The sequence below is a fragment of the Diaphorina citri genome, unplaced genomic scaffold (genome assembly GCF_000475195.1).
Source record: "Diaphorina citri unplaced genomic scaffold, Diaci psyllid genome assembly version 1.1 scaffold1897, whole genome shotgun sequence".
NCBI lineage: Eukaryota > Metazoa > Arthropoda > Insecta > Hemiptera > Psyllidae > Diaphorina > Diaphorina citri.
This window is the reverse complement of record NW_007379323.1, coordinates 1-69,492: the sequence shown is the minus strand read 5'-3', so window position 1 is coordinate 69,492 and position 69,492 is coordinate 1. Positions and strand designations below refer to the sequence as shown.

Here is a 69,492-nt window from a genome sequence, read left to right as displayed (position 1 = left end):
TCCTGGAATGTGATCTCATAATAACCCAAAAGAAGTCAAAGCGCGGGGCCCCCAAAAGCGCGGGGCCCGTGGCAGTCTGCCATTCTGCCTTATGGGTAATCCGGCCCTGCTTTTTGGGGGTTAAGACCTTTAAAAACAAGGAAAATATGTAATAAAAAAAACTATCGATAGTTTTTTGAAAACTATCGATAACTATCGATGGCGCCGACTATCGATAGTTCTCCTCCTCTACAGTGGGCCCGCTGGCTGGGCTGGGGTAGACTCTAGCACAGTCCCTAGCTCTAGCCGCGAAGCCCCGGGAGCGCGCAGCGCGACCGTATACGCAACCCCGCGTAGCGAACACGCGAAGCCCCCGGGGGGTGGAGGGGGGCTTCGCCCCCCTCCCGAGCACGAAGTGCGAGTATCTGAGCGCACGGCAGTGCGCCAGGCCAAGTTCCAGTAAGCACGCCTGTGTATCTTTACACGAACCGATTCGGCAGGTTTTTCTCACCTTCATAGATCGGCTTCCTCTAGAGATAAACTTTTGAAATTCAGGGCACATATTTAGGTAAGGTATATAAACATGCCTTGAAAATTAGAGCTCTTAATACCAAGTAGTTCCGGAGATATAGAGGCGCAAAAATCGCAATTTTTTTACTCACTCACTCATCAAAATGATCAGGCACTTCCCGATGTTAGTTCCGGAGATATAGAGGCGCAAAAATCGCAATTTTTTTACTCACTCACTCATCAAAATGATCAGGCACTTCCCGATGTCGTAGAAATTTGAAATTTGGCAGAATGGTAGGTCTTAATGAGTAAGTAAAGGGAAAAATTTGAAAATTGGCAAAAGTTGCACCGGGCTCCTCCCACAGGCGGAAATAACCGCTTTTTGGTGGTTTTCACTAAACGGTTAGAGATATCGAAAAAGTTATGAGAGTAGACCCCCCCCCAAAACCATACCTAAAACCCCCAAATTAATAGTTTTTATTAACTTTAGATTTAGAACAACGGTTAGCGGTATTTTACTTTTTTTTTACAGTTAAAAGCATTTACTGACTAAATTCACAAGGAAATGATACTAACCTACAAATACTCCCAAAACCATACCTAAAACCCCCAAATTAATAGTTTTTATTAACTTTAGATTTAGAACAACGGTTAGCGGTATTTTACTTATTATTCATCACATCACCATGGAGTTAGTGCAGTGACGGATTATAAAAACATGTGGGGTACACGGCGTACACCTGGATGCAACTTGAACCTGTACTAAATTTCATCAATATCGGACCAGGCAATCGCGAGTTAAAGCGGAACAATCAAACAAACAAAGCGGAAAAAACAAACAACCCCCTTTTCTGGGGGGGGGGGGGCAGCCACGGTTTAAGAGATAGGTACTGCATGATAGAAATGAACCAACGTAAAGCGCGCTTTACGTACTTATCAAGACCTACCATCCTGCTTTCAAGTTTCATAGGGATAGTGCTTCATACTTATGATAAGTGACTTTTAGAGCCCTTTTTTTCTACCCCTTGCGTTAATGCTAGAATTTCGGAATTTTGCAGGCATAATAAGCAAGAATAGCTCAACACATGGTCCAATTTTAGATTTTAAGTTTCGCCTTTCCACAATTGAGCGCTGTTGAATATTACTCGTGTTTCTCTGCTTTCAGGCATCAAAATGCCATCGTACGATCAGCAAGTTGTCAACTACTCCTACACATAGTGAACTTGTTCTCTCCAGAAAGATTATTATCTCTACCTCACGATATCAGAAACAGCTTTTTGATCGCCGCTGCCAAGTTCCTACTCGAAGGAAGCTTGGAAACAAGGTACCTACTTAACTGAAATGAAATCCTTTGTTACTAATTAGAAAAAAAATCTACCTACCTTTAAATTTTTTCAGATGTTAGTGAAAAGTTGAGTGTTTTAGGTCTGATTTTCGGGGATTCTACGATATCTTTGTCTTGTCAGTAAAGCTGAAAACCGCCAAAACAAAAAAGCAGTAAAAATACAGCCAACCACTGCGCTGTAACGATCTCAATCAAAACTTTCGTGTCACACACACACCAATGACTGAAACTATTTAATAATAATAATAATAATAGACTCTTGTACATATTATGTAACTTTAAACCTGTCATACAAAAAAATCTACCTACCTTTAAATTTTTTCAGATGTTAGTGAAAAGTTGAGTGTTTTAGGTCTGATTTTCGGGGATTCTACGATATCTGTGTCTTGTCAGTAAAGCTGAAAACCACCAAAACAAAAAAGCAGTAAAAATACAGCCAACCACTGCGCTGTAACGATCTCAATCAAAACTTTCGTGTCACACACACACCAATGACTGAAACTATTTGTACATATTATGTAACTTTAAACCTGTCATATCACACTATCAGGTTTATTCCAGAGAAAAGCTGTGAGTCCATATATTATTCCATTAAGAGGATACCAAGAGGTGCCATCTAGGCCAGAGGGCTTGTCTCAGGACTTCCGAACCGAAAGGGTCTTGAGGGATTTAGAGTCTGCTCTCCGGGGGTCTTGATGGAACCTAGAAGCACCCTCACTGGTATATTTCAACCTCTCCAGTTTCTTTAAAATTCACCTGCAGCAGCTCTAGAAAGTCCGCACAATCAGGTTTATTCCAGAGAAAGCTGTGAGTCCATATTATATTATTCCATTAAGAGGATACCAAGAGGTGCCATCTAGGCCAGAGAGCTCGCTCAGGCGTCTAATGAGGGATATTCAGGTACATAATTAAGTCCTTATGGTCAAGTCCATAGTGCCATTCAAGTACCCTCAAAAGAGCCAGTGTTATTGTCTGTCTCTTGACAGGGCTAGTTTTGTCTCAGTTTTACGTCCTCCAGCGAGACGAAAGGAAAATACAGCTGTAGTTTCTAGTATATATTACCTGTTAGGACCACCTTCCCCGAGACGAAGATGAGTAGTACTATTCTAGGTTTCACCATTCGGTAGATAAGACCTGGGAATAATTCGGGCTCGTAACTGAAAATTAGAACACAATTATTAGGTTAATAGAGAGTTTTTGCAACCAAAATTAGCGTCCCGTTGACTGAACTATAACGTTATTTGACAAAAACTCGTTTCTGCGCATGTGCAGAACCGAATTTTCGTCAAATAATGTTAAAGAGTTCGTAAACGGGACGCTAATTTTGGTTGCGAAACTCTTTAATATGAAGCTACATTTCAAATTTACCTATTTACAAAACAAAAGTTTTAATAAATAAAGGAAAGTATTATGTAAACCTTTATAGTAAAAAAAAACGTACTGAGGCAAGCACGTTCTAAGCCCGTACACATAGTCACATTTTGGACTTATAAGATATAAACTTACTTACCTGCTAAACTGGCCATGGGTCAGCACCAATCCTTCTAATCGTATAGGGAACTTTACATCACAACTCCCCACCATGTTCTGAATTTTGAAGTCTAGAAATTTGGCCTATAACAAGAGAAAGAAATACATAAATAAAGCTAGAAAGAGAAAGAAAAAGGTATGTCTCCATTGGCCGAGGGACTGAAGAGATTTCCTTGGTTAAAAAAAAAAAACAGTCTAATTAGCATGATTTGTAGCGCACCTTTGCAAGGCACCAGGGCAGTCGATTCCCGGGCGGACTTTATCCTAAACAGGATTGTTCTCGGAACGACTTGCTTTATTCTATCCTGTCTTCCTTCGCTTTCGGGTAAATATAACGTCAGCAGCGACAGTTCCCTCTATCGAAAAAAAACCTCATCGTCCGTTTATACACATAATATTATGTACATATAACAATTCTGTCCATTGTCCATCCCTGTAAATTGCTGTGGGAAATGAGAAATCCCATTTTTTATTGAATTGACTGAGGTCTCAATATATAAATAATCAACTTACAGGAAAACCCAGTTTCTGAATGATTCGTGCGTACTTTCGTGCCGCCAGTCGCGAATCCTCTTCGCTTTTGGCCCCCGTACACACCATTTTCCCCGAGCTGAAAATCAGTGCTGTGGTTCGTGGCTCACGTATCCTCATAATAACGGCAGCGAATCGTTTGGGATTGTACTCAGCGTTACGGGCATGCAGTGCAATTTTCTTCAGATCTAGCTTACACCCTAGGTTGACTGTGGAGACAATGTTCCTATGGGGGAAAAAGATTGGAAAAAAATTAACCCACCTACTTAATTGTAAAATCTAAAATAATAAAATAAGTTGAAATGTGGACTTTCGGAAGTCCATAGTCTTTCAGCGATGGAAATGTTAGGAAACGAGGACCTGCGCGCGTTTCTGTGTACGATTATATTTTGTGTTGAGTGTTGTAGAGAGCGTCACACATTTTATTTTAGATTATACATAGGTATGTGAGTAGCCCAGTTTCAAAAGTGGACAAACGGCTTCATAAACTTTTTTAAGTCAAACACGAAAAACTCATATCTTTTGGAAAAAACAGCTGATTTTAATGGTTATGGTCTTGAAAGAAAGCTGAAATCCAAGGAAATCTGATGGAATAAATGGCATTTCTGGCAAAGTTGACATTAATTAGTTATTTAAGGTCAAAATTCCGAGATGTCCAGTTTTGGCACCGAAAATCCGATTCGTCCCCTTTTAGAGACGTAAGGTACTTGTCCTGTTTATCCTCTGTCCTATTATGTCCAGTTTTGGACTCGAAAATGCTATTCAAAAATAGGCTTTTTCTGTTTTCGGAACCAAAGTTGGCCAAAACGCGAATTTTCGTCTATGTTTGGTACCGTAGATGTTATTTAAGACTGATGATATATTTTTTACACCTGACGATACATTTTTTACGCCTGAGTGCCTGACGATATATTCAATAGATTCGCCTTGAAAAGACGCCCAGATATACCAGAAACTCAATTTCCAAAAATTTGGCCTTTGTCCACTTTTGGAATTGGGCTACTCATGTAGAAGAGCTGGTTAGAAACGTCCATTTTTGAAACCTTACTATTTGTCCATTTTTGGAATCGAAATTGGCACAAACACGTGGATTTTCGTCTATGTTTGGTACCGTAGCTAATCTTTTCGCCTGTTTTCTTTAATTTTTAACGCCCATTTTCATGTTTCCAATCGATTCGCCTTGAAAAGACGAATCCAGGGATACCAAAAACTCAATTTTCGAGTTGTTAACTTTTGCTCAATTTTGGGCGGTTGGCAAACAATCTTTATTAAAATATGGTATGGATAAAAAAGGCTTAAGTACCTATAAGTACACTGCACTGCACGGTACTTATTTAGATTGATAGGTAACTTTGTTTACTGCTTAGGTACTTGTATGTTGAGAACCTCACCTCAAAGATTTGTTTGTTTGCCCCCCCCCCACTTACTGAAGCTGAGGTACACTTCCGCCCATATCCACAGGAGTCATAGGAGGTCCTGGTGTAGAAGGCGACATGGTCATAATTTGCGATTGAGGTACGGAACTCGGCTGAGCCTGAGAGGGAGTCATCATTTGTTGCTAGAAATAGAAATGAGAAATAAATGCGAGATCAGTAAATGGCTACTTCTTGACGTTCACCAATAATAGAGTCGCACCTATTTTTCTAGTAAGAAAATCAAGATCAAGAATGATGTTGCGCACTTGGCCCCTAAATTCAAAACCACTACCTGGTGTAGAGGAAGATTGTAACTATAGGGGGATAGACGAGCCCTTCTATAGTATATAGACCGGGAGCTGACGAACTCACGTGGGAAGGTACAAAATTTTTGACCATTGCATGTGGTGCGCAAAGTCGAAAACAAATAGATCTCTCTCTCTCTCTCTCTCTCTCTCTCTCTCTCTCTCTCTCTCTCTCTCTCTCTCTCTCTCTCTCTCTCTCTGGTAATGAATTTTCGACAATATTTCAAAGATAATGTACAGTCATCTGGACCCATACTACAGCCAGCTATTAGACCGGAAGCTGACGACGGAAAATTCACGTGGGAAGGTACAAAATTTTTGACCATTGCATGTAGTGCGCAAAGTCGAGTTCAAAACCACTACCTGGTGTAGAGGAAGATTGTAACTATAGGGGGATAGACGAGCCCTTCTATAGTATATAGACCGGGAGCTGACGACGGAAAACTCACGTGGGAAGGTACAAAATTTTTGACCATTGCATGTGGTGCGCAAAGTCGAAAACAAATAGAAAACCCATTTCTTACACCTCGGCCCGGGGGCGTTTGGCGGCTACGGCCGTCCGGAAAATATTCGAGTATTTCGAGTTTTGAATTCTAATTGATCAAAGTTCAAAGCTTCAAAGTGTATTGAATTTGAATACTTGAACAAAGTGTATACCTAAATACCTAAACCATGGATCAAATGCTCCCTAGTCCTGGGTTCAGCATCCCCAGTATTGGGACACCTCTTCATCAACCAGAAGAGGACCAGCAGATTCTACTACATGCTCAACAGCAGCAGCAACAGCAACAAATGCCTCCTCTCCTCCCGTTACAACAAATGAGCACACAGCCCAAAGTTTATGCCCCTGGGTTTTCAACTCCTCATCAGATGATGCAGCCACAGACTCCAGTAAGTTCACCACCAGAATGCCTACTTAACACATACAATAAGTATAGTCATATTTTTCTATGTGACTTTTTATATTCAACATCCCTCCTGCTGAGACATAAAACTGAGACAAAATCAAGCCACAGACAATAATAATAATGACCCATTTTGAGGGTACCTTGGTCTACAGTCAAGTTTGTCTTGGGAAGTAGGGTTCAGCAACATAATTATGTATCTGAATATCCCTCATTAACACATAGGCAACCGGCAATTTTTTTGAATACCTCCCGGCGGGACCGCACCTTTTGCAGGTAAGTGACCCCCGGGACTGGAATTTTTTTCTGTATAATCAACTCATTTCATTCATATGATTGACATTGAAGTCAAATTTTCGTCAGATGTATGAAAATAGCATTATTTAGCCATTTTCTATTTGGGCCACTGGTGGCCCAACCGGTCCCACGAACCTATTCGTTCTCACGGGACCAGTTGGGGCCCAACACTGATAATAACCAAATAGTGTTTTTTTTTTTTTTTTTTTTTGCGGGGGCCGTTGGGGGCCCAACACTAAAAAAAACAAAAAGGTTTTTTTTTTTTTTTTTTTTTTTTTTTCCTCTCTATTTCAGGTCGGAATATCATCAGGTACACTGAGTCCACCAAATCAAAAGCTTTGGTGGACTCAGTGTACTATGTACCACACCCTATAAACTTAGCCATTTTGTGGCCCAACCGGTCCCACAAACCTCCACCCTAAATAAATCATTCCTTCATATGGGATTCAAAACCCATGAATATCAAATTTTGATAATATTGTTTAGAGTAGATTTCCATAAGAAAAAGTAAAATATGGTGTACCACCGGTGGCCCAATGAAGCTTAGAGATGAGAAGGTCAGTTGTACCACCGATGGCCCAACCGGTCCCGTGGGGACATACACAGTTGTACCACCGGTGGCCCAACTGGTCCCATGGGTACATACACAGTTGTACCACCCGATGGCCCAACCGGTCCCGTGGGGACATACACAGTTGTACCACCGGTGGCCCAACTGGTCCCATGGGTACATACACAGTTGTACCACTGGTGACCGAACCGGTCCCGTATGTGTTAAACCCCTATGGTTTGGGGGCCCTGAGCTCTCTGGCCTAGATCACCTCTCGGTATCCTTTTAATGGGATAATATATGAACTCACAGCTTTTCTCTAGAATAAATCTGACTGTGCAGACTCTTTAGAGGTGCTGCATGTGAATTTTAGAGAAACTGAGGAGTTTGAAATACCTATACCAGTGAGGGTACTTCTAGATTCCATCAAGGCCAGGAATAGCAGCTTGAGCAGGGGAAAAAAGCAAAAAAGTAAGATTTTTTTTTTTCTTAATATGTATAAATTTTACCTATGAAATATATAAGACAATTAGCTGGCAGGATAAACAAGGTACAAGGTATATTCTACAAACGTTGCAGTGTTTCTTGCATACCCTCTCTTGGGAGAGAAGCAATAGATCAGTTGCGCTTACTTGGGTAATGTTTCAAAGTCATAGAGCAGGAAAAATAAGGAAGAACAGAATTTTTCTTTTACTTCTACGACTTCTAGATGATGGTGATGATGGTGATGATGATGGTGATGGTGATGATGATTATGATAAAAAACCGATTTTGATGATTCAAAAAAAAAAAAAACTGGTCTAATTCTGTGCCCCAACATACATATTCTATCCGTTTTCGTCCACCATTTGAAGTTTTTCCTCTACAAATACCTACCTGAAAACAGCTACTTTCTCTGTGATGTATAATATCTCTAACTGATGTGCGGTCAAACTTTCTTAACTTGGCGGGCGGGCGGAGCGCTACCGCGCTCCTTAATGGGTTTCAAAAGCAAAAATTTTACTTCAAAACTACATTGAAATTATAATATATGTACTTGGTAAAATAACTGAAAATCAATAGGGGAAAATGATAACAGTTTCCGAAGTATTTCCGAAAACGGCCTGCGGCGCATTCCCGCTCATATCCATTGATATTCTGCATATTGCATATTTTATTAAAATTAAGGGGTAACCTTACTGATTTTTAAGTGCCTCCACCCTCTAATTTTCTGGAAAATTCAATTTTAGTCGATATCGTATAAAACCTTAGGTATCGTACTTTGGGGAATAGCCCATTTTTTCCATTACAAAGGTACGATTATCTCAAGAACCGCTTGCTTTAAGACTAAAACTATTGAATAGTAAATATTTAGAATAAAATTTCCTTCAATTTGACATATAAATGAAATTTGTACCACTTGCGATGCTCGTGTAATGGCGGAAAAACTGTGAAATTTTTAGTGAAAGATTGTGAAATCTTCAAATTTTGAGGGCCCAGCGGCACCCCTTAACTTGTTTCAATCGGCCTGAAAACATAGACTACCTTGATTCCCGCAAAGGCTGATTACTTTGGGGAGGTGGCGCTATCGAATTTCCGGCATCGATTTTTTTAAAATCCAGTCCAAATATGTCTTACGCCATTAAAAGGGCAGGGAACAGGTTTTATTTACATTCAACAAAAAACTTGCCCCCAAAGACCGTTGCAGCCTTTCTTAAAGGTCGAAAGCCCACAAAAAAGTTTTCTTACGAAGTGGTTTTGAGTTTAGGGGCCAAGTGCGCATTATATGGCGTTGGAATTTTTCGTGTACCTTTCAACGTAAATGTTGGCCCAAAATGGCCTTTTTCAAAGGCTCTTAGAGGCCGAAAGCCGACAAAAAAGTTTTCTTACGAAGTGGTTTTGGGAAAATTCATGGAAATTTTCTGGATAAGTCATGGAATTTCATTCCGGAAAAAGCGTATAAACCCTGTAATTAATTTAAGGAGGTGGAAAATTCATGGAAATTTTCTGGATAAGTCATGGAATTTCATTCCGGAAAAAGCGTATAAACCCTGTAATTAATTTAAGGAGGTTTACTTAATAGAGGGAACTGTAACTGGTAAGGTTATATGTTCCGAAAGCGAAGAGAGAAGGAAGACAGGATAGCTGAAAGCCAGCCTACTTGCCTAATTAAAGTTTTCAGTTCGTTTTATGTGGAATCGTGGATATTTCAGTCGAACATATATTTACGACATAGAGACCTAGATGTCATAAAATAAATAGGTAAATAGAAAAAAAGCAAGCTTAATATGAAGTACCTAAAGTAATTGATCACATCAGTTAAATTCCCCTTTTTGAGGATACAGTTCTGTTCTTTGCCTAACGTATTTTTCCACTGTTTGCTTTATGAAATACGGAAAATATGGCACGGACCTACTTCTGTTGTTAAAGTCTGCATACATACATTATATTGTTGCCCTCCCCCTCATGTTAGAATTATTCACAGGTGCTTATAGTTGCCTTGACAGCAGTAAAAACACTATTTTTTAAAAAAGGGGAAAAAAACTAATTAATTTACTATGTCTGCGCTCTTTGCATCGCGTCGTGCTCATCCTAATCGTATAGACTAGGATTTTCTTTTGACTGTTAATATTTCGTAATAAAACATTGGAAATTTTCATTAGTATATAGTATTATTACCTATTTATACTTTTTTACTATTTCGGAGTCAACCATAATAAATACCTCCTCAATTTCATTTTTCCCCCTTGAAATAATAATATATATAACAATTTTCATTGCAACGAAATAAAAACGGCGGTGAAACACTTTTTTTTTATCGAACGATAGGTGAGGTCTACCTTTCAACTCGACCGTTGTTCATTTGGTTTGGATGTTTGTTCCGCTACAACTCGCGATTGCCTGGTACGGTTTTGATGAAATTTGGTACATATGTTCCTTGAATCAAGGCATATCAATCATTGAAATCTGGGGTCCCAGAACTACTTGCGTACCTACTAAGAATTTACAATTTGCGTACCTACTGGATAAAAACAGGTAGGCTGCGGAAAAATACCTCTCAAAATTTGGTCCCACAGAAAAAAAAAAAAATCCCTTATTTTATTTTATCCCACGAAAAAATTCTAGAACTCGAAAAGAACTTTCGTTATTGATCAACTTTCTTTAAATGATAGGGTTAGGCAGCACGTGAAAAAAACTTTCACAAATGTTCAACTTTCTGGGAATGATAGGGTTAGGTAGAACGTCATAAAAAACTTTCCGGAAAATCGAAATTGGGCCAAAATTTACGTTGAAAGATACACGAATAATTCCAACGCCATATGATGCGCACTTGGCCCCTAAACTTAAAACTACTTCGTAAGAAAACTTTTTTGTGGGCTTTCGGCCTTTAAAAAGCCTTTGAAAAAGGCCATTGTGGACAAAATTTACGTTGAAGGGTACACGAAAAATTCCAACGCCATTCGATCCGGCTTAATGCCCTGATTTCAAGTATGTCTCGTAAGAAAACATTTGTGTGGGCTTTCGGCACGGTTGGTCCAGTGGTAACGCGCTTGCTTGCCATGCAGAAGGTCCCGGGTTCGAATCCCACCATGGACAAAAAAAATTTACTCGTTTTTCGATTGCAAATACTTAAACGGGTTACTTTCTGGTGTTCTCGTGTAGACCCAGCACCTAAATGGGAAGTATTGTGTCTCTTCTCGCCCATCTGATCAATTGAGCGCTGTTGAATATTACTCGTGTTTCTCTGCTTTCAGGCATCAAAATGCCATCGTACGATCAGCAAGTTGTCAACTACTCCTACACATAGTGAACTTGTTCTCTCCAGAAAGATTATTATCTCTACCTCACGATATCAGAAACAGCTTTTTGATCGCCGCTGCCAAGTTCCTACTCGAAGGAAGCTTGGAAACAAGGTACCTACTTAACTGAAATGAAATCCTTTGTTACTAATTAGAAAAAAAATCTACCTACCTTTAAATTTTTTCAGATGTTAGTGAAAAGTTGAGTGTTTTAGGTCTGATTTTCGGGGATTCTACGATATCTTTGTCTTGTCAGTAAAGCTGAAAACCGCCAAAACAAAAAAGCAGTAAAAATACAGCCAACCACTGCGCTGTAACGATCTCAATCAAAACTTTCGTGTCACACACACACCAATGACTGAAACTATTTGTACATATTATGTAACTTTAAACCTGTCATACAGGTGTTATATTCTTAGCAAGGCACGGAAAAGCTCATCTCAGTTATCTTATATTTTCAGAACGGCTGCTAAGGAATTGTTCATTCAACTGTCAAAAGACCCCAGGTCGTTTAACATCATCCAAGAAGTAGTCCCTCATCAACTCTTAACCTCCTGCACTAAAACACTTGTGACCGTATTTCGAAAATAAAAACAAATCCAATCACTTTGATTTTGATATTTATTTGGATTCTGTATTCAGTTGTCTAATATTATGTAAGGGTACCCGCAGAACGAGGAATTCAGGTGAAACATCCAGGGGGAGACGTCCGCAGAACGGCTGCATATTAGTTCCGCAAAATATGACTTTTTTTTTAACCTTTTTGTAAGTCCCACATCCGAATTCCGCAAAATCTACAAAAAATAATTTTTGTGGAATTCGGATGTGAGTCGCGCGACACGTTTCCACTGGCATTGCTACGCGACATTCCTTTGATCCGGACCGACTTTTATCGGATTGAAGTCACATGGTCGCGCGACACGTTTCCACTAAGCGCTGTCGCGCGGCAAAAATCGGCAAAAATCGCGTTGGTGGAAATCCACCTTTATGAAGTGCTTTCCGAACCAAGCTGCCGGGTCGCGTGACCCGGCAGCTCTATTTGGGTCGCGCTGCCCAGTCGCTCTGAGGGCAGTGTGGTCGCCTGGTAGTGAGGTTTTCATGTGATTTAAAATACTATTTTTGTAATAATTTGTTCGACTGGAAGTTTGTAATGGAAGTCGCGCGACCCGGCCGGTAGGATCGGAACGCCACCTTTATGGCGCGACCAGGCAGTTCGGTCGCGCGACCCGGCAGCTAGGATCGGAACGCCACCTTTAAGTGGAAGTGTTCCAAATTTCGACACACGTCAATAAAATGTCTTTAGGTGTATTATAAGCTGGCTATAAGGCAGATTGTGATTTTTCATCAATATGGAAGAAATTTGGAAAAAATGAATGGTCAAAATACTTCTGAGCGCTACTGTATATACAAAAATTGTTTGGTCAATTTGCGCCCCTTTAGAGACCATATTAGTGTCCTATGTTCTGTTTGGTATTACCCCTTCACTTCCAGTCATTTCACAAATCCTAGCCACCTACTGGTGCCCTTTAACTCCTATTTCTCAAGAATGTCAACCTAAAAAATCAACCATAGCATTAGCTCTATAATTTCTTTACTTTGACCTAAAATTGGGCTGTAATGAAAGCCAATGGTATCTCTATGTCTGCAGTACATCCTCAAAACATTAGATTTGGTTCCTCTACTCTGGAGGACCATCTTTTAGGCACATAACTTGGATCACCAAAAAGGACAGCTTTTTTTTCTAAAATATTTCAAATAAGCAATGATAAAGTCACTTAAACTAAACAAGGGGCATGGACAAAGCATGGTAGACAAGTCGCATGATTCTCAAACAAATCAGTAGATACCTACGTAGAATGATTGAAAGTGCACCAAAAATGAAATTTAAATACAAAATGTTTCAAAATGCAAATGAAACAAGAACTACTACGAAAGGGAATTATTGAAAATCCGGGGCCGACTGGGACCATGAAGGTTTGTAGCGAGGGCTTCGGCTGAGTTTCCTCGCTACGCGAAAGGGTGTAAATTTGAAAGTTTTAAGACGAAACGAAGGCGCTGGTTCTTTTACTACTACGAAAATGAGAATGGAGGTCTTACCTTAAGTTCAGGACCTTTTGTTGTAAAAATAACTACTTACGCCGCAGCAAAGGATTTATGATTTAGAATAAGGAAAAGGCACGACGTGATTCGAACAATGGTAGATTTCATTCTGAGGTTATTGTTTACTTTTACAACTAGATACCTCCTTGCAATGAGATGTCATACAAAGAGGTGTCAAAATTAATAATCATATGACAGATTTTATAGGTTTGGAGGGAATTTAAATTAAAGACTGGTCACATGGCGTGAACAGGGACAGACTGACGGACTGACTGACAGACAGACACCGAAGCGAATACAATAGTCCGTCCACTATACCTTTTATTATTAGTAATAATAAAGGAAGGACGGACTAAAAATCTACTTAACATCAACTTTGTTTATTTCTGTTCATGTTTATGCAAAAATAAAGAATAAATTATCTGTTTCTTTGTTTAAAGTTATGACTGACTAATACATTTTCCCTCTTGTTTCTATTATTTGTAGATGATTCCTGCTCATAACAGTGCTATCAGTGCCCTAGCATTCTCACCAGATGGGAAATCTCTCGTCTCCTATAGTTGTGGAGAAAATAAACTCTCCTTCTGGCAGGTAAGTAATTCCTTTCTCTTTCAAGCTGATCATTTATCTAGCGAGATGAAAGAAGGTTTAGGTAATTAGTAGGATTCTCTCTTCTGTGAGCTCTTCCACTCAACCACTAGTGTCTGACAAAATTGTCACTAAGTAATAAAGAACAAATTTTAAAAAAAAGAACTTGTAGATTTTATAGCTGTACAGAAATGCTAGAGAAATAGGAAAGGTTGAGTGCGAAGGGCATCCACTCGTGAAATTATGTAGCCAAAACCAAACGTAAGCTCAAAGGGAATCACTCTAAATTAATTTTAATGGACACATACGAGCCATGAACCAGCAATCTAACATATATGTACTCATATCTAAAAGGGTTGCTCAAAATAATGACTCTTTGCTCTTCCAGCTATTAGAGTATTATGAATCAGTGTTGCCAGATTGATCCTCCCCAATTACCGTACACTGCTAGAAAATTTGAAAACTGCTAGAAATATCGTACATTTTTACTTCTCCTGGCAGTGTTGCCAGACTGGTCAGCTGAGATTACCATACAATTTTACTGAAAATACCGTACTTTACCGTATGCCACTTTTGTAAAGTCGTACATTTTTGCATAGTACCGTACTTTTACAGCAAATTACCGTACATTATCGTATAAAATTCATTACCGTACACATTATCGTACCAAAGCTCGAATACCGTACAAATACGGTAATTACCGTACATCTGGCAACACTGTTGGCCACTTGGCTCTACTCCAGTGTTGCCATCAAGGTTTAAAAAAATTACCCCAAATTCTTTTTTTTTTTTTTTTAAAAAATACCCTATTTCAGGAAAATTACCATAATGGAGGAGTTGCAATTGGGAAAATATTATTAATAAAAGGTCGATTCAAAAAGAAGAGACAATTTAAAAAAGAAGACATAATTTAAAATTTGTAGTCAGTTAGTTATAGTTAGTTAATTAGAATTTGTATATTTTGTGTATTCTTGTTTTCCGCGGTCCTTAGATGGCCAAAATCGAAATAAAAAAAAATAAAAAAAAGGTCGATTCCTACGTAAAAAGTTGTAAAAAATCCAAATCTGAGGTTAAAGCTCCGAAAAAGTAACTTTAAAAGGTCGAAAATTCAATTTTTAATAGAACAGTTGCGCTTACTTGGGTGATATTTCAAAGTCTTAGAGCAGGAAAAATGAGGACCAACGGATTTTTTTCTTTTTCTTCTACGACTTCTAGATCCCGAGGTAAATCGATTTAAAAATACCGGTAAATCGTGAACTCTTACGTCACGGCATACACTCGCGTACAAGATGACGTCACATCAAATGTCCCGAGCAAAGCTCCCTCGCAGGCAACAAACACATTAATGTGCTTGTGCGCATACGTTTCTGCGCATTTTTCTGCTCCTCCGCAAGCGCGCTTGCATACTGGCGCTACCTAGCGAGGCAACTGCCTGAAATCTGACGTCACATATCTTTGAACTGTTTCATTAGAACGGAAAATGAAAACTGAATTTTCGACCTTTTACAGTTATTTTTTCGGACTTTTGACCTCACATTTAGATTTTTCACCACTTTTTAGGAATCGACCATTTATTAATAATTTTTACCCATTTGCAACTGCTCCATTGCCGTTCTAATGAAAAAGTTCAAAGAGTTGTGACGTCAGATTTCACGTCAAAACACGCAGAAAAGATTGCGCACAAACAAACGAAGCGGGAGTCATGAATTATGACGTCATCGCCTACGGGAGCGTATGCCGTGACGTCAAACTTCACGATTTACCGGTATTTTTTAAATCGATTTATCTCGGTATCTAGAAGTCGTAGAAGAAAAAGAAAAATTCCGTTGGTCCTCATTTTTCCTGCTCTATGACTTTGAAACATCACCCAAGTATATATATCAAATTAAAGGTCTTTTTACCAGGAACACGAAAGTGGTGGTGCAAATTTTGTCCAGAAAACCAAAAAGCCAGAAAACCAAAAAAACTGGTTTTTGGGCAATTTTTGTCACATTTTCTCACACAAATGAGCTCTTCTGATCTTGAAATTTGTCGCGACGACCTATAAACTCAAAGCAAGAAAGTTTTAAATAACACTTCAGTTGATCATTTAAGACCGGTTTTAGCATCACCTATGTTAAGCTACGCCGATCAAGGCCAATAAATGGATGGGTGACTTAAACATTATATTGGAAATAAAGGGAGAACGGGCTTTAGTCTTGATTTTAAATCATTACATGAAAGTAAAATCAAAAAATCAAATCAAGAACGATAATAAACTGAATATTAAACAAATTAGGTAGGTACATAGGTATTCTTTAACCACGATCGAATAAACTACGGGCTAAAAAATTTCCGGAGGGACGGACCCCGCTTGTTTAGCCCGTAGTGATTAGAGAAAATCAGTACTTAGACTATTCTCTCAAAGTGCGATAGTGCGAAGCCATTAGAAAGCGCGTGGGGGTGATGATGATATATTATTATTACTATTATTATTAGAAGTTGGTAGGTAGGTACTCGTGTAGCAGTCGTAACTTTGCTTTTTGAGACATGCAAATCCCAGACGTACCTACATATACATTTTACCGTGAGAGAAATAAATAAAGTTGATGTAAGCTGTCTAAAATTAACAGAGAATGTAATTAAAGTCCATTTATTTATGTACCCTAAGGAAAACATTATAAGGAGGAGAAAGAGTTTTTCTGTTGAGTTACCTACCTGCTAGGTACTCTTCCTTGATTACCTTTTTTTTTTTATTCTAAGCACGACATTTGAATAATTTATAAACGCTTGTATGCAACGTAGATTCGTAGAAGGCTAGGGCAACATTAGACTGAGTAGAAATACATGATAATGAAAACACCAACTTTTGGGAAATCGCAATTGAATGTTTGACATTTCATAGCTAGACGGTATAAGATAGAGATATCACTATCACTATCTCGGGAACCGCAAGTCGTAGAGAATTCTTAGACCAATCGAAAGATCTCATTTCGGTTAGTATAGGTATGTAAGATGAGGTAATCGTATTGATCTTTCTACGCCGCGTCTGAAATTAGTGCAGTCAACGTCGGAAAGACGTTCATAGTCTTAGGATTGATAGTAAAAGTTATTATTGAGGTCATGGCTAATCAGCACACTGGAAATGCGATGGGGAGGCTTTTGAGTGAATAATGAATGAGGGCAGTATGGCTCTTACACGCTGTGTCTAAGTCTAGGGCTAGCTAGCTAGCTTTATTATTCATCACATCACCATGGAGTTAGTGCAGTGACGGATTATAAAAACATGTGGGGTACACGGCGTACACCTGACACACACACACCGCACATTGATAAAATTTAGCAAGGCAATTCCTGTTTTTCACACTTTTTACTCAGGAAAAATGTAAACAGCATCACCGAATGATCTATGACTTTTCTCGGACACCGAAGCCAAAGTTGGGAAAATGACCCACAGAACTTTGTTGGAAATTATGAGATCTACCTAACCCTAACCTGAACCGCTGTACTGTTTTTCTGGCGCACCCTGTATATCCCAAACTCAACATTTCTCTCCCGTTTGTTCGTCACTAGAGCTGGTGTAGATATTTTTTACTTTTCTCTGATGGTTAAAACATGCAATCTACTCGCCACTTACCATTTCACGTAGAAAAAAATTCCCCACCAAAAACTGAAGGAAAGCTTTTTATACCTATTTTGTTAACACTAAACACTCGTGTTCTAACTTTGAATCAAGTAAAAAATCCGCGAAATTTATCCCTTTCTTTAAAGTAAGCGTGTTTACTTGAAAAAAAATAATAATAAATAATTGATTAATATTTTTTATATACCTATATTTTCTATTTTGAAACTACTTAATATTTAATTAATTAGGTAATTATTTAATATTTATTTTCAAGAAAAATCTATTATCTAAGTATACCATGTTCAAGGGTTTCGGATGGTTCAGTTTCATGCTTTATTTATAACTCCCTACTGTGGTTTTGAATTTGTACCTAATTTTTCAGATAAACATATTTCCATCAAAATCATTATTTGGTACCTAATAGGTTTTCTAACAAGTGTGTAAAAGTGTCTATCGGCGTAGTATGATGTTTGTCACTTGTTTTCAAAAGGACTCTCCTCGTTCTTCTAGACCAGTGATAGAAATTGTACCGGACAACGAAGATTCGAAGAGCAACAAGTCTTCCAAAGAGGAACCCAATGGTTTTGTTGGTGAACGCAGATACAACTTGAGAGCTATTCCTGTAGGGACCAAGACAAGTTCCCATCAAAGAATTATAAAATCAGTCAAGTCAATCCTCTGCTGTGGATGTTGTGCTCACCCCAGTATCTCACCCAGTCAGGAGGATATTCTCGAGATCAGAATCTCCGGAATACCTCGCCATGATGACGGCCCTAATTCTGCTATTCACTCTATAAGATCTAAATTTACGGAATTAAGAGCAGAATCTCTCGATGAAGCCCCTGCCCATACTGGAGAAAATGTACGAAGTAGTGAACCTAATAATAATAGTGACAAGGGATCTAGTAGAATTACATCCGAGAAAAGTTTCAGTTCAAAACATTTTGAGAAGATTTACAGCATTTCGGAGAATCTAGATAATGTTTACAAAACTATTCCTAGGAATAACGCACATTTTTTGTTCACACGCAATAGTTTGGGCACGCAAGATACCCATTGTAATGCAGATGGTGCAGAAACGAAGTCAGTTGGTTCCAGGCACAGTAAAAAATCTATGAATTATTTTGAAAACACTTCAATAAATTCAAATCGATCTTGTAAAGTAATAAACAATATTTCAACTGATCTTCCCCAAATACACAAAGTGGTGAATTTGAAAAATGTTAGTCCCAAAAAATCAGATGCGTTTGATATTCCATCGGATATTAAAAGTGTCGATAATATTTCAAAAGAAAACTTGCCAAGGGATCAGAATTTTATTGACTCATTTAAAAATGCTGTCCATAACCCAAACATTGAAAATTTATCTAAAGAAATTCCATACAAGCACCCCGTCAAGGAAAACAAATCTCTAAGTGCAGGAAAAACGATTTCCTCGCCGAGCTATTTTTATCATCAGTTGATAGAAAATAAACCAAAAACGGCATTGGCAAAAGAAAATGTCGCCCACAATATTCCCATTGAAGATAAACTTAGTGTGAAAGAGAATACTTGGTTTGAAAATTCGAACATCAATGTTCATGAAAGTGATGCTGAAAGTATTGGAAATCATCAAAGTGATTGGTCTATATCCTCAAATCATTTGCCATTTGGAAGGAGTCTTAGTATAGATTCCAATGAAAGTTTTGAAAAAGTTGTAGTGTCCGAGTCGCTTAGTGGGGATACCAAGAGTATCTCTAAGAGCTCTCTAAACACGGTGATCAACAAATTGAAAGAAAACTCCATCTCAACTCTGGTGAATGTTCATGGAAATGACGGTGGACATTTGTCGGACGAGAACAATAACAAACAAAACATAAGAGATGTTGAGGAAATATTTGATTTTACTCAAAGTTTTGAAAAAGATGGTCTGGAAAAAGTACAAGATAATTTTCATTGTACAGAAGTAATGATTTATCGAAATGACCCGATCTCAATAGCACAATTTGCAACCTCAAACCTAACTCAAGTAAATGAAAAACTCTCGAGAAAAGTGTTTCCAGTTGACCATAATGACAATGAGTTGCAATATGAAAACAAAAATCAGGTCATGAACCATGAGAGCGGGGAGTTCACTAGTGAAACAACAGTGGACTTAAAGGCTGATAAATCTACAACAAAAAATAATTTTGATTTAAAGAGTACTGACGAGCGTGTTGCGTGCAAAATGAAACAAAACGCCATGACTCAACATGAAGAGTGTGAACGTCTAACGACTAGCTTGAACATAAATACTTCAAGTCACCAACATGAAAGTAATGACTTTGACAGTGAAACAAACTTTGAACGAAATTACGAATCTGATGACGATAGGAATGATGGATTTCAAAAAGAACCCTATGACATGTGTCAGGTGGCCATATCTACAACGGAAGACAAAGCTAGCCTTCATCCCGGCTCAGCAAATACTGATCACACGTTACAGCGTAGGAGTTCTCAAAGTGAAGACATATTGCAGGATGTATTTGGTACTTCCCATCAAAATAATCGGTACGATACAAGAATTTCATTTTGTAGACCCTACCTACTATGAGTATGTCTGTATAGTAAAAGCTACTTACGTCCCAATCTTACCATCATAACTACCTAGTGCTCTATTACTGTCTTTTATATTGCTTTTTTTTTAATTTAAGCAAGGTCTTTACTTTCTATTACCAAAGTATAGCGAAGCTATTCTATGATCCAACCAGGTGTGGGTTCGAACGCGATCGATGTAACTGAGGAGAGGAGGGGGTTATTAAGGTTTTGGTGAATTATGCGTACTAGTGACGGCACCTCAAGAAGAAGAAGAAGAAGAAGAAGAAGAAGAAGAAGAAGAAGAAGAAGATTAATTTATTATAAACCATTTTCATTAATTATTTTTATTTATTTCATATCACACATGGCCTTGCTGCTTAGAGTGTAGATAAATAAATATAAAATTTATTTCATACTTTTTTTCTCGATTGTTTCAGACATGTCACAATATTTGACCAATGCACATAATTCAAGCACCGGCAATAATGTTGAACAGGTACAGGTACGAGTATAACCTAAAATCTAATATATAAAAATCACATTACTTTACTTCCTATACATAGAGTAAGGAAAGTAAAAATCAATGTTTGTCCGTCTGTTTGTTCGACTTTTATGTACGGTCAAACCGGTCATCCGATTGCGTTGAAACTTTGTCAACTATGCTTACACTCCCGGGAAGGTTTTAGGCTCCGGTTAGTTTTTATGTTCAGCTATGCCGAGTTAGGCCAGAAAATGGATGGGTGAGTAAAAACAAATTTGAGACCTCAAAATCTGAGGGGAGAACTTTTGGTGGCCGAAAAACCGTCAAATTATAATAGGGTTACCGATATGATTTCTTCTAAAACTGCATACACATTATGTATGTAGGAGGTAGGGCGAGTTAGGCCAGAAAATGGATGGGTGAGTAAAAACAAATTTGAGACCTCAAAATCTGAGGGGAGAACTTTTGGTGGCCGAAAAACCGCCAAATTATAATAGGGTTACCGATATGATTTCTTCTAAAACTGCATACACATTATGTATGTAGGAGGTAGGACATTGTAGCTATAGTAATTGAATAATTAAAATTAAAATGTTGCAGGACAAAAAAACCTTGACTCCAAATCGAATTCCCAAGAAATCACCAAATAGGACTCCAACCAAATTACCAAAAAGTATTCATAGCTACTCCAGGTGAGTGATATCTGAAGAGTTTAGTAAAAACACGCACTAAATAATACCGTGCGTTCAGGTTCAGGTATAAAGTTCCTAAAATTCTATAACACTGTTCATCGGATCGAATTCAAACTAGTAGCTAGGTACATAGTAGGTACCCAACAACTTTTTATCGATAACACTGTTCATCGGATCGAATTCAAACTAGTAGCTAGGTACATAGTAGGTACCCAACAACTTTTTATCGTTATTATTATTATTATTATCTAAAGATTTCTGTGGTGTGATTTCTCTCTCACGCCATTATGACCTTTTTCCCTGGTTTTTAATTCTCCAGTAATAAATCACTAAATAACAACAACAACAACAACAGCAGGAATCAGAACAACCACATGTGTGATTTCTCTCTCACGCCATTATGACCTTTTTCCCTGGTTTTTAATTCTCCAGTAATAAATCACTAAATAACAACAACAACAACAGCAGGAATCAGAACAACCACAATGTGACAGTGAGCACTACTAATGCGTGTAACAAAACAGCAGCCCCCAAAATGCAACAACTCTATCCTGAATCTCTTCCTCCGTTTGAAAAACCAAAGGAAGCCCTCAGCAAGACCTTAGCTCAACTAGAAAGCTCCGATTGGTAAGCTAATGTTTAATGATAGAAATTTATTAAGGACTGTGCTATTAAGCATACTTATGTGCTTGTCACAAATGTCGTTCCCCACTTCATACCTGCATCTCGATAGATTATATGACTTGAGGTATGTTCAAACATAGTCGACTGGCCGTCGATCGACGAGATAAATCTATGTTATCGAGGTAGTGTGGGTTTAATCCACATCGATCAACGGCCAGTCGACCATACTGTGTGGACACACCTTTAAAAAAACCTTGGGGAAAAGACTGTATTTTGCGCTAACAATTGACTGAAAACACCCGAAAAATATTAAAAAGCACTTTTTAAAAATTGATATTTGCACCAACCAACAATGGAATTGGTCGAACGCTAGTTGGGTTGACTACCAATTGGGTCCTGGGGTTTTGAGAGTCCAACTACCAATTGGGTCCCGGGCTTAATATTTTTTAAGTGTTTCTGCTCTATTGTTAGCAGCGGAAGTGTCATACAGCCATATTATTATGTGTGTTCCTTGTTCCTTATAGGAACACACACACACACACACACCACCCATCACACACAACACACCCACCACATACACGAACACACAACACACCCACCACATACACACCCATCACACACACACCCACCTCACACATACACACACACCCACCTACCAGCTAACAACAACAACAACAACAACAACAACAACAACAACAACAACAACATCAACAACAACAACAACAACAACAACAACAACAACAACAACATCAACAACATCAACAACATCAACAACATCAACGACATCAACGACATCAACAACATCAACATCATCAACATCATCAACAACAACACCAACACCAACAACAACACTAATAACAAAAACATCTCACGAGGGGAAAAATAAAAGCTTGCAAATAGCTAGGTAATAAGAAGACCTACTAATCATGTTTAAATACATAGGTACTTAGAAAAAAGGAGTGAGATCCCCCACAAAAATATAAATGTGAAAAAAAAGGCCAAGTTCCTATCCAAAAATGTCGGCCTATAAAAGTGGTGAGATCAGAAATTAAGGCCAAGTCTGCATTCCCAGTTTTTCGTGCCAGCTGAAAATGCTGAATCTCAATTCCTTCAACCTTCTCTAGATTTCAACTTGGCTATGTTTTTCCTTTCGGCTTTCACGTTTAATTACTTATTTATTTGTGTAGGAAAAACGTAGCTAAGTTTACTAATCATGTTTAAATACATAGGTACTTAGAAAAAAGGAGTGAGATCCCCCACAAAAATTGGAATCGTGGATGCATAAGGAGTAAGAATAACTAAAAATTTCACGATTCTAAGCAATGTACAGACAAATCTACAATTTTATTTATATCTCTTCCAAATCAAATCAAATATTTTTATTGAAACATAAATGTGAAAAAAAAGGCCAAGTTCCTATCCAAAAATGTCGGCCTATAAAAGTGGTGAGATCAGAAATTAAGGCCAAGTCTGTATTTCCAGTTTTTCGTGCCAGCTGAAAATGCTGAATCTCAATTCCTTCAACCTTCTCTAGATTTCAACTTGGCCAATATGTTTTTCCTTTCGGCTTTCACGTTTAATTACTTATTTATTTGTGTAGGAAAAACATAGCTAAGTTGAAATCTAGAGAAGGTTGAAGGAATTGAGATTCAGCATTTTCAGCTGGCACGAAAAACTGGGAATGCAGACTTGGCCTTAATTTCTGATCTCACCACTTTTATAGGCCGACATTTTTGGATAGGAACTTGGCCTTTTTTTTCACATTTATGTTTTTGTGGGGTATTTTATTCTTTACAAAGATAGTCATCCTACAACTATTACAGGACGCAGGCTGCTTAAACTCAGTGATCTAAAGAGAGCAATAATTATTCTATTTATCTTAAATTTACATGTAGATATTTACATACCTTATTATCTTCAATACAGGCAGTACTTTTTATGCACTCGGTACTTCTTGAACTACGACTTCAAAATGCTAAGACAATCATTTTTAGTGAGAAGTAACACATACTGCAAGAACTACATAGCATTGTGTTTATAAAGTGCTTACCATGTAAATTGTGAACTGTAGGTGCCCTAGCCTAGTTAGCCTCTCCAAAATGTAGACTAGAATATATTTTGTGTATCCTGTCCAAATAGGACTATTATAAGAACGAGATCCATTCACTCATTCACATTTCATAGTTCACACACTGATCGTTCTATCTCGAGAACCACAACACCTAGAAAGCTTAAATTTGGTAGGAATATTCCTTTTATGGTCTGGGTGTGCAATAAGAAAGGATTTTGCGAAAATCTAAACCGATCTTGAGATATGATCAATTTTTGATCGCTAAAATCTCCATAAGAAATACACAGAGTGCAGAGACTGCGGGAGAGAAAACTTTTCCTCGCTCGCCTAATATTTGAGTTTCGTTTATGTTTTTAGTTTGATAAATACAAGTTCGGCCATGCCTTTTCCACAAGTTTGGCCATGCCTCGGGATGAACTAGCGGGATTCCGGAGCGAAGCGACGGAATTCAGCTAGTATCAGTATAAGCACAAGTAGTGCTTTATTTAGACTGTCAGCATAGACAGCATAGACCAAGTTGTTCCATTATACCAACAGTTTTATAGAGCAGCAGGTGAAATGACAATGAAGGTTCTTGTACAAAGATAGGCGAAGAATGTCCCCCCCCAAGAGGTTTGATACAAGGAACTGTAACTGCTATGGTGTTATCTTATCGTCCCGAAAGCGATGAGAGAAGAAAGACAGGATAGGAGAAAGCCAGCCGTTCCGAGAACGAACATTATCCGTTCAGGACAAAATCGGCTCCGGGCGGGAATCGAACCCGCAGCCTACCGCTTACAAGGGAGACGCACTACCCTCCAAGCTAACTACTAGGCTGGCTGCTTTCTAATTAAAATCCCTAATCCACAGAGAAAATATACAGGCTTACTTCCTGGAAAGGTAACTTTTCCACAAGTTTGGCCATGCCTCGGGATGAACTAGCGGGATTCCGGAGCGAAGCGACGGAATTCAGCTAGTAAAATAATAAAAACGAGTATGAATTACAGGGAAGCTACAATGCAAGGGCTGCAAGGTCTAGTGCGCATTACACGTCACCACACTAAACTTCTAGCGGGCCATCTTCACTCGGTGTGTACTCAGGTGGCCAAACAAGTCCGCTCCCTGAGATCCCAGGTGGCCCGGGCAGCGTGTCAGACGGCCACAGTACTATTCACAATACTCAGTCGACAACTAGAACCAGAGCTAGAAGAGTTGGCCAAGGTGCTACTGTCACGGACGGCCGATACGAACAAATTCCTACGAGCCGACTGTTACGCGGCTCTGGTGGCTATGGTCAACTGTATACAGCCTATCAAAACGATCCCCGTCATTTTAGTCAAGGGAGCCAAGTAAGTTGTTACTTATACATACTCTCACATATTTACATCAGCTATTACAGACTGATAATTATTATGATAATAATAAGAGGATTTATATGATTCCATCGATTTTTAACTAGCAACCGAAACAAATGTTCTATATTTTATCTGGTGCAATATGACCTTTTTTTTTAACCTTTTTGTAAGTCCCACATCCGAATTCCGCAAAATCTACAAAAAATAATTTTTGTGGAATTCGGATGGCATTTTGCGGAACTAGTATACACCGCGCAGAACGAGGTTGAATATTCCAAAATGATTTCCAACCTGAACATTGACCTTTTGCCTTCAGGTCAGTTGTTGCTTTCGATATATCTGGTGCTTAATAACCTGTAGTGAAAGTGGTGATGAATGAGAGTAAATATAATTATTTAAAGAAGCTACTCAAAAAAAAGTATCTGGTGCTTAATAACCTGTAGTGAAAGTGGTGATGAATGAGAGTAAATATAATTATTTAAAGAAGCTACTCAAAAAAAAGGGGGGAAAGAAAGATGAACTTTAAATACCTATTCAAACTTACCCAGGAATCACTTGAGTTTTATCGTAAGATGCACGTAAGCAAACCACACTACCAAAATAAACCAATATTTATGGGTGAAAATCGTTTGTTTATAAATAGGCATAAATTAGCCTGAGTAAATTGAATTGAGGTGCTTCTTGGCTTCGCAGCAACCCAAGTAGTCAACAGGTGTTCTTCAACTATCGGACCTATTTGTCGCTGGATAGAATGTCAACACTAGAGTTGTGAAACTTAAACCTAATATTTGCCAAATCTAAAATATATACAGCCCCTTGTGTAACTGACTGACTCACTCTCTCACTCACTCACGTATACAAATTCTAACCCACTTCTAGATGAGCTAGGAAGATGCGGTTTTCACCATTGGATTCCTTATTTTTTGTACATACTGGAAAAAATCGGAAACTACCGAAATTCCAAACCGTTCCCGAGATATTGACGTTTTCTAGTTCCCCATAAGAAATACACGGGGAACACACTTTGGTCTTTGAGGCCAGCAAAACTTTTCCTACGTTTATTATTATTTTTTTTTTTTAAGAGATTTGACAGAGATTTGTTTTTTTTTTTTTTTTTTTTTTTTTTTTTTTTTTTTTTTTTTTTTAAGAGGTTTGACAGAGGGAACTTTAACTGCTATGGTCTTATCGTCCCGAAATCGAGGAGAGAAGGAAGACAGGATAGGAGAAAGCCAGCCGTTCCGAGAACGAACATTATCCCATCAGGATAAAATCCGCCCCGGGCGGGAATCGAACCCGCGGCCTAGCGCTTACAAGGCAGACGCACTACCAACTAAGCTAACTAGACTGGCACGTTTAATATTTTGCTCTCGCTTTTAGATTTCAGTTTTCATTTCTTCGAGACAAAACTCAGGGACGATATTAATTTTCAGGGGCGAAGCCAAGGGAGCGCGAAGCGCGACCTCATGCACATCCCGCGAAGCCCGGGAGCGCGCAGCGCGACCGTAAACAAGGGAGCGCGAAGCGCGACCACATGCACAACCCCGCGAAGCCCCGGGAGCGCGCAGTAGGTTGAATATTCCAAAATGATTTCCAACCTGAACATTGACCTTTTGCCTTCAGGTCAGTTGTTGCTTTCGATATATTATTATTATTATTACTACTATACAACTCTTTTATTGGAATATTTACATAGACATATATACAAAACAATGAAAAATAAATAACAAAAATAAACTATATACAAAATATTACAACTAAGGGGCGGGATTAATGCCTTAGGCATGCTATTCCATCCAACTCCGAAAGAGATAGGAAAGGGCCTATAGCAAATTCGATGGTGATGTCAAAATTAAGGTTCGAACCCCGGAAGAGGCACTTTTAATCATCCTGAACAAGGGATGTGACAAATCAAATCCGTGTAGTTTTAGGTGCTGAATAAGGAATAACGTGGTGACATTAGACCTATAGGCTATTAGTGCATGGATTTTTTTTTCGACTTTTTTCGTGCTTGAGGTATTCAGTAGAGAGTACTATTTACAGATATGTTTATATGCTTTGGTACAAAGATATGTAAATAGGTAAATACAATTAAGGGATTTTATTATTATTAGTAGTACAAACGTTTAATGGGAGAGAACATTCCCCTGTTTTCCTAATTTTGCTCAATTATGAAGTAATTTTTATGTATCCTAACCCTATAACACACAAAAAGTTGATAAATTGTGAAAGTGCTTTTGGCGTGCCACTTAACCCTATAATTCTCGGTAAGTTCATAATTTGTGAAAATTCTTTCTGCGTGCTACCTATAACCCTATCATTCCCAGAAAGTTGATCATTTGTGAACGTTCTTTTCGCGTGCTATGATTCTTTCGTGGGATAAAATAAGGAATTTTTTATGTGGGACCAAATTTTGAGAGGTATTTTTCCGCAGTAGCGTCTCGAAAGAACAAAATAACATTGCAAAGGCGCTAAAATTTTCTCGGACAAAAACCGCGTCTCGTAACGTAAAAGTCGGACATAACAACGTAAAAAAAATTCTAAGCTGAAAAAAACATACATGTCAAAACTTTTGAGAGGTATTTTTCCGCAGTAGCGTCTCGAAAGAACAAAATAACATTGCAAAGGCGCTAAAATTTTCTCGGACAAAAACCGCGTCTTGTAACGTAAAAGTCGGACATAACAACGTAAAAAAAATTCTAAGCTGAAAAAAACATACATGTCAAAACTGAAGTTTGGAAATCGAGTCTCAGATGTATTCGGCTCAAAATTTTGTGCTCTGGCTCTAGGTTTTAACAGAAACAGATTATCGATTAAATTGAAATTTTTATGAGGTCTACCTACCCTGAGCCGTTGTCAGTGTTTTTCTGGCGCACCCTGTAGAAACCGGCCCCCAAGTACCAATATTAAGGATTTGGATTCAAACTACAATTAGTTGCAATTGGTCGCAAGTTGATAGTCACATTGTTATTTCATCAACAACTCACTCTACTGCTTCTTGAAACTCTTCAATATAGGATAGATACAGTCGAAAGCTTCGTAGATTTCTTGCCTTACTTTTGCTCCTGAAATAAAGGACAAAACACAACCAAAATATAAAGGAACGAAAAATAGTTGATCGATCTATGCTACAAGAAAGTTCCTCATGTTTTGTGAAGTTGTAAGGACCCCGAAAGAGCCAGTTGGATACTTGGGTACCCAGAAGTCATTCGCCCACGAGCGCAGTTTTCCAAATTCAGTGATTGGCCAGGAATTAATACACTACCTGAAGTGTCCTCAAGTCTCTTTTAAAAGTAGTCTCAAGTCAGGGACTTTGTAAAGTAATAGGTAGTTCCTGTACTTCCCGAAATAAAATTATTATTATTAATAATTAATAATGCAGACAAAGTGATACCTAGTGAGGCAAAATAAATTCCTAAGGCAATAAACTCAATAAAATGATTCTCTGCAGAGTAAGCCAAACCTTTTGCAATTTTTCCTCTTTCGATATGGTTGGAATTTTTCCTCTTTGGGCGTATTAGCTCGACCATATTGCCTGCCACGGACGCTTATATATTTTAAATGGTTATCTGAAAGAGGGGTCTCTGAGTGAAATTTTGCTATTTGTTTGATAAAAAAATTCCAATAATTAAAGAGTTTATGAGATGTTTTCATACATGCTTTGGCAGCCAAGGTGTTGAAGTTGAAAATTCAGATTCTAAAACGAAACCAGTTTAGGTCCAACTATATCTGGAAAGGAAAATACAGCTGTAGAGATTCATAGATTCGTAGTAGCTTAACCCATCCTTTAGGGCTGTTCTTACACAGGCCAGTATTTCTCAAACTCTGGATCTGAAAACTCTCTGTGTAACATTATACATTTACTATTCGTACGGGACTCAACTCGTTTTTTTTTTTTTTTTAAGTCGATGGGACTCAATTCGTTGACTCCCGCTCGTTCTTACCATCAATCTCTTTGGCTGGCACATGGACAGGTATGGAGACATAGGTGGCCGGTGTATTATGTAAGCACACTACCGGTAAATACCAGGACTCAAACAGATGGACTGCTGCTCTACTGAGATCTGTGGTGAGGGCGAGAGCTAGGATTGGATGATGTAGTTGTAGAGATGAGAGAGCCACTCCCTTGACAACATCCCAAACAATGATTCGCTTGTCTTCAGAACCTGGAGGGGAAAATGAAATTGATCTTCTAGAACTAGACGAAACCAATTAAAATAAATAGCCAAGTTAGTTCGGGACCGGGAACCAAAAATAAACAGCCTAGTTAGTTCGGAGGGTAGTGCCTCTGCCTTGTAAGCGATTTTATCCTAAAGAAATGTGGTTCGTTCTCGGAACAGCTACCTTTCTCCTATCCTGTCCTACTTCTGTCAATCAAACCGGTTGATGGGCGAAACAGGGACCGGAAATAGTGGAAACAATGAAACTGTCTATGAAATGGACTCAAGCACATTACTATACTACCTAGTAGATGGTTCTCCTGCTTAATTGACAGTAAATTTACTGAATCACCTAAAATTGAACCGAAAGTCTAGTTTTGTCTCTTTGAATATAAATATTCATCAGGACATCATGGAGAGCAGCACTAAGTTCACACAATGACCGCTAAGCAGGAAATAGCTGTTTCGTCCCATGTTGACCGAATTTAACCAACTTAAAATTTCAAAGCTTACTTGAAAGCCATGGAATGGGTTTCCAAAAGAAAATTTGTTTGGTTGTTTGGAAATCTTAAGCCTCCTTTCTTAATCTTTTGAAGCCTTTGAAGTAACCAACAAGACATGTCTCGTACCTCGGTACAATGTCTAAGGAAAAGGAAGTCAGTGTAAGAAAATTAACATCTTACATCGGACATTCATTACCATACATCCGTTGATCTAACTCAAGGCCACGTGCGCCAATGCACTTTTTGGGTACTTTTACATCGGAATAGGACTCTACCTCGAAAAAAATTGTCATTTGGTTGTGCCCCATTATCACGTTCGATCAATTATCACAATCAACATGATTTAATTAGGTACTTAAGTAATAGTTACGTATCTATTAGGCACCTACTTACACAGTTTTCAGGTGGATCTTTGTACAAATATCTTATGCTTTTCTTAAGAAAATCTTCGTATTTTATCGGATTTCTTTTCCCCGAGACAAAATTATACACCATTACGCCTTGATCTGTAGTGCCATTTTCTTGCTGAAATGTCAAATCTTCTACGCTCCTTCTGAAATGTTACAATGATAATTTCATTTAATTGTCCAATGTTTACGCATGCGATAAAGGTAGAAACACACTAACATCACGTCACGTCAAGTCACGTGAACTCATAGGGAGTCAGAAAGATGTAGTTTCAAAGTTTTCCTATAATAAAATAATGTAGGTAATTTCGTTCAGGACAGCCACACTACCATCACGTCATGTCACATCACGTGCCGTGATAGTAGTGTGAAAGAGCTGCGTTCTTGGAACAGCTAAAGTTTTCCCTATCCTCTTCGATTTCGGGGCATCGTCTCACCGTAGTGCATTCCTATTCCAGCTCCAAGGGATAGTGATGAGTAGATTGATGGCCATATCGCACGGTATAATATCCAGGACTAGTCTCCTGTCCATCATAAATGTTCTCATGAGTCCAATACCGGCCGCCGTCAGGATCCCTGTAGGTCCGTAGTAGTTTCCAATCCAACCAGGATAAACCATAAACCAACATTGTTGTCAGTGATGTCCAGAGCATTGCATTGGCCGCTCGCAACCTGAAATAATAAAAATAGTAAGTAGGTACAGTATCAGTTAGAACCTTCTTATCGTTACTTTCCGTGTCCTAGTTAAAAAAGAAAACTAAAATACAAATACATGCATGGTGATCAGATCACCCCGGACCTTTTTGGCGTAGAGAAGGCACTCAAAAATATAAATACTAGGTAAAGTAAGAATGTTCATGGATTTGAATATATCCGGGCAGTCTCCTCTATAGCCCAAGTTTGCAAGAGCAAGGTCGGGATACTTGAAAATAATACAAAATGGCGAATATCTCCGTTATTCTGGGGATTTCGAAAAAGTTGTCGGGAACCTTTTTGTAGCCCTTGACCTATAGTATTCGCCATTTTCAGGTTGACATCGATGAATGCAACACCCTGTATATATTTTTTAACTTTGTACTTATGAACTCATTTCTCAAAAGCTCACTTACATCAAGTATCGCCGCTTTGCAAATTGCCTATGTTCATTCTTATCTTGAAGAACATACAGCCTAATGCCCCGTGCATTATTTTCCACATAATCGTCCCAGTCCAAATCTTTCACGTTGAATGGAAACAATTTTTGATCTTTTGCTTCAAGTTGTTGCCACAATCTTTGAACATTGGTGTCATCAAAGTTCCATTGACACATTGTAAAGGATTTCAGAAGCAAAGTTAACTTTTCCATTTTATTGTAGATTTTGATCATTCTGAAAATGGAAGAGAAAAAAGTAAAAAAATTGAATCACTCCCAGTTCTAAACAATGTAGTAGTTCTGTGAACTGTAGACCTCGCTGCTCTTATACTCTTTTGCCCAAACCGAGACGAATGTACGTATGAAGGCAATTCACATGTATCGAAATTGAAAAGAAAGGTACCTATACGTCTTACGTAATAAGGACAGAGAACAGGTTTATTTAAAGTCATTCTAAAGATTCAAAGAATGGTTGACCTTTTTTCAAAACAATGGATTTACCAAGAATTGGGTTTTTTCACAATATTATTTTTATAGAATTAATACAATGGTTTATGATGTTGAGTTGATGGCTCATCTATTGTTCTATTGGACTGTAATTTTATCTGAAACGTTCAGACCAAAAATCGGCCCCGTTCAACTCTGGGACCCCAAGTTTAAACTTGCGACGTGCTTTGATGCAACTTGAACCTGTACTAAATTTCATCAATATCGGACCAGGCAATCGCGAGTTAAAGCGGAACAATCAAACAAACAAAGCGGAACAAACAAACAAACAAACATTCATCCAAACCAAATGCAAAACGGTCGAGTTAAAACGTAGACCTTCACTTCGTTCTGTCAATTAAATTTTCCAAGGTCAACAAATTTCAAAAGTTCTCTCATTCCCAATTGGGCGAAAAGATATTTCCAACCATTGCACATTGCCTTCACACATTTTGTATCTTTGAGCAGTAGGTAACTCTTACCTACCTAGGTTTTTGTCCAGCTAGTCTTAGATAGTTATCGATAATATGTCCGGGCATTATGTGCAGCAATATGTGAAGTAATTTGTACAAGCGAAGTGATGTGGTCGTTATGAAAATCAAAGACCAGAGCTGAAAAGTAGAAATACCTAGGTATTAGAAATCAACGTAAAAATGAAAGATTAGTCAGGATTTGTTTGTTCTATGTAGGTATATCATAAACATAGAGCACTGAGTTGATGTTCAATCAAAACTAAAATGATTTTAAGGTCGGTTCAGCCAGCCGAGTTGGGGTAGCGCGTCGGCCTTGTAATGGGGCTCAACCACTTTTTTTTTTCTTCGCTGATAAAGGAAGTTCGAAACACGCTGATCTCAATAGAAATGAGAAGTAATGATTTATCGAAATGACCCGATCTCAATAGCACAATTTGCAACCTCAAACCTAACTCAAGTAAATGAAAAACTCTCGAGAAAAGTGTTTCCAGTTGACCATAATGACAATGAGTTGCAATATGAAAACAAAAATCAGGTCATGAACCATGAGAGCGGGGAGTTCACTAGTGAAACAACAGTGGACTTAAAGGCTGATAAATCTACAACAAAAAATAATTTTGATTTAAAGAGTACTGACGAGCGTGTTGCGTGCAAAATGAAACAAAACGCCATGACTCAACATGAAGAGTGTGAACGTCTAACGACTAGCTTGAACATAAATACTTCAAGTCACCAACATGAAAGTAATGACTTTGACAGTGAAACAAACTTTGAACGAAATTACGAATCTGATGACGATAGGAATGATGGATTTCAAAAAGAACCCTATGACATGTGTCAGGTGGCCATATCTACAACGGAAGACAAAGCTAGCCTTCATCCCGGCTCAGCAAATACTGATCACACGTTACAGCGTAGGAGTTCTCAAAGTGAAGACATATTGCAGGATGTATTTGGTACTTCCCATCAAAATAATCGGTACGATACAAGAATTTCATTTTGTAGACCCTACCTACTATGAGTATGTCTGTATAGTAAAAGCTACTTACGTCCCAATCTTACCATCATAACTACCTAGTGCTCTATTACTGTCTTTTATATTGCTTTTTTTAATTTAAGCAAGGTCTTTACTTTCTATTACCAAAGTATAGCGAAGCTATTCTATGTAGTAATCTAGTAATGAGAAAATATTGCAATCGGTTCAAATTTTCAAAATCGGGAAATGGTTGGAAATATCCGTTTTGGGGTCCCCTGATTACAAAAAAAGTGTTTTTTTTTTTACTTTGTACCCTATATATATAGGGACATTATTGTGGACATTGGGGTTGGGGACTCGACTCTGGCACTAACAATTTGCATATATCGCACACTTCTTCCGTTCTTCACCTGTAAAAGTTCTTTTTTGTCAGAATAAGTACATTTAGCCGAGTTGAGCTATCAGTGCTATCACTCTATCACACTTCTTCCGTTCTTCACCTGTAAAAGTTCTTTTTTGTCAGAATAAGTACATTTAGCCGAGTTGAGCTATCAGTGCTATCACTCTATGAATACCTGTGTTAAACTTGTCGAGTAAGTAGCTTCCTATTTGATCCTTATGTTCCTTGAATAGTCCTATGAACGCAGTTCGTTTAACCACTCGTACTCGTACTCAAGTAGTACTCGTACTCGTACTCAATAACCCAACATTTGCAACAATGGAGGAGTTGCAATTAGGAAAATATTTTTAATAAAAGGTCGATTCCTACGTAAAAAGTTTGTGAAAAATCCAAATCTGAGGTCAAAACTCCGAAAGCGGGAGTCATGAATTATGACGTCATCGCCTACGGGAGCGTATGCCGTGACGTCAAACTTCACGATTTACCGGTATTTTTTAAATCAATTTATCTCGGTATCTAAAAGTCGTAGAAGAAAAATAAAAATTCCGTTGGTCCTCATTTTTCTTGCTCTATGACTTGGAAACATCACCCAAGTAAGCGCGACTGATCTATTTAGAGTTGCCAGATTTGTTAACTTTTCAGAAATCCAGTCCAATAGGTAACCTTCCTTTTTTTATCGCATAAAAAAAAGTAATAATAATCTCCAATCTCCTAATGGAGGAGTTGCAATTGGGAAAATATCTAATGGGTATATAACAAGCAGGGTCCGTCCCTCCGGGAATTTTTAGTCCGTCCTTCCTTTATTATTACAGTAGTAATAAAAAGGTATAAGGGACGGACTATTGTATTCGCTTTGGTGTCTGTCAGTCGGTCGGTCTGTCTGTCGGTCGGTAAAAAAAAAAAAAAAAAAAAAAAAAAAAAAAATCGCCGATCAGATTACAATTAAGAACTCTAGTTTTGTCCGGTCTGGGAATCGAACCCGCGACCTTTTGGGCCAAACGTGCTCAGTTACATACCTGGGTACAATTTCTGCTAGTTTAGCCTCACTCATGGTTTCACATAGATGTATTACTTCATGTGGACCAATCGGTGTTGGATTTACTTTTTCGTCAACGTCAGCCTTGTAACCATTCGAGTATGCCGTCGAAACAAATACGAAAGTCTGAATAGAAAGAAATCACATGGTGAGATGTCTAACTAAATACGGGTATACTTGTACAATGTTTTTATAAAGCCGTCATAACTTTCATTGCACCCACGTGCTACTCGCTTTCCCGGTCCCACTCAGTCTAGCTAGGTCTGTGAATCAAGTCGGATTTTTCAGTTCGAACAAAAAGGCTGGGTTTACACTTGAATCGCGATTAAAAACGCTTTTTTTAGAGGTTCAATATCAGCTTGATTCGTGTGTTAATTTCACTGGGTTCAACCCTAAATCAGGCTTTGACATCGAGTTGGATGTGCGATTGATAATTTATTTCAAATAAAGTTTGGATCTCTGAGGTTGGATTTAAGTTTATTACGTTAGACCTATAAATTCTGTCAAAATCAAGCCCTGGATGTAAGCTTGTGTTTAATGCTAACTGGGATACAACATTAAAACATACCTCCAATTCTCCAAAGCTGGTTGCTAGCTCCAGAAACTCCTTTGTTGCGCACACATTAGATAGGACAGCCTGGGCCAAACTGGCCTCGAAATTCACGATGGCAGCTGTGTGAAAAATCACGTTCACATTGGTTTGCAACAGCTTTAAATTTTCATCGGAGATACCGAGTTTTTTCTTCGAGCAGTCCCCACAGATGATGGTAACTTTGGAAAGGAATCCTGGCTGTTCTTGTTTGAGTTTGTCGAATATCTGAGATGGAAACAGTAATAAATGCACTAGCGAATTATGATATTATTGCTTTTATTTTTTCATTCATTTACGGGCATGGGCAAACTCAAGTGAGGAAGCATTTCTGGACATGTGTCCCGAATTATGATATTATTGCTTTTATTTTTTCATTCATTTACGGGCATGGGCAAACTCAAGTGAGGAAGCATTTCTGGACATGTGTCCCTGTCCATAAGCCATAGAGTGAAATACTCTTAAATCAGTCCCCTCCCAGGAACACGCTCCTGGAGTTTATCGCACGACTTATAAAATATCCTGCATATTTGAACTATATTTTGAAGAAAGAAATTCCCAACATTTTTGGGTAATAATAATCAATTATGTAAATGCAGTTTCTTTGTGTTATTATGTCACAACTTTGGTGCTCACTGCAGCATTGTATAGGATTTTCCCAATACATATCTCAATAATCCTAAAATCCAATATGTTTACCTACCATGTTGGCACCGGTCGCTATGCGCATTTATATGTCATAACCAGAGTCCTTCAAATATGACGTTTATTTTTCTTAAAATATGACTTTAAAAATATGACTTTATGACGTTTATTTTTCGTGAAATATGACTCTTATTTTCGTCAAATATGACGTTTATTTTTCAAAAATACCTACACATAACCCAATATGCTAAAAGTAGATTAGCTCTAAGAAATTCAATGGGTAGGTAGGTACCTATCCTCTAAGGAGAAAAATGGGACATAAGTTATATTGTTATTAATTATTCCATTTTTACCGACTTGTAGTGTTCGGTAGGTAGGTACCTATCCTCTAAGGAGAAAAATGGGACATAAGTTATATTGTTATTAATTATTCCATTTTTACCGACTTGTAGTGTTGTCATTTTCATATTATTTTACTTTTTTCCTCATCAGGTGGTATGGATTGTTTGGTGAACGTATGGCAAATGAACTCCCATGAGCTTCAGTCTACCATGGAGGGTCATTTGAACACAGTGTCTTGTGTAGCCATTTCACCAAATAGTATATTTGCCGTATCCGGTTCAGAAGATAATACGGCTAAAGTGTGGGGTCTAACACTAGGCTCTGTTGTGTCTACGTTTAAGGTAAGCCATAAATAGGTATAGGTACCTAATTGTTATTATTTTGTGTTTTATATTCCTACCTACATAATTTACACTAGGTACGTTCGTGTTAAATCTAACAGAATACTTTGATATTTTTGGTAATTGCGCTCACATCATTAATTATATTGCGGCTCTAAAACGGTCAGATTAGTTTTCAAAAATAAATTTTTAGATCAATTGGAGGGTAAAAATAATTGTCTCTTTGGCTCCGTTAAAGGAGATTTTTCTGACGTCATGACGAATTTAAGCTCAATATTGGTCTGTCTAACTTTGCGCATGTTTTCTTCTTCCGCTGTTTCCCTCTCCTCTATACGTACTTCACGTAGGCACATGGTATGATGTATTTTGTGTATTATGCTTATGGTACCTGAGATCAGCATTGTAAATAGAACAGTTGCGCTTACTTGGGTGATGTTTCAAAGTCAAAAAGCTGGAAAAATGAGGGATTCCGGAACTTTTCTTTTTCTTCCACGACTTCTAGATCCCAAGATAAATCGATTTAAAAAATACCGATAAATCTTGAACTCTGACGTCACGGCATACGCTCCCGTAGGCAATGACGTCACATCAAATGGCCCGAGCAAAGCTCCCTCGCAGGCAACACATTAATCTGTTTGTGCGCATGCATTTCTGCGCAATTCATGTTTGTGCGCAAACGTTTCTGCGCATCTCCTGAAGTCTGACGTCAGAGTTCAGGACTCTGACGGAAAATGAAAATTGAATTTTCGACCTTTTACAGTTATTTTTTTGGAATTTTGACTTCAGATTTGGATTTTCCACAACTTTTTTCATAGAAATCGACTTTTTAATCATAAATACTACCCAAATGCAACTGCTCCATTCTTCATTACAATAATCTTGGTTGACTGTTTCAGAGTCACCAAAGTACTATCCTGGCTGTGGCCGTACTATCGGATAGCCGGAGAGTTGTAACGAGTGATAAAGCCGGAGTAATAGCGGTGTGGGTAGCAGATAATGCTCAACTATTATACTCGGCTCTAGGACCAAGCAAATGTCTAACTGTGACCCATAATATGAAGTATATCGTTAGTGGTGATGGAGACAACAGGTGAGTTGAAATACGAATAAAGTAGGTGTAAAACGCGTCCAACAACTTAAATCTTAAATGTGGATAATATACCCAGCCCATTGGTAGAATCATTGCGTTCTGTTTTATAAAAAGATCCTCGTCCCAAGAATCCAAAAATTGACGTAGATTACAAAATATGAAATGACAGCTTAACCAAAGGCGGGAAAAATCAAATACATTTTAAGTTGACTAATCATACACAAAAACACCAAACCGAGGCTTAGGTGTAAGGGCTGGACAGCCCTAAAGGATGGGTTAAGCTACTACGAATCTACTTGACTAATACATGGAATGTAATGAGCCTTTATTTGTATTTTAGGTTTAGAACATATAAAACTTTTTAAATATAAATGATATAATAATACAAAATCAGTACATTAGCACTGAGACTTCTGACTAATACATGGAATATGCTCTAATAATTTGAAAACTCTCCGTTACCAGTATAACTGTCAAAAAATGGTTTGAAGACAATACAAGAGCTGCCCTCTGTCGTATTTTTCCGAAGTCACAAAACAAAGCTCCTAAAAGCTCTAGTTTTTCCGAATAGGAAAGAAAACTTTTGAAAGGATGAAAACTTTCATATTTTCCTCACCAGATGGTGTTAAACATTTCGTTTTTTTCTGTTTCCTCAAAATATAACTTCCTTTTGATAATGGAAATTTTGCTTCTTACTATTACGTCTTGAAAAGCTGTCTTTTCTTTTATGGGTTTGGGGTCTCTAACTAATTCATAGTACCTTTTCCTCGTACTTTTTCAGTTTGAGGATTTGGCCCACATCGCCCCAGACTCACAAGGATGATGAGAGGTTCACAGTGAGTCATAGCGAAGAGATTACTTGCTTCACAGTGACCTGGGACTCTCAATACCTCATCACAGGATCTCGAGATATGTCGCTCAAAGTGTGGCAAGTGGTGGGAGGGAAACTGGCTCAGGTATATATTACGTTTTTCGATAAAGATTTTACTAGGCTAACCTCCATGACAAGTGTGATCTAGTTTTGAACGCCGGAAGTCTTAGATTCGATTCCCGAAGTACCTACTAAAATCTTCGGGATGTACTCCGTCGAATAGCTCCTTGTAAGTGAGTTGAGGCCAGTGGAGGTATTATAATATTTGAAAAGACGATCGATGATATTATTCTCTTAACTAAAAAGACTTGTAAGGATGACCTACAAAAAACTTTCCAATTTCAAGTAGGTATACTAACTATTTTTATAAGGAACGAATTCGAAAAATGGCTAGTAGATATTCATTAATTATTTCTTTCCTTCCTGGTCTCCTATAGGTTCTTGTGGGTCATACAGATCACGTATCCTGTGTAGCTGTGGCAGTTACTAATAAATCCTTGGTAGTGTCTGGATCCAAGGATTCGAACCTGATCGTATGGGACATGGAGACAGGAGGAGAGGAACACTTCCTGGCTGGACATCTAGGTTGTGTTACCTGTGTCAAGTTAGCAGGAGATGGAACTGTGGCCATGTCCGGTATGTATGAGAAGTGACCATGGAGTTTCACCGCCATTTTTACATGGGTGCTCGCTGGTACCACGGGAAAAAGTGGAAATTATCGCGTGGTACCAAAAAATTTTTATGTCAATTTTAGATTTGTGAGGTGTAGAAAATAGATAATGTACACGAATTTTTCTTGTGCGATAAGTATTTTTGGAGATATTCAAATTTTTCTGTGACACTCATATATGGGTTACCGGAACGTCACCGGAAAAAAATTCTTGGTACACGTGACCCAAGGGTACCGTAATTTCTTATGACGAGTACCCAAGGGTACTCGTCATAAGAAATACATTGAATTGTAACCCATCAGTGAGCTACACGTATCAGAAAGGAAGCAGTTCGGGTCACCCACATATGAGTTTCATGTACCTCGTTAGCCTATGGGTGTTGCCCATATGTGAGTTTCATGTACCAGGTTGGACACGTCTGACACTCATATATGAGTTATGTGGCGCTCAACGTGTTAATAATAACCTTACAAATGTAAAATTCAGTATATAATTATTTATTTATCATTGATTAAATTTATGTTATTAATTATTGGCAAGTTTATTAGGCATCCCTGATAAACTATGAGCTATTCTTACCGTTTAATTTTGAGATACGTCATGTTTTTCATCCTTTTTTGTGAAACTATACTTGAAAATACCTATGATATTTAGCTATACTGATACCCATATTGTATTATGTAGTTCATGTATTGTATGCCAAATAAATTGTACAAATAAAATTACAAATTACAAAAAGACTCAAGTGTACTTCAATCGGAGTGGCAGAAAACTCTTAAACTATGCAACATAAAACCGTAAGAATACCTCAGATAACACTTTCTATGTCCACATACTACCTTCCAGATCTACCACCATCACGTCCTGCAGGACCTAAACGTCCCCTGCGGCGCCTCCTCAAGAAGGAAGTCTCCCTGGACACTTACACCTGGCAGAGGAAATATGGTCACCTCACCTCATCCATTATGATGGCCGCTGTTGATGAGAGGTTGAAGAGAAGATTCTCCGTGTCTGCTTCCATGGAAGAGATCTCCAAGATTCCCATCAAGGACAATGTAGGATCACAGGTAAGGGATGTCTGTCAGGAGATAGTAATAGCCAGTGGAAGGTAACCACAAGACGAAACTACGCCTAGAACTTCATTTTTATATGGCCAAAGTCAACAACAACACCACCAAGAAACAGGTTTTGATAACTGCTTCATCATCTACCTGATGAAGCTTTGCAATGTTTATAATCAAGAGCTAAAGTTTTTCAAGAGATATACATACCTTTATAGGTATTAAATGCAGTCTTAGCAATTTAGTTAGGGTTCACAGCATCATCCCGTATTTAATCCGTTTAATAAGAGTATTATGGTCACTATTAGAAAACATCAGCACATAAATTTGCTCGCCCGAAAATCAGTCTCAATTGTTCACGCTCTGTGTTATTTCACAATAAAAGGCACAAAAAGGAAATTACAAAATTTATAGCCAAACTTTTCGAAGGGATATCCTAATACCCCTAATATGAGCAATGGAGGGCGGAAGACTCCCATGACTGTCCCTCCTTCCTTCCTCTGAGTTCTTTTCATCTCCTCCCTCTTCCTCTCAATGTACATCTCATTAGGTTCTTCATTAATATTCGTTGTTATGGCCATGTAGAAGTCGAGCAAGTTGTAATATTTTGACATTTAAATTATCTAATGATGTTTGCTCCTATAGGACGCACGCCGATACATAAACTTTTATGCTTGAACGAATTATTTTTCCGTTTGAAACAAAATCTTTGTAGGATTGTCGGAACTTTAACTTTATCTTGGTAGAATGGTAGGCATCGCACTGTAGAAGTAGGCATGCCAGATTTTCTTCTAGAAATTTAGAATGGATAACGGAGAAGATGGCAGGTATTTTGGACTATCTATTACAAAAAATTTCATTCCATTTCTACATCCCCGTTAATAATTTCTTTTTATTTAGACATTCCCGATACCTCATTGGTAAGAAGCGTCCACTAGTAGTGACTCATTCCTCAAATACCACTAACCCTATTGCAATACTTCTTCTAGGGTTTGGGACCAGAGCAGGCGGCTCTTGCACAATCGCAACATTTCGACCAACTAGAAGCTCTTTGGAACAAGAAGTCGCCGCCCAGGTCGCGCCGATTCGAACACTCCATGTCCAAACAGAATTCATACTCCAGTCGGCAACACTCTGTCGACACAGATGAACTGTCGTCCCCTGTCGATGAATTTGGCGAATAGAAAGCGACGCCGAAACCAGAGAACTCAGAGAAGTGGAGTTTTTTTTTTTTCATTTAAGAGGTTCGCTAGAGGGAACTGTTACTGCTAAGGTCTTATCGTCCCGAAATCGAAGAGAGAAGAAAGACAGAATAGGAGAAAGCCAACCTTTCCGAGAACGAACCATATAATATGTTCATCATAAAATCCGTCCCAGGCGGGAATCGGACCCGCGGCCCAGCGCTTACAAGGCAGACGCGCTAGAGTAATGGAAATGGATAATTAAAGACGAAATAGGTGTTTTTTTTTCCGAATAACACTAATCCCCCCCAAAAAAAATCAATAATATCTGTTGATGCTTACCTTACCTATAAATAGATGGTCTGTTTATCAGAAGAAAAAGATAGAATCATTACGTGTTTCAGCATTTTCAGCTGTTATTGAACATGGTTAAGTAGGTATTAAGATGATAAGATGTAGGATTGTAGGTACTCGTAGACAACTCTAGTTAATAACAATCATTATTCATTTGAGTTTTCTGTTTCAGATTTTAATTTTCGAATAAGTTCTCAATAGTTTAGATAGAGTAGATGTTTAGATAAGTAGTAGACAGATTATGATGATATTTAAGGCTTTCGGAATATTTGCGTTTTTTCGAAGAAAAAACCAAAGAATGGTAACAATCATTAAGTTAGGTAAAATTTCATGAAAAAATTGTTAGATTATCTTGTAAAAACTTTTTTTTTATATAGTCAAGTCCATTTCGTATCTGAAATAAAAATAAAATAGTTTAGGTGAATACTCATTACATCCTTCTATTTCAATATGGTCGTTGTCAAAAGAGTTTCCAAAAGATGGTACCAATTAACCAATTATTTATGTATAATATCTTACATCGTAGTTCTCTATGTATAAAATCTAAATTATAAAAAATTCCATTCTTGAAGTTTAGTTTCTCGTTCCACAATTGTATGGGATAAAATCAATACTGTAGAAGTTATAATAACAATAGTTTACAGAGTAAATTTATGATTTCATACAATCGTATGCAACAAGACATAGTAAGAAAAACTACTTATAGATACATAAATAATATTTATTATTGTAGGAACACTCATTTGATACATAGGGCCATGTTATTTCTAGTCTAGGTTTTTACCTATTTAATTATTTTTTAATTTACGTTCTTTATGGTTGAAAACAATGAAAATCTTAGATACTAAAGCTACCTAACTCTAACAAATTAGATGTCATATAAATTCTTGCAAATTTGATGGGGTTCTTATGATTCTTCGTACACATGATGTGAGTACCTACAAAAGAAATGGATCTTTGCAATAAATTTAATTTTAGTTTCTTGAAAATTTAACTGTTGTGATTTGTAGACTATTTTGAAAGACTCAATAGTGAATAGTTTTTTCGTTTTGAAATTTCCACCTTTCCTGTTATTTTCTTTTAATTTTATAACTGTGTTACATTTTCGAATTACATTTAAGAAAATATTTAAACCTTTCAATAGTGTTTATTTCATTTAAAAAAATCTCTGTGACCATTATATATTTCTTTTTATCACATTATTATTTATTATAATTATTATATTGTAGCTATGACTTTTTTTTAAAACATACATATTATTCCCTGTTACTGTATAATAATTCATGAAATAAATTATAACGTCCGACTGTGGACTAAAAAATCTTCAAATACAATTTTAAAACAATTGATTGAGAGTTGAAAATTTTCATTGATTCATTCCTTTGGTAAGAGTTTTTGACACAAACCCACTACCTGAAGTCCTCTATGGAGTAACACAACATGATAATAAGTCAAAAATTCTCAAACTTTCTAACAACGATATCCTAAAACATCTAATAAGACCGCATATAATTTGCCATTGTTGTACTCTAAGCTTTTAAGTTTCAGGTAGGGAGGTCAGTGGTCACCTATCCATTTTCTCTTTCCACTCGACGTTGCTGTAACACATGTAAGAAATGACAGAATGATGTGTGCCCAATGTGTCTAAAATATCTTTTCCCGTCTAATGGCTTTGTTACCTTCATGTTATAATTACATAGGTAGTTTTACAAACATATTTAAAGCTGTCTCACAACTCTTTACAAAGTTACGTGATTTTAGTTTTTACAAATCTTAATCCTGTTGTTATATCCAACTCCGCACTGATTTTCAGCTCTCAAATAATATTGTGCCATTGAAAAATATAGTGATCTAAATCTAAAAAGTATTTTGAGTATTTTATTTTTCTCGATATTTATTTCCTTTTCAGCGTCTTAGTAGTCAATGCACTAGAACTAGAACAGCATTTTGGAATTCTGGAGTCTGGAGATTTATTATTAATATGTATTGTATCTGGTGGTGTCGAAAAAAATGACAGACCCGAACTGCTTCCTTTCTGATACGTGTAGCTCACTGATGGGTTACAATTCAATGTATTTCTTATGACGAGTACCCTTGGGTACTCGTCATAAGAAATTACGGTACCCTTGGGTCACGTGTACCAAGAATTTTTTTCCGGTGACGTTCCGGTAACCCATATATGAGTGTCACAGAAAAATTTGAATATCTCCAAAAATACTTATCGCACAAGAAAAATTCGTGTACATTATCTATTTTCTACACCTCACAAATCTAAAATTGACATAAAAATTTTTTGGTACCACGCGATAATTTCCACTTTTTCCCGTGGTACCAGCGAGCACCCATGTAAAAATGGCTTGGCGCTCAATGTGTTAAAGATTCTGGAGATTCTTTTGTACCAGTAGTGGGCTACTAGAATTATCAAACAATGTTGCTAAACGCTCAAGGTTTACAAAACCTTGATCTTGACATTGCCGAAATCTAGAGTCTAGACCAGACTAATTTTGTTATTCAAATTACCACGCGCCGCTGTTTTGATATTCAAATCCTCATTAGAATAGCTACAGACTTTCTGATTGTCCTTAGTGTCGCATAATTGTTTACTTTTGACCTCTGAATACATTTGGAACAAGAAAGCACGAGGCAAACTGATAGCCTGGTCTACGATCTCATGTTAAAGTGTTTGTTAATTTCTGAACAAGTTCGGAGACTATGCTTAAAAAAATGAACAGTCTTCAAGCATGATCATTGACCAAAGTTTAAAACGTTAACATGAGGTTCAAAACACGAGTAAATCATTTTCAAGTTTATTTCTCGTAAACCAAGTGAAGTTACTAAAATTGATTTCATGTTTCCTGATTATGGCCGATCTTACCATAGTGAACACAGTGTCAAGGGTTTTAACGTCATGCATTTGGTTTACACAGGCTGAAAATGAGAACACTACAAGTCGGTAAAAATGGAATAATTAATAACAATATAACTTATGTCCCATTTTTCTCCTTAGAGGATAGGTACCTACCTACCTACCTGTATGTATGTATAATTTCTAAAATTTCCTATTATGAAATTCGGTTTCAACAAAACCTTTTTGAAAAAGAACATGGAGACGGTCAAAATCTCTGGTTACCTGTAACGGCTACTGTGCCATCTCTGGAAACATCGAGACAACTGATGGGAGAAGAATGAGGTCGTTTTGTTGAAGATTTTCTGGGTAGTTCTGGTTCTTCCCCTAACTCATTGTCCTCCTTGCGAAAACTCCAGAATGTTAGCCGGGTTCCTCCTGAGAAAATGAAATGAGAACCCCCCCTCCCCCAGTAAGGTCTACAGTTCTACTACATTACTAACCCCCAGTAAGGTATACACTCTTTTATGCCTGATCTTAGCACAGAGAGTTTTCAGTTAATCCAAAGTTTAAGAAATACATACTAGCCTGTGGAAGTCAAATGGCTGACGTAAAAAACCCTTGACACTGTGTTGACTCTCCGTGGTAAGATTGGCCATTATTGTGTAGAAAAGCACTTTGAGCTTGCAACTTTTGATCAACACTTAACGTGAGACTGTAGAGTTAAATCTCATGGTTAATACCTTTCTGACCATTTTCATCGAAACTAACATGAAAAACTTCAAAAATTCGATGTTTTCAATTTCGTCACTAGAGTGACCGTCACTAGCGTGACCAACTTTGGTCAGCTTGCAACTTTTGATCAACACTTAACGTGAGACTGTAGAGTTAAATCTCATGGTTAATACCTTTCTGACCATTTTCATCGAAACTAACACCCATATTTATGAACAAAATGCTGGCTCTTAAGTTCGTGCTAAGCATAGTCTCAAGGCATTTGATTGGTCAATTTTGACTTGAGACTGATCTAAGAACGATCATTCTTGTTCATAAATACGAGTGTAAAACTCATTTTACATTGCTGCTCTCTTGTTTTCCGGAGCTGCTACTTACCAGACGTGATGAGAAAGTCGTCTTTATCCGTAACCAGTACGTTGGTAAGTGGTGTATTATGAGGGGTGGAAATTATCCTGCACAGATGTCCACTGTGAAGATCATACACGTAGATTCTGCCATCTAAACCGACCGCCACTGCTCGCTGATTGTCATTGGCTAGACATATTGATTTCACCTTGACACAGAATTGGGGGAAAAGGTTCAGTAAAGATCATTTTGGTTGTTCTTCAAAGAAAGTTTGGTCTTTTTCGTCAAGTAGGTGATACAAGTTAGTCAAGATGATAATCCAACGGAAAATCGCCTGTGTGTTAAAAAAAGAGGAGCTGGTTGAATCCCAGGGTCAAGTAAAATATTCCCTACAGAAATTTTGATCATCTTCAGGACCCCTGCAGAAATTTTGATTGGAATTAACTTGCTGATAGCGTGAGCTACCTTATTGACGAATTGGGGCCATCTACTAAGACACAATAACATTCCCAATAAGTAGCTCTAACGTTCCTAATCTAACTATCCACTTACTTTTGATTTGTGACCTTTCAGACAGTGTATTTCTGTTCCAGTGGCTAGCGTATAGAGATACATCTGATTGTTCTCACAGGCAATCAGTAGAAACACGGAATCGGAGCTGACAGACAGCATTGATATTGGAGACGGCAAGGAGACGGTATTGAGAAGTGTGTAGTCATCTAGAGACCAGAGGCAGACAGAACCATCCGTGGAACCTGATATGAAAAAATAAAAAAAAAGTTACAGTTAAATAAAGTTGGTAAAGTAAAAGGGGCATTAAAATAAACAGAACCAAACCCGTACAGATGAATTTTGGGATGGAAAACGGAGAAAACATACAACTAAATGGAGAAAATTTTAATACTGTCGAGAGATTTAAATATTTGGGCTCCACCATCAAAAACAAAGGAGAGTTGGAATGTGAAATAAAGCATAGAATAAATTTAATACAGCATGGATGAATTGGATGGGTAGGACAAGATTTGCAGACCATCGCACAGGACAGACATGAATGGAGAAGGCTGGTCAGTGAAGTCAAGGACCCTCGCGGTCTGTGAAGACTGTGGAGTAAGTAAGTAAGTATGGATGAATTGGAAGAAAATATCAGGTGTATTGTGTGACCGAAGAATGAATGTCAGAATGAAAGGAAAAATACATAAAACAGTGGTGAAACCAGCAATGACATATGGAGCGGAGACATGGGCGTTGAAGAAAGTGCACGAGAAAAGTTGGAAGTGGCTGAGATGAGGATGCTGAGGTGGAGTCTGGGAGTGACAAGGATGGATAGAATAAGGAATGAAGTGATAAGGAACAAAATCAAAGTGACTGAAGTGACCAAGAAAATACAAGAGAGAAGATTACAGTGGTACGGGCATGTAATGAGAAGAGATGGAGAATATGTCGGGAAAAGAGTGAGACAGATACAAGTGGAAGGACGAAGGACGAGAGGCAGGCCGAAGAAAAAGTGGGAACATTGTGTGAACAAGGACCCAGAGCAGGGTTTATCAGAGGAAGATGTAAATAACCGAGGCAGATGGAGGCTGCTATCAAAAAACGCCGACCCCACTTGAGTGGGAAAAGGCTAAGAAGAAGAAGAAAAAGAAGAAGAAGAAGAAGAAGAAGAAGAAGAAGAAGAAGAAGAAGAAGGTAAAGTAAAAGGGGAAAAAGTGTACGAAGAAAACGACACAAAATAAAAATAATAAATAAGATAGAAAACTCTCGGAAATTTTATGAACTCCCGGAAACTTGTGTAGGTATGCAATATGTAAAGCAATATTAGTTGATTTACCAAGTGAAATTTTATTATTTGGCGATTTTGTCATCAAATTTGTTTTAGAAGGTTGTGATTCCTACACTCATGTAAAATTCAGATTTTATCCCGAGATTCTAATGAGCTATGTTTTTAAATGCTGCAAATTCCTATTTGCTAGTTCTGGGTTTTCACCCCTTATTTTATGAACGCCTGTAAGCTTGTGTAGCTATGCAATATGTATTGTAGAACAATATTAGTGGATGTGTCTTATCTTCTCATGTAGGAAGAAGAATTAGCCACCCTATAACGTAGAGAAGAATTAGCTTCCGTTTTCTCAAAAGGTTTCTCTTTTTTCTGTGTTGTTTAGATCTTGTTTAGACTGCGGGAGTAAAGGGACTTTTCAGTCTCATTCTCGCAGGATAAACAAGGTATATTCTATTCTACTTCAAATACCTCTGCTACCTAGAAAAAAGCGTCCTCAACTTCCAGTAAGTTTATTTTACCTGACACAAGTACGTCTCCAGGAAATGTGATCCTAATAGACGTCACGGGTCCCCTGTGGTGATCTATTTTCACCAGAACTTCTTTGGTCTGCATAGAGGTGATTATGATTCTAGAATCTTCTCCACCACTGATGAGTAGGGTGTTGTTGAGAGCCGGCACTATACAGGATACTGGAGCGATGTGCTCTCTGAAAACAAATAAAGAAAAAATCTCGATGGAGGACTCAATAACTTTGTGAAGTTCCATATCAATTGAGATGATATAATCTCCACCACTGATGAGTAGGGTGTTGTTGAGAGCCGGCACTATACAGGATACTGGAGCGATGTGCTCTCTGAAAACAAATAAAGAAAACATCTCGATGGAGGACTCAGGAACTAATACTCTTCACTATCTAGGTGAATTATTTCTTAGTTCATCATTATTTTATTATTTCATCTTAATTTAAAATAAAGAAAAGTTGTATTTCCGCTCGGAAACGGTTACGATTCCGATCTTGGATTTAATATGGTTTAGTACAAGCGGTATTATAGACTCGTAGAAGCTTTACCCGTCCTTTAGGGCCCCTACACCTAAGCCTCGGCCCTCCGTGGCTTTTTGTGTACTACAGGCGCTGTCACGCCCAAAGAGAGGAAATGAGCCTCAGAAGAGGAAAAATTCTGAAAGGGAAATACCTACAACTGAAATATGAAAAATAAAAGACGAATGAAAATTGGAGACGTCAGTTACCTAAATATACATCAAAATCCTGTACAAAATCCCTATAAATTATTATGAATGATGGGGTTATATAAAAAAATGCCCAAATTTTAAGTTTTTTTGTACCATTAGTAATTCATCGTCTTGTGTTGCTAAATTCAGTTTTCCACCACTCAGTTATTTACCTATGTACCTGTCATCTGTCATTAGAACAACAGAGGAAAAGCAACAGAAACAGTCCTCTGGTCATAAAAACAATTTTTTGAATTCTGATTTATATGAACGCCTGTAAAAGATAAGAGTATGCAATACACACTACATTTCTAGTGCAGATGTCAGATTACAATTTTCATTATTTTGTCTCCTGATTCCTGATACCGACTTATTTCTACTTTTAAGATACCTATCGATTAAGTGATTATGATTACTGAATATACTTACTTGATTCTCAACTTAATCTCATATGTATTCATATCCCAGATAATAATGGATGTATCATCAGATCCGGAAATGAGAAAATAATCCGATGGACATTTCGATACATAGATGCATAATATCTTGCCACTGTGACCTAAAATGGAAATACGGGGGAGGAATTGAATAAAGTTACAAAAACAATTATTATACATGACCTAGGTAGGACTGATATTTAGTTTTAAATATGTAAAAACACAAATACCTAGTATCCAATAATAATAAAAACGGTAAGAATAATGTTTAAATATGTAATTTGATCTTTTGATTTACCTACCTCTAAGACCGCTCTTCCGATCTAATTTTGAAAACGATGCAAAGTTTTGCACCAATGTTTCTGCATTTTAAAAACCAAAATGGACCACTTTTTCTTGATTTATTTATTTAGGTATCACCAATTCATGTATTTTATTTCTTGCCAGTATTTTATTATTATTATTATTATTATTATTATTTATTCTCGAGATTTATGCGCCATTAATTTTTTCCTCAAATTAAGTCTTGTGTTAGCTTAGATCTAAACTTTACCTTTAAAAGTATGCACTAAAGAGTTGGCCATTATCCTCCACATCTGAGGGTCACCATCATGGGGTACTACTATAACGTGTTGTCCATTGGGGGTGGTCTCTATCAGATTTATCTGGGCACCAACATTGAGAGCTGAAAATTTAAGAAAAATAATAATAATAAAATTGAGAAACCAAGAGTAGAATACCAACAAAAAATTTATCCTTTTAAAAATCCAGGCTCAAAAATTATGTAGCTACGTACTATATAAAATTATTTTCACTTACCAACATTTTAAAATTTCATCAAATTTGGAGTCCACAGACAGCGGAAATATTTCATTCCAAGCATTTATTTCAAAGATATGAATGCACCCTGTAAAATTTCGTAACTTGAGGGAATAGCTTAAGGTGAAATTCGTTTTAGCTGACGTGTAAGTTTCATCCCCTCAATTCCGAGTAAAAACGGGGACGATCAGATTTATCTGGGCACCAACATTGAGAGCTGAAAATTTAAGAAAAAGAATAATAATAATAATAATAATAAAATTGAGAAACCAAGATTAGAATACCAACAAAAATTTTATCCTTTTAAAAATCCAGACTCAAAAATTATGTAGCTACGTACGATATAAAATTATTTCCACTTGCCAACATTTTAAAATTTCATCAAATTTGGAGTCCACAGACAGCGGAAATATTTTATTCCAAGCATTTATTTCAAAGATATGAATGCACCCTGTAAAATTTCGTAACTTGAGGGAATAGCTAAGGTGAAATTCGTTTTAGCTGACGTGTAAGTTTCATCCCCTCAATTCCGAGTAAAAACGGGGACAAAACGAGGAAATTCAAATGGATTCCCTCCGGATTTTTATGCGATAACTCTCCACTTTTTTCCTTTGTTTTGGGAGAATTTTTGACACTTTTTTTACTCTATGTATAGTTGCTCTCCTGATTTTTTTTCCCTGTCCAGGATTTTATATTTTTCCCTTTGATATTAAAAATATATATATATAAAAAAAAAATAATGGAAGCATAAATGTTTTCTATTGTTTTGCCTTCCTCCAATTTAAAATGTTATTGTTTGACGATTTCGATGATAACGTTCTATGATTTCAATTCATTCTACATGGATTATGCATTTACCTCTTTCCAACATCCCAGGCTTAAATGCCCTTTACAATAATTCGCAATTTACGCATCTGTGTTTTCAAAACTAATCCTGGCATGGGAAACAGATTCTATTTCGCCTCTCGAGATAGACATGTAGTCACATTGGGTGTGTAGGGAGAGGAGACTGCTCAAAATATGGGTTACCAAACCGGCACTCTTTCCAACATCCCAGGCTTAAATGCCCTTTACAATAATTCGCAATTTACGCATCTGTGTTTTCAAAACTAATCCTGGCATGGGAAATAGATTCTATTTCGCCTCTTGAGATAGACTTGTAGTCACATTGGGTGTGTAGGGAGAGGAGACTGCTCAAAATATGGGTTACCAAACCGGCATAGCTAAATAATAGATAGTTACTTACTCTTGATTTGCAGAGGAAGTGGGGGCTGTAGCCAACTATTGAGTGGCACTAACAGGGGATCTGTATACCCATCACACCATGCCATGGCAGCTAGTACCATTCTACACATCAGAGGACTACTGTCTGTAAGTCAAAACAAACAGATTCCTGTAGATGTAAAAGGTGCTACAATACTTATAATAACTAAGAGATGGGTGTACTTATTAAGAGATGAGACTGTTGAAAAAAAAAAATGCGTTATGCTATTATGCTGTTGACTATATTAGTGTATTATGCTGTTGCAAAAAAGAAGAAGAAAAAAAAAACAGCCTTTTGAAATACATATTCAACCAAAAGAGGACTTTTTGATCATAATATATAGATGAGAATGGAAATTAATAAGCTAGAAAGCTAGTCATAATTCACAAGGTGTTGGTTACCGGGTTAGTCTAGGCTTGAATGGACTTTTTTTTACAGTCCTAGCAAGCCTAAACCGATACATCACCACAACGTAAAGATCAAAGATATTCACCTAAAAAGCATCCTTCACACTAACCTTGTATTTTCCTCAGCCAGCAAATAATTTGAGTTCCAAGCTGTAGCGTATCTCTCGTCAGAACATCACTGGCTTTCCTTATCGTATAGTAGATCAGCTCCACATCACGGTCTAAAATATAGCAGCGAGCATGTTCTAAGATCGATCTGAGATAGGAGACTGAAATGGTTCTGACGGCAGCGAGAAGGAAGTCGAAATTACAGAGCGTCACTTCTTTCAACAATTTGTAGTCACCTGGGGGGGGAAAGAAAGGTTGTGGTTATGTACCGGGTTGGGAAGGCAAGGTTGGTAAACTTGCCTTGTTTTTCAGTTACCACTCTCATGTCAAACTGTAGAAACAATGTCCTGTCTCACCTTGTCCGAGCTCATCTCAACCCGGTACATAACCACAACTGAATAGTTTTTTTGTGAACACGAGTACACACTAGCATAGACAGACAAATGAGAGTCGAGGGTAGTCTAAGTCTAAGTGATATACAAAAATAGCACCCAGCAACTAGTGCACTGAGAACCAAGTGAATGGAGGAAAAAAAAAAAAAAAAAAAAAAAAAATCTGCTGTGAACAGTGTGAACATCACACGACTTTCCATATCCTATAAATTTTCAAAATCTTTCAAATTGGACCAATATAATTTAATTTAGTTCAATAGCGGAAAATGAAAACAGATAGCTTTTTTTTACCAAGTGTTGTGTATACCCTTGAAAGTCCTAACTTTTCAATATTAATTTAGTTATTTATTAAATTAACATTAAAAAGATTTAAGCCACATTGTAAACACCCTCGGGTAATTTTGTACAGTAAAAATAAATTGAAATTGAATTGAAATTATGGGTGCAATGACTATAATCAGAGAGATAAAATTAGGCACAAGAGAAAAGTTCTAGATTTAGAAATCACTAAAGCAAGGGGACACGCTCCTTTCTCATGAATTGCAAACAAGAACTGAAGAGTTGACGAGAGGAGAGGTAGGTTAGATGCGAGAACGTAGAGAAGCGCTAAGGAGAGAGACAGAGAGAGAGAGAATTGATAATTAATAATTTGAAAGATATTTTATTAACAACAAATTAAAGGGTTACACACAATACACCTCCAAGCTAAGGCCAAACTTTTAAAAGGTGGGCTCTCCTCTTTTAATTGCTAATAAGTTCTAACTTTACCTAAGATCTAGCATAATTTGTGGTAACTATTATCTTTCAAATTCTTCTTCAATACATAGAGCGTCTAGAGCTCTAGAGCGAGAGAGGAGATGCGTAGCACAGTAGAGACAAGTTCAAGGTTATAGATCACGCGACATGTTGTATGCAACGGTTTCGAGTGAAGGAGACAGGAGTGAGTGAGAAGGAAAATACATATTTGAATCAAGATGTATAGTCCAGTAAATTTTCCCTTATTAGGTACCTACATATTACTTTCTATTTTCCTTATTCCTTTTTAATCTTTTTACTGTTTACTACTATTTTTACTTTCTTTATTTTCTGGGCGTTTCGATATCTCTGGGAGGGGGGGGGGCCTTTTATAACTTGTTCGATATCTCTTACCGTTTAGTCAGTAGTGCCAAAGGCCGCCAACCGCTGCATCCTTACACATTTGTAGACTACATACCAAATTTCAAGTCTCTAGCTCTAATTGTTCTCGAGATATTTTGTGTACAGACAGACACACACGGACCAATGGACTTAAACTTTGGATTTAGGCTCTAGGGACCTCAAAACGTGTTTTGGCACTAAAAACTCACCATCGAAAATTTAACCCGATTACATTACTTTCCTTCCTATAGGATAAGGTTGGGTTTCCGGCACCCTAGTTTTTTTCTCAATGTGGAATAGACAGTTAGCACCCAGGAGTTAGTGTCTTGCTGTACAGACAGACACACACACGGACCAATGGCTGAAACTTTGGATTTAGGCTCTAGGGACCTCAAAACGTGTTTTGGCAATAAAAACTCACCATCGAAAATTTAACCCGATTACATTACTTTCCTTCCTATAGGATAAGGTTGGGCTTCCGGCACCCTAGTTTTTTTCTCAATGTGGCATAGACAGTTAGCACCCAGGAGTTAGTGTCTTGTCCAGCGCAATTTCAAAATTTGGCTATCAACTATCAAATTATGAAAGGAGGAAAAAGCTGCTTAGCTATCTTGAAAGTATCATTCCCAGTTCCTAACTACTGATACTAGTGTATTGGCTATCTATTCAGCTTCCTATTTGTAGTGAGTTTTTCGTATCTTATGAAAAAAGAAGAGGACGAACAAATCTCCCAAACTGAAAATGAGGAAAAATAAGAGAGGAAAAAAAAAAGATTTCATCCATTTAGACTTTGAAATGCGAGGCCCAAGACTCCCAAGAGTGAAAAAATAAAATAAAGAAAAAAACTTTTCAGTTCCTTAATAATGATACTTCAAACCCCGAGCACCCTCTGAATAGACAATATAGTAATAATGAAAATGATATTCATAGATGAAACAAAATTCTGTAATAATATAATTAGAAATAATTAGAGAAATAGGGTCGTTTTTTTCCATTTAATTACGCTGCGAGAAAACTGACTTTCTTTGAAGAGAAAATGAAGAGGAAAAATTCGTAAAGAGAAATCTAGTAATTAGGAGAATGTGGACTGGTGAGGAAAAAGACATTCCTAGAAATAAACAAGCTGGGCCCGTCCCTCCGGAAATTATTTAGCCCGTAGTTTATTCGATCAGTACCTATGTACCTACCTAATTTGTTTAATATTCAGTTTGTTATTATTATTATTATTCTTGATCTGATTTTTTGATTTTACTTTCATGTAATGATTTAAAATCAAGACTAGAGCCCGTCCTCCCTTTATTCCCAATATAAGGTTTAAGACACCCAACCATTTATTGGCCTTGCTCGGGGTAGCTTAACATAGGTGACGCTAAAAACGGTCTTAAAATAACGACTGAAGTTTCCCTCCGGAAATTATTTAGCCCGTAGTTTATTCGATCAGTACCTATGTACCTACCTAATTTGTTTAATATTCAGTTTATTATTATTATTATTCTTGATCATTTTTTGATTTTACTTTCATGTAATGATTTAAAATCAAGACTAGAGCCCGTTCTCCCTTTATTCCCAATATAATGTTTAAATTTGATTTTACTTTCATGTAATGATTTAAAATCAAGACTAGAGCCCGTTCTCCCTTTATTCCCAATATAAGGTTTAAGACACCCAACCATTTATTGGCCTTGCTCGGGGTAGCTTAACATAGGGGACGCTAAAACCGGTCTTAAAATAACGACTGAAGTTATATTGGGAATAAAGGGAGAACGGGCTCTAGTCTTGATTTTAAATCATTACATGAAAGTAAAATCAAAAAATCAAATCAAGAATGATTTTAATCTGAATATTAAACAAATTAGGTAGGTACATAGGTACTGATTTTCTCTAATCACGATCGAATAAACTACGGGCTAAAAAATTCCCGGAGGGACGGACCCAGCTTGTTACTCATAGCTTTTTCGCTAAAACGGCTTTTCTACTACGGGAATTATGTCAAAATTGGTTTGTCAAAGCTCGATTTCATCTCTGGTAAAAGCAAAGAACAAAGAACATAAAAATCGAGATACAGGCACAGTATTTGAATGATTAATTTTTATGACTTAATTTATAAGAGGTACACATTTTTTATCAATGTACCTTTAATTAACTAGCTAACACTTTATTAAATTATTATAATATTTGTATTATTTATTCTAAGGACAACTACAGTTCTTTTGTTTATCAGAACAAAATTACAACTTGGCCTTTTTACTTTTATTTAAGGAACCTTTTTTCCCCTCTCTTTTCCACATTTCTCTCAAGGCTCCTACACACGAAGAGTCCATTTGACTCCATTCTATTGTTCCCATTCTAAATGGCTATAGTCGTCAAATTTTTGTACAAGTCCCCCAGTGGACAGATAATTTCCGAATTGATGTCAATTTTCTATTTACAGGATTAGAGATTCAAGCGATGACTTTTAGAAGTTTTGGATATCCAGCAGAGCTACACAGAATGGACTACGTCCACTATAGATTTCGCTACACATGATGACTTGATGAGTTTTCGATTGGTTTCAGCTTTCAGTCTATTTGGACTGATTCGCCGTGTATAGGCACCTTTGTATCTTTGCTTCGAAACTTCGAATAAAATGAAAAGAGCGAGAAGAAAATGTCTTGTGAAGTCTCAATTTGTTTTGTTTTGTTCTTTTTAGAAAAATAAGAGGACGGAGGAGGAGGGGGACATTTTTAAAATTATTAATTTTCTTGAAAATGAGACATTCATGAAAAGGGCGAGAAGAAAATGTCTTGTGAAGTCTCAATTTGTTTTGTTTTGTTCTTTTTAGAAAAATAAGAGGACGGAGGAGGAGGAGGGGGACATTTTTAAAATTATTAATTTTCTTGAAAATAAGACATTATTTCTTTCGTTTCCCATTTTCTTTTTGTTAAGAGTTGGGCATGAAAAAATAACATTAAAAAATATCAGAATTTCAATTTTCGTGTTTATTTTGAGGCAAGTGTAAACAAATATTTAACTGTGTATTTAACTGTATAACCAATTTAATTAAATTTGAGCATTTCATTTCTTTCGAAAGAAATGAAATTATTTTCTCCAGTCTGAGCTTTTGTAAGAAAGGGTGTCCCGTGTTCTGATATTTTCATCACAATCAAATCGTTTTATCTCCATATTCCTGGCCAAAGAAACTTTTCTTATTTCTTCTTCTTCTTCTTCTTCTTCGATAAAAAAAGGTTGTAATATAATTTCTATTAGAAGAAAAAACAACATAAAAGAAGTCATGACTTTTCAAATTGCATACTTGATATTTTTTCTGATATTTTCATCACAATCAAATCGTTTTATCTCCATATTCCTGGCCAAAGAAACTTTTCTTATTTCTTCTTCTTCTTCTTCTTCTTCTTCTTCTTCTTCTTCTTCTTCTTCTTCTTCTTCTTCTTCGATAAGAAAAGGTTGTAATATAATTTCTATTAGAAGAAAAAACAACATAAAAGAAGTCATGACTTTTCAAATTGCATACTTAATATTTTTTTTACAACTGACCCAGATTCATTTAATGCTGCTCCAGTTTTTCCTTAAGTGATTTTTTAAATGTATGTTTGTAAATTACTTTTCCATGGATAATGTCAATAAAATGAGCATTATCCGTGGATATAGGGTAATGAGTTGGCGGGCCGCAAAAACTCAACTCACGGGGGGGTGGCCTGGTGTAATGTAATTATAATATAATTTTATTTTATTATGAAAACTTAATTGGAATCCCAGAAAAGTTGATACGTCTAACGAAAATGACAGTTGAAGGATCAAGATGTAAAGTAAGGGTGAATGGAGAGGTTACACCATCTTTTGAAGTGAACTCAGGAGTCAGACAGGGAGACGGATTGTCCCCTATAATCTTTAACATAGCACTAGAACAAGCTTTAGAAGAAGTTAATTTACGGGGTCGAGTCCGTCAAGGTGTGTTCAGGTTTTCCAACCAAGTTTCTCGCCTGGTCATTGAATACTTTCCCCTTTGACCGGGAAAATATAAATGTCCCAGGGTGACATACAGCATAAGTCCTTAATCATGCATTGTGGGGCAGCTCCAAACACCCAAAAAAATCAGCGTTACTCACTCATTCTCCCAATGACAAGTACGAAAAAAATTCTCCTCAATAAGCTAGATAAAGGCATACTTTAGAGATTCAGACCGTAAGATGATAAACCGGGACGTGCAAACAACTCTTCCAACTGGGATAACACCATCAGCAACAAACAACAAAATTTGGACCGATTGCAATACTTTCATTACTAGTATAGCTCCGCTATACTGTAGTAATAGAAAGTAAAAATATCATCCATAATTCCATACCCTTGCAAGAGCTCAAATAAAAACCAGCTGCAACATCGACAATCCTCACAATGAAGTCGCAAAACAGACGGAAAGTATTACAATCCAGAACGACATTGAATCTGGGGGAGATAAACACACATTTATAAAATCCGTACAGCACCACGGTTTCACACAAGCTCCTCTGTTCGAATCATGCTCGCAAGGGGATAGTCGAGATGCAAATGTAGCAAGAGCTCAACATGCTTGGATTTCCCGCTTTTTTTAAAAAAATAAATAAGAGAATTTCTTTTTTTTTATTTAGTGACAATTTATTTCTGTTAGAGCATACTAGGGGAAATTTTATTACGGCACGAACATACACATCTCGCATTCTTTATTGCGAGATATTTATGGAAATGCCGGGTTTTCAGTATCGCTTTCGACGGCACAATACATACTCGAGACCTTAGTGGTTGGGATTTTCTTGTTCTTGTTAGTTGGGTGTTCTTGTGTGTTAGTGGTTGGGGTTTCTTGTTACCTACTCCGGTGATATCACCTTGAAGAAACAAGCAAAGTGGGTTTAAAAATCAATGAAACCAAAACAAAAGCAATGCACCTTAAAAGGAACAAACATGATGATTTCAAGGAGCTAAAAGTTGAGAATTATACATTCGAACGAGTATCCACCTTTAAGTACCTAGGCACAACACTATCAGAAGAAAACCTAGAAGATATGGAAATCCAAATAAGACTCGTCAACGCTAATAAGAGCATGCATGCATGCAAGAAACTACTATCCTCCAAACTTCTATCCCACTGCTCCAAAAAAAGACTCTACAAAACGATAATAAGACCTGTATTGATGTATGGCTCAGAAAACTGGATAGTGACAAAAAGAACAGAAAGGAAATTAGTAACTTTTGAGAATAAAATTCTAAGGAAAATATATGGACCAACATGTGAAAACGGCCAGTGGCGAATCAAGCACAACAGAGAAATAAGGGACCTCTATAATGAACCTGATGTTGTGGGGGAAATCAAAAGTGGGAGGTTACGATGGGCAGGCCACGTCCAAAGAAGAGAAGAAGACTCAAACATCAGAAGTATATGGGAACACCAACCAGAAGGACGGCGGCCGAGAGGAAGACCGAAGAACAGATGGAAGGACCAAGTCAGAAAGGACATGACCATCCTCAATCTCACAACCGAGGACTCTTTCAACCGGGCTCTATGGAGGCAAAAAGTTGGCGAGGCCAAATACCTACTAGGGTATGCGTGGCCATGGATGTAAGTGTAAGTGTAAGTTATTAGAGTTGTCAGTTTTTTTTTTTTTTTTTTTTTTTCGTCTGGCTGTTCGCCCTTTGTTTCAAGTTTTATTTTATTCCGTTCTATGTATAATTCTTGTTGTCATCAGATGGAAAATGTAAACTTTTTTTTAAAGATTCTGAACTTTTCAAACGAAGGCCGTGGGGATCCGGGAGTGACAAATAAAGTTGTTTTTCATTACATTATACACTAGGCGCTCGTACCTACATATTTTCTTTGTTTCCATCAGCATCGTGCATTTGTAGGTGAATACTTCGTCTGTAAGTACCTACATAGGTACTTACTTTGTCTGCTTGCTTGAGAGTACATTTTATATTATAACACAATAGAATTAGTGGAGATGCCTGGACTACCATTGAATTAGTGGAGATGCCTGGACTACCATAGAATCAGTGGAGATGTCTGGACTACCATTGAATTAGTAGAGATGCCTGGACCACCACAGAATTAGTGGAGATGTCTAGATTATTATAATATGTAAGTATATGTACAATAATTGTAGGTACACAATTAGGTATATCAAATCAAAACCTATTCACAACTCATCAATAGTTAGATTATTGTATAGAAATACTAAACCTGAATGAAATAAATTAATGACAAACCCACAGGAGATTATTTCAAACGTACTCGTATTATACTCCTATAAGTCACAATAATCATTATAATATCCTCATTCCAAAGCAAAACGATCTACGTTAAACGTTGAATGCAAGGAATTCTCGCATTCTGATTGGTTCTTTCATTTTGGGTTGATGACTCATTGCTGCCATATCCATCTGGATGAACCATAGTTCTGTTATTTTTTCCTTTATTGCTGTGTATTATTCTTGTTTTCCTGAGATTATCTCTAGCTCTTTGTGTAGCAGTTTCATGGAGGAATAATTTCCTTTATTGCTGTGTATTATTCTTGTTTTCCTGAGATTATCTCTAGCTCTTTGTGTAGCAGTTTCATGGAGGAATAATAATAATAACACCATTACTTTTAAATACCTAACATATTTCCTGCAGTGAAAATAATGTGTGGTATTCCACAGGAAATGCAATGACAAATCTCGGTAATATGTTACCTAAGCGAAGCTAAGTTTGTATTATCGTCACTATTACTTCTATTATTATCTACTGCCTTTTCATCAGGGAAAAAACTTCCCAATCCCAAGAGAGCTTTGCTAAGCTATTCCAAAAATGTCTCATCTTCCTCGCAATATATTGCATAGTTTCTCAAGTTACCTAAGCGAAGCTAAGTTTGTATTATCGTCACTATTACTTCTATTATTATCTACTGCCTTTTCATCAGGGAAAAAACTTCCCAAGAGAGCTTTGCTGAGCTATTCCAAAAATGTCTCATCTTCCTCGCAATATATTGCATAGTTTCTCATTTTAATAGGGGCAAAGCGAAGAACATTAATGTCACCAGAAACATCTTGTTAATTTATTCTATCGTATTTTAGATGCAAACTTTGGTGAAACGCTGAAAAGGTTTTCGTAATGGTAATCAGTTACATGTAGGTACCCAAAATTTCCCATTTAATCTTATTTTATCTATTCTATTGAACTCAGCTTTACCTCATGTCATCTTATTATATTATGTTTACACATATCATGGTTTCTCTTGACGATATAATTTGGAAACAGGAAATTTGAGCCCATTAAAACCTGGATAAAAACTCATAATTCTTGACCAGACGATTCAGCACCATTTCTCACTCGAGAGATGACCCTGTATGGCAAACCCTCTCTCCTCTCTTGGCCACAGGCGTATTTTAGATGCAAACTTTGGTGAAACGCTGAAACGGTTTTCGTAATGGTAATCAGTTACATGTAGGTACCCAAAATTTCCCATTTTGTTTCATCTATTCTATTGAACTCAGCTTTACCTCATGTCATCTTATTATATTATGTTTACATATATCATGGTTTCTCTTGACGATATAGGTAATTTGGAAACAGGAAATTTGAGCCCATTAAAACCTGGAAAAAACTCATAATTCTTGACCAGACAATTCAGCACCATTTCTCACTTGAGAGATGACCCTGTAGATTTAACAATGGTAAATCAACTCACAGTTATGGCAAATCCTCTCTCCTCTCTTGGCCACAGGAGTAGTAAACTATAGGAATACAAGATTACAAGCATATCCTGCAAAGTAAAACCAAGCTACAATAAGCTATATTATTACACTATGTCCTGCAAAGGTCCTGGTGGCACACTCATTAAAGAGTTAAAACCAGGGAGAATGAGGTTGTAAATATTGCCCAACCTTTGCACCCTCATACATTGACCGTTATGTATTCAAAATTTGCATCATGGCTGAAATTTCATCCGATTCAGCACAAAAAAGTCCCTGTTTCCAATTTTCCTCTTCGTGATATTCCCTTTTCTCTTTGTTCCATCATATTTCATTGTGTACGCTTAGAGTCATCACGGTGTTCCATTTCTTCAGTTGTGGTGATGCAAAGTAAACCAAGCTACAATAAGCTAATATTATTACACTATGTCCTGCAAAGGTCCTGGTGGCACACTCATTAAAGAGTTAAAATCAGGGAGAATGAGGTTGTAAATATTGCCCAACCTTTGCACCCTCATACATTGACCGTTATGTATTCAAAATTTGCATCATGGCTGAAATTTCACCCGATTCAGCACAAAAAAGTCCTCGTTTCCAATTTTCCTCTTCGTGATATTCCCTTTTCTCTTTGTTCCATCATATTTCATTGTGTACCTACGCTTAGAGTCATCACGGTGTTCCATTTCTTCAGTTGTGGTGATAGGGGCTTGTAAGTATTCTGTCAAGGAGGTTAAGTATTTCTTTATTTCTTTTGACAGTGTCAGAAATGGTAACTTTATCGCTTACTTTACAATTCCTTAAATTCCATTGTTGGTATAATGTTGATAGGGAGCTTCACAGAGTTACCGGGTCTTCTATAAAATGTGTCATAATACCTACCTACTCATAATTTTATTTTGTCAATGAAATTTGAGATGTGTCTTACTAACTGGATAATTTAGCTATGTGTTTGTAGGTACGAGTAATAGATTTGATTACACCTACTCTTCGATTGTCTCAAATCACAAATTTTGAAATCTAATCTAGGGTGTACAAAAATATAACTTACCTCATAAAATATTCGTAGGTATTTTTTTTATTTTATTGGTGGAGAAGTTTTGGATTTTGTGTGATTTGTTTGTGATGAATAAAAAATATCATAAAAAATATAGCATTTTATTACTTACGAGTAGTGCGAGTACTATTCAAGTTCTTTCATGTAAGCGTATCTTATTCTTTGGACGTAAATGTCAAAGATATGTATCCTTTATAGGGTTTCATCAATAGGAAGAGCGCAAATTTTACTGAAATATGCGCCTATATTATCCATAAAATTTTATCACTCGATATATTTGCCATATCGGAAGTATATTTATCCATAAAATTTTATCACTCGATATACTTGCCATATCGGAAGTATATTTCCTTACAGTACTGTAGAGGGGTTATTTACATTTTGTTCATAATTATAGCTCACAGCCAAATAGAATTGTGTTTACATATAGATATATTGTGTTTAACATGTGTATTTGTTTAATATGGTCGCGGTTACCAAACAATTTGCTGAAATATCTAGATGACGCTGCAAAATGAAAATTGAGACTTGTTTTCCTGCATGAGCGCAATTTTACCCACCTACACTTGTACGTTGTTCTATTTCTAACAGCTGTGACTCGGAGGGTATACAGAATAAATATCAATATTGCAATAGAAATTTGGTGCTTAGGGGGCCCCTTGGGGTCCGAATTCCGTCGTTTTAAAATTGAACAATTTAGATTTGAACAAAACTCTAAAATATCAATTTAGTCGTAATTGTAGCCTTTGGTTCCATTGTCAACTAACATCATTAATCGCTACGGGTTGTTATGTCCATATCTTTCGGTATAATACCAAGACCTATGCTACAAAGTTTATCCCTAAACCTTTTTTTTTTAATTTTGATAGTTTGATACAATTTAAAATGCTGGTCACTTGCCGTTCTCGAGTTAAAAGCAAACCAAGACAGAACAAAAGACTCTATGTAGAATGATAAGTATTGATGAGATTAGGACTACCTATGTGTTTGAGACTAGTATTTACCGTTCCATTTAGGGAACTCATTTGAAAGGGTATGATATGAGAAATAGGAAACTAATGCAATTGGTTCATTTCTTTTCTCAACCCCGCCTTGAGCTTTTCAAAAGGAATGAAATTCAAGAGAGAGCAGCTTCTCTGCAGGAATTGCTATATCTATGCAAAGTTGTGCTTTATTCCTATGCGATATTGTGTATGTGCTTCTCTATGTTCATGCTTTAGTATTGATCAAAACTTTCTGTATTACTTTATTTCTTCTAAAACACAACATGGAGATAATGTTTCATAAATGGGGTATTGTTTTCCATCTCTCTCTTGAGACTGAAATGGTTCTGACGGCAGCGAGAAGGAAGTCGAAATTACAGAGCGTCACTTCTTTCAACAATTTGTAGTCACCTGGGGGGGAAAGAAAGGTTGTGGTTATGTACCGGGTTGGGGAAGGCAAGGTTGGTAAACTTGCCTTGTTTTTCAATTACCACTTCCATGTCAAACTGTAGAAACAATGGCCTGTCTCACCTTGTCCGAGCTCATCTCAACCCGGTACATAACCACAACTAAATAGTTTTTGTGAACACGAGTACACACTAGCATAGACAGACAAATGAGAGGGGTTAAGAGTTGAAATTTATTATTTTCAATACTCGCAAGAATCGAAGTGTAATACGAGATATCGTGTTTTGTTAAAATGTTTTTCTGTGTTACTACGAGTATTTTCGTTATTTTCTTCACTAATGGGAAGTGTAAGCTGAGTCTGCAGATTAGTTTCAAGTTTATGTTCATTGGGTTTCAAATATTTGCTGCAGATTTTTAATCGATAAAAATTGCAACCTAAAATGTTCTTTAGAAATTTAAGACCCGATACTCCAACAGCAACAATATTGGAAAAAATTAGGTAGTAAGAAAAATACTAGAATTCTAACCAAGATAATACGTTTCTGTAACCTCCGCTTCTGTAAGAAATAATACGTTTCTGTAAGAATTAGAGTGAATTTCAACTTACCTTCATCCTCATCATCAGATTTGGTGATTTCATTGAAGAGTAAGTTTCCAATTTCTGCATGTAGTGCCAACGTCTTCTCTTCAGATGGAAGATAAATTTTCCTCGCAATTTTCGACGCCAACTTATGTCTCCAGATGTTGAGAATTTTTCCCGACATAAATTTTTCCATCAGGAGAGGTTCTGAGGGAACAACAGGAAATTTGTTAAACTTTAAACATCACATCACAAACATCACATTAAACATCACAAAGTGAGTGAAATGAAGAAAAATGGCAAGTTCTCTTTTGTCTTGAGGTGGTATTAAGTTCATAATGCTGTTTTTATGGAAAAAGTTCCTTAAGGGTGTCGGCCATTGGGGGTTTTACCCTGCTCAGTGTATAGATACTCTACGAAAATTAATAGAAAGCACTTGTACTTAGAAGCTTAGGTAATACATTATTATTATTATTATTATTTCCTTCTCCTTTTTATTTTTCTTTATTTCACCTCAACTTTTGGACCAATAAATTTCATGTTTTTTTCCGACATGTCGTTCAAAATATGGAAAAGGAAAGCATATTCTACACATATTGTATAGACTATGCGAGTATTTCATAATAAAACGTAACTACCTAGCTAAATAGAGCACATACTGAAACGAATCAAAACGGATTCACTTCACATTTGGGTGAAACAAAAGCCGAACAGGATACAAGAAAGGTACGAAATATAGAAGATACGCCAGAGGAGATGGGAAAATTAATGTACATCGATATCTGTATACCCGGACAGACCAACAAAAAATTGAGGTTATCCAAGCGATAGAGATAGAGAAGGAAAGAGAGAGAGGGAGAGAGAGACAGGGAGAGAAATAAAGAGTGCGAGAGAGAGAGAGAAAAACAGACAGGGAGAGAAAGACAGAGAGAGAGAGAGAGAGAAGGATAGAAGGAACGAGAGAGAGCGAGAAACAGACAGACAAGGAGAGGGAGAAATAGAGAGAGAGGGAGGAAGAAAGAAAGGTTAAAACAAAAAACATGGAAAAGGTTGTACCTTGACGTGTTTCAATGAAGAAAACAAAGATTCTGTAGGAGAGGAAATAGCTAGCGGGTATTTCTTGCTTTGCACATTGCATAAACAAAAAGATACCAGGCATTCATACAAATTTCCAGATTATGGAACTATCCTGCCCTCCTCTTTTCAATCTTGGGACGATAAGACCTCCGTTCTCCTAGTAAATGATGGACGAGACAGCTTGTCCACCCATCCATTATTCATTATCAGCATTACCCGGACCCTCCTCTAATTAATACTCGAAAAACAGCGCCATAAAGACGAGGTTGTCCCTGGAGCATACATAATTTAATTTATGCTCACAATTAGTATAGGTTGTGGGAGAACATGGGGAAATATGAATGTATGCAGGGAAAACAAAAGATTTTATGAATATGAAAACTGCACTTCGGGTAATGTAAGGCGCCTACACACGGGAAGTCGATCGAATGGACTGAAGCTAATACAAAACTCGCCGTAGTGCTATTTGTGATGAACACAGCCCATTCTGTGATATTGCTGGATTTTTGGCACATCCGAAATAAATCGCGCGAACCCTTTAATCGAAATGGAATGACGTATGAGCGATGATCTCATTGTGAAAGAGCGCTGAATGACGCATGTGAAATTTTGTAAATCCAAGTTTACTTTCTTTCATCCACCAAAACATTCATCAATAGGTACATAATTTATTTTATGGAGTCGTGGACTTGTCGCATGTCGTGTGTAGACACCATAATGGAACAGTAGTCTGGAGTGAAATGGACTCGTATGTAGGGGCCTTAAAGGGAAAACAAAAGATTTTATGAATATGAAAACTGCACTTCGGGTAATGTAAGGCGCCTACACACGGGAAGTCGATCGAATGGACTGATGAAGCTAATACAAAACTCGCCGTAGTGCTATTTGTGATGGACACAGCCCATTCTGTGATATTGCTGGATTTTTGGCACGTCCAAAATAAATCGCGCGAACCCTTTAATCGAAATGGAATGACGTACCTATGAGCGATGATCTCATTGTGAAAGAGCGCTGAATGACGAATGTGAAATTTGTAAATCCAAGTTTACTTTCTTTCATTCACCAAAACATTAATCAATTCAGAATTTATTTTATGGACTTGTGGACTTGTCGCATGTTGTGTGTAGACACCATAATGGAGCAGTAGTCTGGAGTTAAATGGACTCGTATGTAGGGGCCTTAGAACATGACCCTAGACTCACCTTTCTGTCTCTTTCACCCACTAACCACTAGATCCACAATCCTCTTGTTTTAGTGGATATCTCTTTCTCTTTCTTCCTCTTTCTCTCTCTATCCTCTTTCGCAGATAGCTTGTTCGTGGTCTTTGTTTTTAAATAATTTATTGTTCTCCCATTAACTCTTTCTCTCCCTCCTCCTTCTCTTTCATAACCCTACCCTTCTTCTTCAATCTTTTGCTATCTTGTTTTTAGCTCTTCCTTCTCCACCTCCTGTATCCTTCGTGTTCTTTATCATGACTATTTCTTTCTCGATGTTCTTATTCTTCAAGCTACCTACTGTTTGCACGAATAAAACTACATAGATAAGCATTTTTCCTTGGGATGAGAAATAATATGGTACGAGTCTTGGAGCTTGTTTTTCCCCTCTCCTCCTCTTTCTCCTTTCCCCTTTCCTATAATTTGAAGAAGAAAATCAGTAAATCATAGGGTAAAGAATAAAGAATCCAGAGACTTTCTCGATGTTCTTATTCTTCAAGCTACCTACTGTTTGCACGAATAAAACTACATAGATAAGCATTTTTCCTTGGGATGAGAAATATGGTACGAGTCTTGGAGCTTGTTTTTCCCCTCTCCTCCTTTTTCTCCCTTCCCCTTTCCTATATATTTAAAGAAGAAAATCAGTAAATCATAGGGTAAAGAATAAAGAATCCAGAGGAGAATGGAAAACTATAAAGTGAACATAGTAATGTTTGAAAAGCATGACTGTTATGCCGGAAGATAGGGATGCAGTTTTTTTTCTGAAAACAAAAGCAATATTATGAGAGTGACGTTGAAAATGCCAAATGCCACGTTTTACTAATCTTTGAGAACTGTAAGCTTAGAAAACTGTGTGATTTTACATTTACAAAAGAAACAATAATAATAAAATACATAAATACCTACTTTTATTGTGAAAATATTAATAATAATAATACCTAATAGGACTGAATATTCTTCTATTTTCCAAGATACAAAAATATACGTATGTAGATATACTTGGGTTTCAAGTCACCCGGTCGGAGCGGTGGCCTAGTAAAAGTGGTCCAAAAGTTATAAGATTTGACCCATACTATACAGAGATCTCAACTTCCCAAGTTAAACCATATAAAAAGTTCAAGCTTATGCACACAGAGTGTAACAGAAAGTAAAGAAACATTATGGAAACATTACACTTGAGAAGATTCGCCATAAAAAAAAAAAAAAAAAAAAAAAAAAATCGAGGTACCTAGATTGATAGAGCTTTTTCAATATGAACAATTTGCCAACAGTTTTGTGAACAAAGAAACCAATTACCTACAACTCATTGAAGACAACAACATGAACATTCATTTAGGTAGTACCTACCTAACCTACCACACAAAACGTAGATATAATAATACAGACCTTTAAGTTATTTATCTAATTATTTTCAAAGCATTCACAAAAGGCATTCAGATATAGAGATGTAAATTATTCTAAATGAAAACTGCTCCCGGATTTTATGTACTGTAGTGTATTATGCAAGTACCTTATAATCATGAAGGACTCCATTTTACGTATCATTATGGTTGGTGGAAATGAAGATCGTTGGAAGTAAATGACCCAATGTTTAAGGGAAGACTTTTGTGTTCATTTCTAATGCAATTATTTGATAGAAAGATCCTTTTGAAAAGACGAGGCGAGAATTTTCGCCAGACAGGATAAAAAAAGGCTGGTGTGAACCTCACACGATTTTCTATTGTATTACGGAACTGAGAAAATTATTGTATTACGGAACGTATACGGTCGCGCTGCGCGCTCCCGGGGATTCGGGGGGTTGTACATATGGTCGCGCTTCGCGCTCCCTTGTTTACGGTCGCACTGCGCGCTCCCGGGCCTTCGCGGTGTTGACCATAGGGTCGCGCTTCGCGCTCCCTATTACTATACATATATGTACCTACATACTTTCATGTAATGTTTATTTAACTACCTACAATTTAAAATCAAGACTATAGCCCGTTCTTCCTTTATTCCTTTTAAGGCATTTCCGGCCGACTTAGAAATTTGGGATCCATTCAAATACCTACCTTTTTATTAACTACATAGTAGGTATAGGTTGCTCAAACATAAAGTAGGTAATAGAAAGTAAAACCCCCAGAATGTGACTAAAAAAGGACGAGGGAATTCTCATGTTTAAATTCCTAGCTCTCTTTTCTTCCCTTTTGAAATCCCTTTCCTTTCAAGTTGTCCCTGTCCATTCCTCTAATGGCGACCCATACGTCTGGGACATTCAAATGCCAGAGAGAGAGAAAGAGAGAGAGAGAGAGAGAGAGAGGGAGGAGGGAGTGGGAGGAAGAGGGACAGTTTGCAAAGAGATACAAAGGGGTTAGTGAGAGGGAAAATAAGGGATTGGTGGGAAAAAGGAAGAGGGAGAGAGAAGACGAAGGGGAGAGGGAGGAAAAGGGAGTGAGAGATGCAGGGAACAATAAGAAGAAAGACTAAGACATAGAAAGAGAGGGGGAGCAGAGAAAGAGAGAGGGAAAAGAAAGAAGGAGAGAGAGAGAGAGATGGGGGAGAGAGGAAAAGAAAGAAAACAGAGAAAGGAAGAGAGGTAGACAGACTTAAATTCTAAAATATAGATGTAGGGAGAGGGGGTAGAGAGAGAGAGAGAGGAAGATGAAGTGAGAGCGAAGGATTTTATGAATATGAAAACTGCACTTCGGGTAATGTAAGGCGCCTACACACGGAAAGTCGATCGAATGGGCTGAAGCTAATACAAAACTCGCCGTAGTGCTATTTGTGATGGACACAGCCCATTCTGTGATATTGCTGGATTTTTGGGACGTCCGAAATAAATCGCGCGAACCCTTTAATCGAAATGGAATGACGTATGAGCAATGATCTCATTGTGAAAGAGCGCTGACTGACGAATGTGAAATTTGTAAATCCAAGGTTACTTTCTTTCATCCACCAAAACATTAATCAATTCAGAATTTATTTTATGGACTCGTGGACTTTTCGCATGTCGTGTGTAGACACCATAATGGAACAGTAGTCTGGAGATAAATGGACTCGTATGTAGGGGCCTTAAAATTCTCCTATTGTTA

The 69,492-nt window shown here is 37.3% G+C and overlaps 4 protein-coding genes and 2 long non-coding RNA genes across 6 annotated transcripts in view; 4 read left to right on the top strand and 2 right to left on the bottom strand.

The window, feature by feature from the left end:
* Window positions 1-6,653, top strand: part of LOC113470878 (TATA-box-binding protein-like) — an 11,926-nt gene extending 5,273 nt beyond the window's left edge. The window contains exon 2 of the mRNA XM_026829622.1: window positions 6,184-6,653. Within this exon, the coding sequence (XP_026685423.1) occupies window positions 6,288-6,638 (351 nt within the window). The 5' untranslated portion in view covers window positions 6,184-6,287 and the 3' untranslated portion in view covers window positions 6,639-6,653. The remainder of the gene's footprint in view (window positions 1-6,183) is intronic.
* On the bottom strand, window positions 2,844-5,472 carry LOC103517584 (TATA box-binding protein-like protein 2). The gene is made up of 4 exons (XM_026829621.1): window positions 5,323-5,472; window positions 3,878-4,121; window positions 3,345-3,448; window positions 2,844-2,991 (listed from the first exon to the last, which is right to left on the bottom strand). The coding sequence occupies exons 1-4, from the start codon at window positions 5,445-5,447 to the stop codon at window positions 2,883-2,885; spliced, it is 582 nt and encodes a 193-aa protein (XP_026685422.1). The 5' UTR covers window positions 5,448-5,472; the 3' UTR covers window positions 2,844-2,882.
* Window positions 6,654-11,097: 4,444 nt separating the features above from the next.
* On the top strand, window positions 11,098-11,770 carry LOC103517579. The gene is made up of 2 exons (XR_541810.3): window positions 11,098-11,260; window positions 11,608-11,770. It is a non-coding gene; the product is annotated as an uncharacterized LOC103517579 (long non-coding RNA).
* Window positions 11,771-20,410: 8,640 nt separating this feature from the next.
* On the top strand, window positions 20,411-25,194 carry LOC103517583 (TOG array regulator of axonemal microtubules protein 2). Its single transcript, XM_026829623.1, has 4 exons — window positions 20,411-20,496; window positions 21,076-21,167; window positions 21,600-21,794; window positions 24,849-25,194. Exons 1-4 carry the CDS (start codon window positions 20,434-20,436, stop codon window positions 25,192-25,194), a joined length of 696 nt encoding a protein of 231 aa, XP_026685424.1. The 5' UTR covers window positions 20,411-20,433.
* A 185-nt stretch (window positions 25,195-25,379) lies between these two features.
* LOC108253477 lies at window positions 25,380-28,246 on the top strand. Its single transcript, XR_001809754.2, has 3 exons — window positions 25,380-25,460; window positions 26,765-27,613; window positions 27,773-28,246. It is a non-coding gene; the product is annotated as an uncharacterized LOC108253477 (long non-coding RNA).
* Window positions 28,247-29,108: 862 nt separating this feature from the next.
* On the bottom strand, window positions 29,109-64,340 carry LOC103517582 (the record flags this gene model as incomplete). Its single annotated transcript, XM_026829618.1, has 17 exons — window positions 29,109-29,359; window positions 30,754-30,935; window positions 31,373-31,630; window positions 34,747-34,892; window positions 35,335-35,583; window positions 40,271-40,393; window positions 44,787-44,839; window positions 45,042-45,194; window positions 45,870-46,047; window positions 46,392-46,594; window positions 48,135-48,322; window positions 49,276-49,405; window positions 49,837-49,968; window positions 51,349-51,471; window positions 51,884-52,142; window positions 63,677-63,744; window positions 64,161-64,340. Coding segments are annotated over 17 exons (2,876 nt in total), but the record flags the coding sequence as incomplete, so codon positions are not given.
* Between the last annotated feature and the right edge of the window lie 5,152 nt (window positions 64,341-69,492).

Coding starts and splice junctions, on each gene's coding strand:
- LOC103517584 (XM_026829621.1), bottom strand. CDS start 5,447: ATGATGACTCCCTCTCAGGCTCAGCCGAGTTCCGTACCTCAATCGCAA. Junction 3,449..3,877: donor TTCAGAAACTGGGTTTTCCT/GTAAGTTGATTA, acceptor CTCTTGTTATAG/GCCAAATTTCTAGACTTCAA. Junction 2,992..3,344: donor ACCCATGGCCAGTTTAGCAG/GTAAGTAAGTTT, acceptor TCTAATTTTCAG/TTACGAGCCCGAATTATTCC.
- LOC103517583 (XM_026829623.1), top strand. CDS start 20,434: ATGTCACAATATTTGACCAATGCACATAATTCAAGCACCGGCAATAAT. Junction 21,168..21,599: donor AGTATTCATAGCTACTCCAG/GTGAGTGATATC, acceptor TTAATTCTCCAG/TAATAAATCACTAAATAACA. Junction 21,795..24,848: donor CAACTAGAAAGCTCCGATTG/GTAAGCTAATGT, acceptor TATGAATTACAG/GGAAGCTACAATGCAAGGGC.